The following is a 69,929-nucleotide window of genomic DNA, read 5'->3' as shown; positions in this document are numbered from 1 at the left end:
CACGATCTGTAGAATGCCTGTTCGAAAGAGAATCATAATGTCAGGGAAAGTAACTCACAAGTGTGGACAGATGAGGAAATGCAGCACCAGAGGCTAATATTTGAAGTGTCTGCTCATACCTTCCAAAGTAAAGCGTTTTTATGATAAAAGCGCTCATCAGACCGGCCTTAAACATTTTAAAAAATCAATGTTAGAACATAGAACAAGCTCTCTGATATAGTCCAAACAAAGTGATTCCTAACCATTTGAGCAATAATCTACAACTTACTGCTATACCAAGAAGAGTGCTGGTGAAGAAGAGGTAAAGAAAATTCCCCAACAAGGTCAACGCTGTAAAAGCGTCAACGTTGCTGACATCTAGCGATTGTACTGCGTTGAAAAGCACAATGGAGGTAGCATCATTCACTACTCCCTCCCCAAACACAACACTGTAAAGAAACGGTGTCTCATCTTGATTTAGAACCTTTGCACATGAGAAGAAGATTACAAGATTAGACATGAGTTGAAGAAAATGTTGTATTCGGATTGGGATTATAGATTACCTGCAATGTACAAACTGAATCAGTTGCTGAGAATATGGCACCGATCGCTGCACAGAGGAACCGGTAAGCACAAATGATCACTATATAATATAACAATGAAAACATAAAATTCACATCGAAACAATGATTGTAGATGAATTCGTAGTCACCTAGGAAGTCTTTAGTGGTCAGAGTTGTGAAACCGAATCTATTGAAAAGTAAATAGGCACCTGCAAAATGTTTCCAAAAAGAGCAACAGTTTGAAGATAAATTAGTCATAATTCCATTAGGGAAGCAACTTCCACACACTCCTGTTTTTGTGTGGCCTCTGCAGAAGGAGAAAAGTTGTGTGCAGAAATCATTTTCCTTCGATTAAATTTCGAAAGATTGCAGGTCTTACCTAGTGATATGAGGCAGAAAGAAATTACTGTACCGACGATTCCAAACAACAAAATTGTGGTGAAGTTCTTGAAAAACTGCTTTTTCTTGACCTGGAAACTGAACAAGATCAAAACTTCTGAGATGAGAACCAATGCTTAATCATAACTTTGAAGATCCCATGTGACAAAATTTAAGATTTGCATACTAAATTCAAGCACAAAGGCGATATTCGAGATCCAAATTCGAACAACATTAAAGAAACTACAAACCAAGCATTGAAATCGAAACCGGAAATTCATAGAATTGAGAGTTGATTCATACCCGGCATTGAAAATGATTGGAGGCAATAGATACAGAAAGAACAAGTCCTCACTAAAGATCAAAATCTTCGAGCTTTCGAACCCTGTCACCAGCAACACCACCACTCCAGCAACCAAACCCTGAAACCCAACAACACAAAAACAAAGTTAAACAACAAAAAGAACCAAAACTTCGCATAATTTTTGTGTTCTTGGCCCGAAAATTTCAGTACAAAAACCATGTGGCACAAATAAAAGTGTACAACTTTTAACGTACCAAGAGAAGGGCAGTGATCGATTCATTCGCCCAGCGGTTCTCTTCGAGCAAATGACCGATAATGATACAAACACAGAGGAGTGTGAAGAACACAGTGAGTGCAATGACAGTGCTGGTGCTGAGAAATGAGGAATCTTGAAGTGGCAACTGAGACTGTATGGTTTCTAGAGCTGCCATTTTCTTTGGGTTTTTGTGTATCTGACTTTGGCATTCACCTGGTCGGATTTGAAGTCGATCCGAATCGGAGCCGAGAGGACGGTGCTGAGATGGATTGGAGTTTTTGGACCATGAAAAAGAAGAGAAGTTTCTTGGAGTGATGAGGCTTCTTGTTGGTTTTGTGTATGGTTGTCTTTGAATTGGAGGTCGTTATGGACTTAAAAAATTGGAGGGAAGAATGGTAGTTGACGAGCATGGATCCCCTGCAGAGGGATCTAACTCAACTGTTGTACTCCTGCCAAGTGATATTATTAGTAGAAATTAAGAAGTGATTTTTGTACACTTTAATTTTATTTTAACAGCTTTGTTTCAAGTTAAAACAAAAAAAAAAAAAAAAAGACATTTTTTTTTTCCGAACATTTAGATTGATTAGGATATAAGAAACTCAAATGATCGGAAAAAAAACTTACACTAAATAAAGAAAGCAACGTTGCGGAAAAAGCTACTCATTGCACATGCACGTAATACTAACACAAGATGATTTTGGACCTTGTAATGGGGCTTCAAACGTATCAATAATTTTGATAGCGTTGCTTGGCCATGTACGTGACTTTAACCGATCTAATTTGTCAAATATTGAAGAATATTGATACTTCTGCCAACCAGGAAGCTGAACGCAAACCAACCTTAAAAGCCAATCATTGTAAGACAAATTTACAGACCTTAAAAGTGTCAAAGAAAAAGGGCTAAAAAGGATGATGGACACATTGGACTTATCAACTTATCAACTTATCATATGTCATGTCACCCTCAAAAATTGAAAGCATATGAGGACGACGTGCCGTATGATACGTCCGACGATCCAGTGTCCTCCAGCTCCCACAGGCGAACGTGGCTCCACAAGTCTCGGCAGTCAGCACGTTCCAAATTTCCAATCTGAACACGTGTTGCAGGTGAGGTGAGGACCTGAGGGGCCCCACTTTGATCAGATCTTGATCTTACTTCAGGATTTGGATCCTCTCGTCAGTAGGGGATCCGAATGCTTTTGATCCAATAACACCAATTGTTAAATTTTGATTCAACGATTATAATTATTAGTGAAAATATGACTTTAGCCCTTCAAACTTAATTTTCTTCATATAAAACCCTACATAACCTTTTTACTCAAAGAAAACCCAATGACTAGGATCCACATAAGCAAATTCATTAACTTCGTATTAATTCATACATTTTACATTTTTCACATGCCTAAAATACCCCTATTACATACTTGATGTTGACAATTAATTGTAAGGAAATAGTAAATGATTTTGTAACAAGAAAAAAAAAAAGACATTAATGTTAAAAATTTATTGCATATTACTTTTTTAGAAAGGTTTTGAATTTTCATAAAACTATTCGATTCAATTTTTTCACCCTACTCTTGAATACTTTTGAATTTATCCTTTTTTTATTAATATATTAGAACATTGGATTTCATTATCTACATGCACATTAATTTACCTACGAACAATTATACCATGGGTGTAATATAATCTCTCTTTTTTACAATGATGCAAAATAATGTTTATACCAACAATAAAACGTGCCTAACATATTTACTAATACATGGAAAATAATTTACCTATATTAAGAAGAAATGTAGTTCGATGCGTAGTATTAAAACTACTATGTTACACCCAGGTTTATACAACAATAAACCGTGCCTAACATTTCCAACAATACATGAAATATAACTTACCTACAAGTTAGAGAAATGTTATTTGGTTGGGTGTAGTATAAATTTTTTTAATAATTAGAAAAATTAAATATAACTAGGTGTAGGAAAAATTAAATATAACTAGGTGTAGTGTAATTTTTTATTTTTTTATATAATTAGAACAAATAATTTACCTACCTACTCTTTGAAATGTTCATTTCCAATGATGCAAAATGTTCATTACCTAACTACAAATTAATTTCCAATAATTTACCTACAACAATTATACCATGGGTGTAATGTAATATCTTTCTTTACAATGATACAAAATATTGTATGTACCAACAACAAAACTTGCCTAACATAAGTACTTATACATGAAAAATAATTTACCTGTAACAAAAGAAATGCAGTTTGATGTATAAAATCAACAATATTATGTTCCACTCATGTTTATACAACAACAAAATGTGTCTAACACATATAAAAATACATAGAAAATAATTTACCTATTAGAGGAATGTTATTTGATTCAAAATATATAATATAGATGTAGTAATTTTTTTTTTATAAATAATTGGAACAAACTAATTTACCTACCAATTAATATGGATAAAATTGCTACAAAATATATCACAAAAAAAAAAAAAACTACTTTTCTAGTTTGCAATAGATACGGTTAATGCAAACACTTTTTTCATTTTATTTCACTTTTTCTACTACTGTTAATTTGGCATAAATTTAGGAATTTAGAAAAGAGACCATAAAGTATGAGTGGCATGAGTGTAAATAAATTGTATTAATAGGTCAATAATGTTCCTATATATTTGCAAATTTTAAATTTGAGCTTAAACTGGATCTTTAAAGATAGATGACTTTTTATCTAAAAGTAATGAATTGTAAGGGTCAAAATCTAAAGCACCCTTATAATTTTTAGAATGATCTCCTGTTTATAGTTATTGAATCAAAATTCAACGGTTCGTGTTATTGTATCAGGAGAATTCGAACCCTTGGAGAATCCAAATCCCTTACCTCCCACGAGAAGTCTTCTCTGCCGAGAGAGTGATTAGCGATGGTTATGCATCTTGCTTATCCACGATGGATCTCAAACTCCAACTCCAAGTAATTAATCATGAACACCTTTAAGGGTTTATGTTATCATCCAAGATAGCGGCCAAAAGTAGGAATCGATCTTTTTTGGCTCCATTTGGGAGGATATCGTCTACAGTTTGTAGTTATATTTACAAACGTTTTTTTATTTATTTTTCATATGTCTTTGTTAATGTTTGTCTTTTGATTTTTTTTTTTTTAATTTATCCGATTCGACGATCAAAAATTGAGAATGATGTGTAAGAGATAAAAATAGATGTATGAATCACTCTTGTAACGTTATGTTTGTGCTCGTAACATATTGCTTTGTCTTTACTATCGTTTTTGTTAATCACTCTCTCCTTTTGAATTTTGGTTACGTCCTTTTGTTTGTATTATTTTCTTTGTTATTAATAGAATACGAGGAAAGATGGACGGAGAAGGAGTTTCCTAAGTATAGTTGTTCTCACTTGTGCGAAGGAGGGTAACTTGGTTAAATCAACTAATTCACTGATTAGTATGACAAAAAGTCTATTTACAATATAACTAATATGCATATAAAACTCGCAACAAGATTTCTTACACGTTATCATTCTTGAAGAGCGAATCGCCTAATCTTTCCTCACTTCACTTGCAAAAAAATATAGAATATAAAAAGGGATCAAGATCTTATTATATTAAGTATTTGGATAAATGATAAAAAACTACCTCAAATATTAGGCTCACGACACTATCATACCTTATCTTTAGAATTTGATCCAATGTTATACCTTTCGTTACTTAAGCGTGAATTTTTCAGTTAAATGCTGATGTACCTTAATTCGGGATCCACTTTCTATTAAAAAATTAATAAAATATTATTAAAAACTAAAAAAAAATTTAATATTTTTTAAATATTAAAATAATACAAAAAAGTAACCCAAAAAAAAAAAAAACCCTCAGTTCGTCATTTTCTCCCCCCTTTTCTCTTTTCTCGCCCTTCGAAAACCCATCAACCCCCCCCTCGAAACCCCATGCCTGAACCCCACCCCACCCCCCGTCCCGGCCCAGATCCCGTCACACCTCCCAAAAATATCATCACCTCAGCAACCCCCACCCCCCCCCCCCCCAAAAAAAGCCAACATGCAACCCAGAAAGAAGTAGAAAGGAAGGAAAAAGAAAAAAAAAAAAAAAAAAAAAAGAAATCAGTTCGTCTCTCCTCCAATAGTGGAGGTAGTTTTTTTATAATTTATCTTAAGTATTTTGGCAAAAACAAAAAAAAGAAGGAAACCTAGTTCTGCCGAAAAAAAAAAAAAAAAAGAAAAGAAGGAAACCTAGTTCGTCCCCCCCCCCCCCCCAAAAAAAAAAAAGCCAACCTGCAACCCAGAAAGAAGAAGAAAGGAAGGGGACAAAAAAAAAAAAAAAAGGAAACCAGTTCGTCTCTTCTTCAATAATTAAGGTAGTTTTTTTTATAATTTATCTTAAGTATTTTGTAGGCCAATTTTTATTTGTTGCAAGAATTTTCGGTTGGGTCATATTCTGGAAGATTATTTTAGTTGCTATCATCGATCGAGCTAGACGACTACAATTAGAAAATGTATAGTTAAATCACTAAAATCTCACATCAGTTGCCATTAGGGTTGGGCACGGGCCGGGCCGGGCCCAATTTTGAAGGAACCGGACCGGACCTAAGTTCAAAGGGAACGGGCCGGGCCGGGCCGGGAATTACATTTTTTAAATTAAGAACCGGACATTACCCGGCCCGGTTGAAACGGGCCGGTTCGGGCCGGGTCCACGGGTCCTTTTTTTTTTTTTTTTTTTCTTCAGAAAATCACTACAGCTTCTGATCGCCATATCCATGGAGGTGAAGCTCCATCAGAAGGAAGACGGCCCACGAGTTCTCAAGGTCCTAGAAGCTCTAAAACAAGCCTCCCACGAGCTACAGACCCACCTGATTCCCCACTCAAACTCATCCTCCGCCATTAACGCCCTCCTTGAGCTCGAGACCGAGTCCGACAACATCCTCTCCCGGGACCCACAACTCTCCGCCCTCTCCCAACACCTCGCCACCCTCAAAACCCTCGTCGAATCCCTCCGCCAGTCCAGCGGCCACCTCAGCATCCGCTCCTTGCTTACTCGCTGCTGCTCGACTCACTGCCTCTCCAAACTCGCCCGGTCTATCGAGTCCGAAATTCAAGCGTGGATCGACCGCGAGTGCTTACATAGCTTGACGCGAACTCTGGAAGAAGACCCAATTCGCGACGAGGACGAGTTGATCGAACTACTGACTCAGTTCGAGGACCGAGTTGCGCAGGGGTTCAACCATGAGTTGCAAGATTTGATCTTGAAGTCCAAAGTTGTCACCTCGCTCGAGTCAGTTCTGTGCGAGTCGACTCGGTCATCGAAGCGAGTCAAAGAACACACTGCTTTCGCCATTGCAGCTCTGATCAAGTTCAATCAATCGGTCGGCCGACGATCAGCTCTCTGATAAAAATCGCGTCTCCGAACGCGATCAGAGTACTCTGCGCGCTCGTCAGGCTGATCAAATCGCCGCTCGTCGACGAGATCGAGTTCAACAGAGAACTACCCCAGATCATAAGCTTCCTGAATTCCGAAGATTTGGAAATGCGAGTGATGGCTATGGTCTGCGTGTAGCTAGTACTCATGAGGTCGAGGCGTTCGAAGAACAAAACGATGTCAGGTGGACTTTTTCTAATAAATTTCTTCACAGAGAGCATAATCTTCTTATTTCTGCGGAAATTACCAGTACATGAAGGCAAAAAACCAGGGGTATCGATGATAGTTTGCTTGGGAGTCTGGCAGGCAGATACAGAGTGATTAGATTAAATCAACGGAAATTTGGAAGGTGGAAACGGTTCGTACCCGCCCCGCCCCGTTTCTCAGCAATTAGGACCCGTCCCGCCCCGCAAATGACATGGACCCGACCCGCCCCGCCCCGTTTCAGAATTTTAAAAACAGGATCCGCCCCGTACCCGCCCCGAATCGCTTGGACCCGCCCCTACCCGCGGGTCCAGGCCCCGTTTGCCCAGCCCTAGTTGCCATCGCATCAGTTGATTGTACGCAGCGCAAACATATTGATTTTGAACCTAATTAATTTGGTAGGTATACGTCCTGTTTTGTGATCACTTGATATACACCGACGGCCACACAAGTATCTAATTAGAGGACAATAATATTGAGAAGTCACTTACGTGCACGGATATATACAGTATCGCCGTGGAAGTATATATTGTATAATATTAGTTGCATGCATGAATCTTCTTTTTATACGCATTGAAACCAACCAAAACCAAAGCGATTAACAAATTTTCAGTTTGATTCGGTTTTAATACTAGTACTAGTCAAAAGTTATCAAACCGAAAATTGTTAAATGCTAGTTGATTCCGGTTACGTGTCATGTCAAATCAGTTAAATTAAATATGATCGAATTAAAAAGTATCATGAATGCTACATGAATAAAGAAATATGAAAACTATTGAAAAATAGGTTAAAAACTTTGAGTTTTAACGATAAAGATAAAATAAAGGGTAAAGTGGATAGTATCATGATTTATTTTTTAGTGTAAAAAATATAACTTTTTGTTAAAATAAATAATATCGAAAATTTTACGTTAAATTTTCCTAAAAAGAAATAGACGACAATAAATATAAGGGACCTATGTGGCTCCGCCATTATGTCTCTTCTTCTGTTCTTTTAGTACCACTGCCATAATAACCAGGGATGGCAAAAATTCAAAATTTTCACAAACAAATGAAGACTCGGTGTGTTTCCAACTCGTTTTCTATGCTGCGTTCTACTCATTGTCCAGTTGAAACTTGCTTTATATATCTTGCTTTCCAAAGCATCCAATAAAACTGCCGAATCCGATACGTTTTTAGTCATTTCATTGAGAAATCCTCGTAAAACTGAGGATGCTGATATTTTAAGATTTTTAGTTAAAATGGTTTCTAAAATTGATATAATTCTTCATTTTGATTCTTAAGATTTGAAATTGATAGAATTGGTCATTGAGTTTGTCTACTGTATATCATTTTAATCATTCTCTTAAAAATCTGTTAAAAAAGAACCAATTACAAAAATATTCTCAATTTAATAACAATTGATCAAAATAATTTGCCAAAAATTGGAGGTATATTTATCAATTTTGGTCGCGTCATAATCTCAAAGTTTATTTTAGTTGCTAACATCAATCGAGCTAGACGACTACAATTATAATAATGTATAGTACAATCATCAAATTCTCCATCACATCAGTTGATGTACGTAGCCCAAAAATATTAAGCTTCTTCTCCTAAGTTATCGATTTTGGTAGGTATATTCTGTTTCGTGATTACTTGATATACATTGAGTACCAACGCAGGTATCTAATTAGAGGGCAATAATATCGATAAGTAACTTACGTGCACCTAAACAGAAAGACCTTATGAAACTCTACCGTTCGCTCGGATTGGCTTTGCATCTTTCCTGCGCATAGTTTAGGTGGAAGGCGAAGAAGGCCCCCTTCCCCGTGTGAGCATGCGAAGAGGGGGGGGGGTGTGGCAAGGGACAGTCCCAATAGACAACTTCCATGGGGTGTAGGCCTCACAAAAGGTAACAAAGGCGTGCAAAGGTTTCCTCGGGCCAAACGGAGATCGACCTTCGTGCAAAGGAGAAGGGAGCTTGACCACAAGACCCATCCGTTGAGCAAGACAAAAGTCAGCCTTAGTGATCTAATGATGCCAAATGGAAGGATCGTCACTCAACGGATAAAAGATATTCTAAGAATAACAAGTTGATCTTTCTCAAGAGCTTGCATCAACGGGAAGGTACGGTTACATGCATGAATTCTCCTTCATATACACATTAAAAAAAGATTTTTCGTAAATGGAGACTAAAATCTAAAAATAAAATAGTTATCAAACATATTTAAGTTTAACTTTGGCATAAATATAATGTTTACTAGTCATCACAACGTCACAAGTTTCATTAAGACTTAATTGACCATCATGAGAGTGCCTATCTAATTGAACTCTGCCTTTTAAGGGTAATCTAGTCAGATGACTGTCTATCATTTTCATTTCCTTTTGAACTCCCACCACATGCACACATGTGTCATTTCCTTAGTATTAATTAAGTCAAAATCCAATTAAATATTTTTAAAATTTTCTTAGATCAATAATTTGTTGATTTCAGAAAAGATGATGCTTTACAAATTAAGTAGAATTAATAAACATTTCTTGATGACCTTCTCGATCGAACATGGCCACCATATTGGCTCAGGCAATATTTACTTAATGAATTATAGAATCTAAATTAGGGATTTTAATTTAGATTTGTTTTTTTTAGTACATTGATACTTTTACACTAAGGGGAGGCATAGTTCAGCAAAATCACACAATAGACAATCTAATTTAGTATCGAATTCGCTATTTTAAATTTGGATTTGAACAACTTATTTCATAAGTAAATACAGAACCATATATTTTTGAAGGATATATCATCTTTGTTAAGGTATATGATATGGCCTACGTAGGGTGGGCGTCAAACCGAGCGATCTGAATTGTTTGTTCGGTTTGGTTTGATTTTGACTAAGAAAAAAGTCAAACAATTTGAGAATCAAATCGATTTGTTTTGGTTTGGTTGATTTTTGAAATCGACCAAAGCCAAACCAAAGCAACCATAAATCTTTTAATACCTAAATTTATTTATTTATTTTACACATGTCAAGTTGTCAACATGTTATACGTTATGTGAATGTCTTTATTGTACACGTATTATAACTTATAAGTTGTAATGACTATTGACAATTAGATTTGTTTGTACTTTATGTTTACGTGAGATTTTGACTAATAAATCAGTTGTTAAAACGAGATGTTATTTCAAAAATTTAAATTCTTGAAATGTTTAAACTTTTTTTATACATTGGAATACGTTTAAACCAACCAAACGCATAACGATTAACAATTTTTTGGTTTGATTTGGTTTTAATAGTAGTACTCCTCAAAAGTTATCAAACTGAAAATTGTTAAATGCTAGTTAATTTCGAGTACATCGTGTCATACCAATCAAACTGAACCACCGAGTTGAAAAGTATCACGAGTGCCATGTGAATGAAGAAATAGACAACCATAAGTGGCTCCGCCATTATGTCTCTTCTTCTGTCCTTTCAATTGCCAATAACCAGAGGCAACTCGTTTTCTGCACTGTACTCGTTTTCCATTTGAAACTTACTCTCTTTGTCTTGCCTTCCGAAGCATCCAAAAAAACTGCCAAAGCCGATACGTTTTAGTCATTTCTTTGGAAATCCTCACAAAAACTTAGAATACTGACATTTTACAGATTTTTTTTTAATTAAAATGGTTCTGAGATTTGAAATTGATAGAACTTTTTTTTGAGTTTGTCTATCATCAATCTTTTTGGTTATGACGTTGAAAATCGTTCTTAAATAAGATTAAAATGCCAAAAAAATTAAAAAAAAAACCCAATTTAAAAAACAATTGGCCAAAATGGTTAAACAAAAATTGAAGGTATTTTTGTCATTTTCTTCCTTATTTAATAGAGATTTTTTACGAAATGACCAAAATGATTGATGATAGACAAACTCAGGATCAGTTCTATCAACTTTAAATCTCAGGAGCCAGTTCTATCGATTTTAAATCTTAGGAACCAAAATGAGGAGTTTTGCCAATCTCAAAAACCATTTTAGCTAAAATGCCTACTTTTAATTACATTAGTTTAACAAAGCTCGAATTAAAACGGAGCTAATCACCAGTAATGATCAGAGTGACAAGCTAATGAGTTGAACAAGAACTCGAAAGAACTGCACACAGCTCAAACTGTCAACATAGTTTCGACAAGGAATGCCCTTGTAAAATCTCAACAATGATGCGAGGACCCTCGACTGTAAGTTTTTGATACAAGCTATTCTGCTTCCACACCGTCTCCAGGTGACTCTGAATCGTATACGTTTCAAAAAATTTAAGCTGAAAGCCGCCCTTCAAACTCGACATTCATAAACGACTATAGAACAGTCATGGATATAGCAGCCGAGCGAAGCTTCACGCCATCATCGTTCCACTTAGACTGCGGGGCAGTTGCTCCAGCGATGTATGTCTATAACAGAAAATGGGGAGAACTGTTAACTTGACGAAGATATAGAAACCTTTGCGCGAACGATTCTACGAGATTGTAGTATTCAAGTTCAAAGGTAGGGTTTTGAATGTTTCGAAACTACGTGTTGACAAACCTTTCCACCGTTAACAGCAGCTACAAGCGCTGCATGCTGTTCTTGTACACCGAACTCGTAGAAATAATAAGTCCTGAAACGTGTTGAACAACATGCATCAAGACACAAATTGCAAATACCGTTTGCAAAAACATCCCAAAAGTAGCTATGGTTCCACACGTTGTTCCAACGGCTATATCTTACAAATGGAGCGGAGCTTAGAAGCTTTCCAAGTAGTGTACTCACAGACAAGAATTCATTATAGTCAGTTAAGCGTAGGGAATGAAGAATACGTGATAGCATGACAGGCATGACTTCTTTCTTGAGAGAGAAAAGAAAGCAAAATCGAGTTTACCTAAAACCTTCTTCTTCCTTTATCCTTATAGCTCGGGCAGAGTATACAGTTGATCCAACTGCAATTGCAGAATGATTAGGAATAAGAATCAATACAAGACATAGCTGAAGGAGGATAAGGAGAGAAGCAAACTATACGTTTATACACATTCTCGTATGCTAGAATTTAGAACAAGCAGAATGTAAATCTGGATCAACGCTTATGTATAATTAAAGTTTTAAACCGTATTTTTTGGTTTACCAAATCAGAGGCTGAGAAGACAGAAACCATGCTACAATGTACCTGGAATGAAGATTTTTGCTGCCTCCTTCAAGGAACCTAAATCTGTTATGTCTTTGGCCTGTCCAAGTTAGCATGTATCAGATGAATTTGTCTTACGTTAGCATTTATCAAGCAATTTAGAAAGAGAACATAACGGAATCGCCTAATGTGGATTCATGACGATATAGGAAGGAGATACATGAGCTGAAGAGGAAGTCAGAGAGAGAGAGGTCCAATTCTAAAACTAAAACCATCAACTGAAACCATACATGCAAGAAGAAGATTTGGATGACAAACTCCAGTCAAAAACCAACCTAAGAGGAGATAAACAGCTAAAGTATGTCTATATAACTGTAAAAGTTCCACACCACCAGCCATCTCCTCACACAAATAACACCAGAAAAATATATCAGTATGACTATGCAAAAATAACACTACCCTTATGTCCATAAAACATTCGGTTTGGCCAGATACCACCTCAATAAACAATTAAACACAGTGGCTACAAACCAAAACAAATAACGAGAGAGAGTGAGGGAGAGAATAAGAAAAAGGCACAAGATTCATCAAATTAATGCAGTACCATATTGTTAATTCATGCGTGTGCACAGACATGCTCTAGTAATATAGCCATAGAGTAAATCAGTGTTCTAAAAGGCCCCGCCTAGGTGCTAGTTGGATGGCCACCGCCACAATAAATTCCTAGGCGTTTAAAAAATAAGAAAAGGGTACCTACACCTACCAAGGAGTCCGCCTACCCCACCTAGATGCCTAGGCACTAGACCCCTGCCCGCCGCTCGACTAGCACCTATTAGAACCTTGGAGTAAATCGGTACAGGACAAGTTATATAAAGAAAAATCAGTGACTGTCACTACCAACCTCTAAAAAGGTGATCTTGAGTGAATTGGATGGGCGAATAACAACACTCACAACCTCATATCTGCATCAACCAATAACAAGAAGAAAAACATAAGAAATACTGAAACTGATACAAATTCCTGGAAAGCATGGCCCGAAAACAAAAACTATTTGTCAAAGAACTGTTCTACATTATTGGCTTTGCTTTGTGCAAAGAAAAAAGCTTTAAATGTGTAAATTTAGACGAAACTGAGACAAACAAGTTAACAAAATCTTTGAAGAGAAGGGAACTTGTACAAATGGCATACCCATCAGCAGATGCAAAACGCGCCGCGAAGGTCTTGGGCTTTACCTTATCTCCATAAAGGGACAATCCCGAGTTGTAATCCTAGAGTTAAAACACAATGCCGCATCCAGTTAGGAAATTGTGAACATTTCGAGATTACATTTACCAAATCCTAATCTACTGGTACAGCAATCAACTTGAAGAAACAAAAAAATGAACTCTGAAGTATCTATATCTGAAATTTCTGATGTCAGGATAAAAAATATCAAGTAACTTTACAAAAAAAATGCAATCAACCCGAAAGAGAACTGCCCCAGAAACTTTGCTAATCATAAACCCTTTATATATAATCCACAGAATGAAGCTCCCCCTTAAGCCTAACATTATCTCTCTAATCCAAAAAGTAAGCCTAACAAGTGGATGCCAAAACATATGCAAGTTCGAACCTTTCACAGAGTACTGAAAACATATTGAATGTAACTATAATTTTTGAGAAACCTAGGAACTTAGAAAATACAAAATCTTCAAAGTTGTTGAATGTAATGTTACCTCAGGCTCCTGAACGTCCTGAAACTGGGGTGGGACCCTAATGGCGAACCCATCGCCGAAGAACTGGAACCAGTTTTTCGTGTTGGAGATGCCGGAAAGGGCGGGTCTTGGAGGCGGCGGTGGAGCTTGTGGTGAAGAATGGGCAACTGGGTATTGCTGAGGGGTCAGAGAAATGAGGAAGAGGGAGGTTGTCTTGAGGATCAAGTTTCTTTTGGAGGAGGTGGGAGTGGTGGTGGGGAGAGAGAATGTGGGTTTTGGGGTGGTGGGATTAGGGTTTTGGGGAGGATTTGGTGGGTGGGGAGAGAGAGAGAGAAGAAGAATGGCCATGAGAGAATGAGGATGGCATTCATGGCTGTTGAAAATTTGGAGGGAGATAATGTGGGGACAGGATTTGGGGGTTTTATGTATTTCAGGATTGGGAAAGTTGGTTTTAAGGATTTGGATAATGAAAAGGGCAGTTTGGTCATTTAAAATATAGTGTGCAAAAGGATCAAGACTTCTGCCAATAAATTGGTCACTTGAACTAAGTTGATCCTGAAAGAGAGTGTTGAATTCTTGCATGACGACGGCTAATCTAACATCCAATATAACAAAATATATCGTTTGACATAAATAAAATAAAATAAAAGTTGATCCCGATCTCTGTGACTCTTAATAAAAGTATATCCACACACTCATTTTTACCTTTCACATACATTTCTTGATTTTCGATCATCGGATCGAAAAAATTGAAAAAGAATGGATAAAGATTAACAAGGAGGGTGTGTAAAAGGCAAAAAAAGATGTGTGAATAATAATGCCCTAATAGTCAGTTTGAAATTCACCATTTAGAATTTAACATTTAGATATTCAATGTCATTGTACTTTTTAGAAATTACGCGTTTTATGCATTGTATTAACATGTCTTGATATAAAATTTGATATGATAATACGGTATGACTAATTTACTCAATAAATTGACCTATAATATCTACCGTTTAAGCCAATAAATTTACAATTTTAGGTCAATCAGATTCTCACAGAAAACTCAATAGTAGAGGATTTGAATCCCACAAGGTTACAATTATGTGTAAATTCCATTATTACCCTTGCTATCAAGGCTCAACTATATCAACCAAACAAGTGACGTGTACAAGAAGCCACTTTTGAAACCAACAGAGAGCTTCCATGTTATCCACATTTAAGTTCAGCCAACCAATCCAAAAACAAAAACAAAAACAAATCCAAACCACCCAAAAATAACACAAAAACATGTAGAAAATCAAACCCTCCTCTCTCTCCTCTCATGGTTCACCATTCCTAAAATTCCTTGCTCTCTCTCTCTCTCTCTCTCTCTCTCTCTCTCTCCCCAATGGAAACCATTCTTTCTTCTCCCTCACTCTCTCCTTTCTTCAACCCAAAACCTTCTTCTTTCAAAACCCTTTTGCCCCCCTCCCTCCAACCCAATCCCAAGCCTCTCCTCATCACTTCAAGCCTCAAAAATCACTCAGTTCAGTCACCAAAAACATCTCTCCCAACACCCACAAATTGGGTTTCTTATGCTCAGCAAGGACTAGCCGCTCTTGCACTTTCTTTGGCACTAAACTTCTGCCCGGTTTTGCCTGATGGCAATGCACTAGCATCTGAGTTTGATGTGCTCAATGAAGGACCCCCCAAAGAGTCCTATGTTTTTGATGATGCCGGCGTGCTTAGCCGCGTGACCAAAGCGGATATAAAGAATTTGATGCAGGAATTGGAGTACAAGAAGAACTTCCGGATCAATTTCATCACCGTTAGAAAGCTCACTGTAAGTTTGTTTCTGTTTTCTAAGTTTTGTTAATATGTTTGTTTTGAGTTTTGTGAATATTGACCTTTTTGGGATACACTCTTGAGTTTTTAACTTCATATGCATTGTGTTTTAAGTGACTCACATTCGACTGTTAAATTCCTTAGAGTATTTCACCGCACATCCAACCGTTAAATTCAAAAGTATGTCATACATTAACGGACACTGTAATTTTTTACGATTTGGTTGCAGAGCAAAGCTGATGCATTTGAGTATGCTGACCAAGTTTTGGAAAAATGGTACCCTTCTGTTGAGGAAGGCAACAATAAGGGCATTGTTGTGCTCGTCACCAGCCAAAAAGAAGGTGCGATCACAGGTGGTCCTGCGTTTGTTCAAGCTGTTGGAGAAAGTATCCTTGATGCAACTGTGTCCGAAAACCTTCCTGGTAAGTATATGTCTTTACTTTTCTTACTTCAAGCAACTGTTCTTTTACGAAACTAATATTTCGTGTCAAGTCGTAGTTTCTGAGCGTGATTCAGATCATATATAATATGTAACTGAGAGTTGAACTAGTTTTGTTCGATTGAAATGTCGGGTGGCGGAAAGCAGAGAAATGTAATATGAGTACCGAGTAGAGAATGGTAATGCATTAAACCAAAACTCAAAGCACACAAGTATTACAACAATTTCAATTCATCTGGCATAAATTTTTAGCTTAGAGGATGGGGATACTCGGGTAGCTTAGTATACACGATCCAATGAAACAGAAGTTTTGACTCGGAGATCCTTTTTAAGTTAAAAATGTTAGATGTGCTCATAGAAGACTGTTGAAGTGAATAGTTCCTGCAAATTAAAGGGCACCACGCGCACGGCAAGCCTTTGCAAAATGTTTGGTGAAGGACTACCCGTCCGATAGTTCCATACATGATACGCCATTGCTTTAGTTTGTAAGAATTTTTCAGCTAAGTTGATGAGATTGTTGGATGTGTTGACTGCAGTCTTGGCAACAGAAGAAAAGTACAATGAAGCCATTTTCAGCAGTGCCAAACGGCTAGTTGCTGCGATTAACGGACTTCCAGATCCTGGCGGACCCAAAGTTAACGAAAACAAACGGGAATCCAACTTCAAAACCAAGGAGGAGACGGAAGAGAAACGTGGGCAGTTCACTCTTGTAGTTGGAGGATTGCTGGTGATTGCCTTTGTTGTTCCTATGGCACAATACTATGCTTATGTCTCAAGGAAATAAGACTGGAAATTGTACATCAGTTAGATTCGTCTTCCATTATTTCCCATAAATTTCGAAAACATGTATAACATGCAGTTGTACAAATCGATCATATTAAAATGGTTGATGAGAGACTTGAAATCAGAGAGGAACATGGTTCTTGTTGATATTTGTAAAAATATAATCGAACTGAGTTGATTACATGCGAATGCCTTCATTTTCGGCCACAACCTGTCTGCTTGCGTATGATGCAACGGTGTATACCTGCTTATGCAGATGAATTTTTAAATGAGAAATATGCATCCAGTGCCCGACTTTGAAATGGAATTTCTGTATAAATTTGTGACAACTTAAGGTTTACTGCTACATTAAAGACTTAGCCTTACAAATACCAGACAAATGTTAAAATATGTAAATAAAACATGTTGGGGCTTCAGAACTTGAGCTTCAAAAGGAAAGGCATTTTGTCCGAGAAGGGCGGATCAGAATACTTTCCGGTGAGTATCTTTGACGAAACAAACTGGTTCGCAGCTTCGGTGTAATGAATTCCATCCCAACTAATGTAATCAGAACTATCAGTGCATCCTTTTGCTGTGACAGTTGTTCCGTTCAAGGTCTTCGTTTGTCCGCAGGTAATCTGACTGTCATAGTTCAACGGTGGACCTCCATACCCGCAGCAAGCCATAATAGGCTGTTCAAATCCTGCAGATACAATTCATAAAAATCAGAAATAAGATGATTAAAACAGAAAGTAACTACGCATATACGGTAAAATTCACAACGAAGAATTTTAAGGTCCTCAGATGTACTAACCATTTTTCGAATAATTTGACATGAGCTCAGATTTGATCGAAAAGATATCAACATAAATGACACTTGCATCCGAGTACTGGCCTTGCAACTTTTTGGTGAGGGCATGAAGCTGCAGGTTAAAGAGTTTAGCAGCTTGGTTATGGTCGCTGACGCATCCTTGTTCGTCAAGCTTCGAAGGATCAGTTCCAAACTTGGCAACATTCTGCGTCAAGCACCCGAGAGGACCCGTGTTGTGTATCCAAAAGTTCCTTCCTCCTTGGTCATATAATCTCTGAAAAGAAAAAAAAAAAAAAAACAAGGAATGTTAGGTGGATGTCATCTTTCAATTCAAATTATTGATCATCCTTGTTGTGTTAATGTACTGACATTTATTCCTGTTTCGAATTCTGTCAAAATCATTGGAATGGAAGCGAGAATCTGATCCAATGATTTCGAATAAAATGCACCAGCGAGATCATTCTGGCCTATATCGAACATGTAGAGCCCCTTCGCGAAAAAAACTTCCGCGGGCAGATACTTGGGAAAGCTCCTACCTCTAGCTAGCAATTCAAGAACCTTAGCTTTGAATCTAAAAAACTGGGAGACCTGGACCCCGAAAGAAAACGGGCTGATGGATGTTGCAGTTGCTGGAAGTATCGTTGACCCTGCCGCGGCAAAGTTGCAACCTTTTTTGAATATTGGCAGGCCAACGGAATCCAGATAGGCATTGAGAAATGGAAGCTGCATTGCATCCACTGCAAAACGTTATACACAAAACATAAGGACACGTTCATCACAAAAATGTACAAGTGCTAAAACCATAGACTTAGAAATATATGTATGAATTAAATGCGGTAGAAAAAAGCTAGGAGGGAACAAAATTGAAAATTTACAAAGAAAATCAACGATGAGGCGGCCATCGGAGTATCTCCCAGATGGGGTTTTGAAATAAGATTGTCCATAAGGAGGAAGAATGCTCTCAATGCCGGCGGAAACAAGATTACCAGTGTCGGAATTCGAATCGCCAAAGTTGAAAACGGCAGGGTGGTTGAAGTGGATGGATTTGGAAAGAGGTAAGGAGATGGAAATCAATGTGAGAATTTGGATGACGCAGGTTTTGGTGTCCATAAGTTCTCTTACTTCTTAGGCTGTTGCTTTCACTTCAATGCAAACAAACCAACAGAAAAATATATACACTTTATGAAGCCTTTGAAGATACGTTTTTGTTTGGTGAGCAGTAGTGGTGCTCAAGTGTAAGTTGGTGGTCTGCTTTCACATGTGGAAAGCCAAAGGGGCAAGACAAAAGTGATATTATATTTATGAGAATGAGGATTCAAATTGACATGTAAGGGGTGGGTGACTGCCTTAACCAACTGACGTAACTCATGTTTGGAACAATATCCATAAACGTTTACATGTGTAATGCATACAAATGTGAAAGTGGTATAAACCGTAAAATTGTGGGGTAAAGTAAAAACATTGCAAAAGTGCATTGTGAGAAATTTACAGAAGAAATCTATGAGGAGACGGGCATCATGAAACCTCCCAGATGGAGTTTTGAAGAAAGACTGTCCATAAGGTGGTGGAAGCTGGAAATCAGCCGGCAGCAAGCACGCCTGTGTCGGAGTTTGAATCGCCGAAGTTGAAAGCGGTGGGGTAGTAGAACTTGGTTGAGTTTGAAGAAGGTAGAAAAATGGAAAATTAGGTGAAAATTTGGAGGGTCGAAGTTTTGGTAGCCATGGATGAAGAGACTTGATGTTCACGGATGTGTTAATTAAGTACCAACCACCAAAACACAGTGATGCATCATGAGTCATATGGAGCCAATTTTATGAGCATAGCGAAGAGAAATTTTTAGGTGTACCCTCACTCATAATGGTGTACCCTCACTTTTTGTACCCTCAATAAATAAATAAAATCAAACCTTTATGAGTGAGGGTACACCTAAAAATTTCTCCATAGCGAAAGCTTAAAAAGTTTGCTTTGACTTTTGGCATTCCTCGTTTAATTATCTGAATTTTAAATTGAATATTTTATTGGAGAAAGTTAATTAACACATTAAACGAAACATAATATGAAAATGATTTTTAACTTGCACACTCTTTTACTCTTCTTGCGCATCTATAATTATTTATCATCGTTGAATTGAATAAATTTAAAAGAATAAAAAATAAACATGAGTGTGCAAGCAAAGAAAAAATGTGTACAAATTATGTTTCCATGTAATATATGTACATATATATATATATATATAATTTAGACAAATACACCTATGTTCATAATCTATACTAACGAGTCTCTTTGGGGACATCTGATAAAATTGGAACTTGCATGTGGTCCGCTATCCTAGTGGATAGGATGTTGGGTTTTTACCTAGGCGGCTTGGGTTCGAAACTCTACTTTCTTAATTATTGTAATAATTTCAACCTCTTTCGTCAATAATAATAAATTAAATAATAATAATCTACGACCGAAAAAATTTTAAACTTGAAGCTAAAAATAATTTAAAGCTTATTTAGTAATTTAATTCCACTTTCCCAAACATTTTTTTTTCTCTCCCAGACAAATAAGCTGAGTTCTAATAATACTTACAAATAAGATGACAATGTAATATCATCACTATAGATGTGTGTATGTTCATAATTTGAAAATACTTCTCCTACAAATATAAAATTCGAGTAGAAAACTTATGTCGAGTTTTATGCAGAGAAAATTGAATTTAAAGGGTTAAAGTCATATTTTTAGTATAATATTATAATGCATGCACGAGATACATAGAAGTTTGTCAACACCCGCAAGTAGTGCATGTGAGTAATAAGCCCGGAAACTTACTCAGAAAATCTACGATCAGACGGCCATCGGAAGCCCTCCCCGATGATGACGGAGGTTTGAAGTAGTTCTGTCCATAAGGCAGCGGAAGGTTGAAACCAAGCCCAGCACCAAGCTCCCCGGTGTCGGAGTTTGAATCCCCGAAGTTGAAAACCGCCGGATAGCTGAACTTTATCGAGTTCGCAGCCGGTAAAACAGTTGCCAGCAAGGCAAACATTCTGAGAATAATGTAGTTCTTGGCAGCCATGGATGTTGAAATATGAAAGCTTAGGACAGAGAAGCTGCAATGTGATTGAAGTATTGTGCATGTGAGTGTGTATTTATAGGGTTGTTTTGGGTAATGTACCCAAAGTTTTCTTTCCTATTTTTTGGTGGAAAGCCACGTTTTCCTTTTTCTTTGCCCAAAAAAGGTGTTCCTTTGAGTTTCGGAAAGGCAAATATTGCCAAAAAAGCAAAGCTTAATTGTTCAATTACGATTCTACCCTTCATGCGCTCCAATTAGCCACACCTAAATGTACGAACACAGCTATATGTGGCTAATTAGTCCCCGTAATAAGACGGCTTCTAAGGGTGTATTTGGAGATTTGAAGAACCAGATGGGATTCTTTACTACTTGAAGCAAGAACTACATGAAGGACCTTAGAGCAAGCAAGGGCTCAAAACTTGTATTTTTGAAAACGTCTAACAAAACTTTTTTTTCTGTTTTTTCCTATAGAGAGTTCGAAATTATTACAATAATTTAAGAGAGGGGAGTTTCGAACCTGGGACAGTGAGTTGAAACAACACTATATCTACTAAGATATTGGACCACATACGTTTTTTCCCCTTCTTTGTGATTCATCTAAGATTTTGTTTCCAAGTCCCATTAGACCAAAAATCTAAAGACGTGCTCTTCTGAAAGCTTAATACAATGTGTCTGCTCTGTTGCATTAACAATTGGGTAGTGCTATTCACATATCATTTTTTATCTCCCGCTCAACCTTGTACTTTTTGTCTACCAATCTTTTTTAATTCATTCAATCTGACTTTGAAAATTAAAAGAGGTTTGTAAAGAAGTAAAAATATTTAATGCTCATCTTTGTAAACTAGAGTGATAATGTTGCCTTGTAAAAATAGATAGTTGATGCTCATCTTGACCTCACTCTTTTTCACAAATGTTCATGCATTTGGCTTAACATGTGTCGATATGGTAATTTTTAGTGATTAACATTACATGTCTAATTATGTAACGTTTTTACCAAAATTTCTCTCCTAAATTATAATTCAATTTTATTTTGAATATAGTATGAAAATGCTAATCTCCTCATTGTTTTCTTGAATTCGTTAATGAATTCGTGTTAATGTTAAGTTTAGATTCGTGTCAAGTGATGATAGGATAATCCAATAAAAAAGAACAAATAGGTTCACACCCAATCCGAGTCGAATTGATCAGACCGGACCAGGTTCGGGTTAATATTTCAGTTTTTAGAATAGAATGAATCGGACCAAACCACCTTCATTGGGCAGGGATAAACGATGTCGTTCTACTCTGTTTTTTCTTGTAAATAAAACCTCTGCTTCCATGGCGGGTAGTTGTTTCCGCAGCCCAACGGACATTCCTAAAACCCTAGAATATCCAACCGTAAAATGACGGCCACGGCGGAGCACGACCTCCTCCATCCTTCAACCCCTCCGTGTCTCCACTTGCTCTCGGCTTTCCTCGCCATAGAGCCCACCGACTCCCTCATCGCCTTGGCCCGGTAACTCCCCCGGCGCACTTTAGCACAACGCCTTACTATCCAGACGATAAGAGCACCGATTGCACCAATTTTTGTGCTTTATGCGGTATTCGGTGCACTTTAGCGTATGGTGGTGCAAGTTAGCACCTTCTACTTCTTGTTTCTGAATACCTTGTATTTGTGAATTTTGCAGGGAATGCGGCGGAGGAAGGGTTACTGAGAGAGTGCAGAGGTTCATTTGGGATCATTGCATGGGTAAAAATGTAATTTTCTATGTCCTCTACTTATTGCACAGTTTGTAATTACATATTTGAATTGTTATATTTTGGTTGCTGAGAAATTTGGGGGGAAAAGAATCGATTTTTGGGTTTTTAATTGATTGTTTTAGTACTAGTGAATCAATTCAGCGTGGAAGTTTTATTGTTTGTGGCGTGTTCGATTGGATGCGGTTGTGTTTGTCTTTGGCTGGAATCGAATTCCTGAGTTGGAAAGTGTTACTTTTCGATTTCTCTAAGTGTAAATTTTGGCTCAGTTGAATGGTAAATGCAGGCTGGGAAATTACACGCACTGTACCTGAAGAAATTTCTGAAGAAGCTTATTGCCGAAGTTGAGTTGAACCGCGGAGATGTGTTGGATGAGCTATACGAGCATTACGCCCATTTCATGACTTCTTTGAAGGTACAGCTGATGTGCAATGTTTGATGAAGCTGTCATTTACATTATTCGCTTGTTTTCCAGTGGAATTAACAAGCTGTTTTGTTCATTAGGACAGTGATCTTGAAAGAGACAATGCAAGGGTCTTCAAATCCATTTCGTTTCTGTTTCCCGATGGTATAATTCATGTGATGTTGGTTTATGGAGTTTGTCATTCTTGATTAGCATGTTGATTCAATGACTTTGTACCTCTAGGTTGTTTGGAACTTACAAGTTGTCCCGAGTCGCGGAAGCTGATGGTTCCCCTGCAATGTTCACTCAACATGCTTGAAGGAGATACCGGGTATGCTTAATCGTTGATATCTTTTAGACTTTTATCCTCTAGTTGATATGCAATACCTTATTTTCTGTGTTACGTTTTCTGCATGCACAGTATACAAGAATTTGACAAGTTTTAGCGTTCTACATGTTTTAATTGGTTTGTACTAGTTCATAATAATCACTTCATTTTTTTATTACGAAGGGTTAATTATTATTGGCTTGTTTTAATGCAGGTGTTCAGTTTGGCCGTCAAGTCTTTATCTATCAGAGTGTATACTTTCGTTTCCCAACTTATTTACTAATAAGTCGTGCTTTGAGGTAAGTTCAATTTTCTAGCATTCATCTCATCGAGTTGCACAAACAGATTATTCGTTACATGAAGGGAGCCATGATAATCCAAGAGCTGGTTGGCTTTGCTGTTGCCTGTTCAACTGATGTCTGAAATAATCAGCTAAATTATGTTTGTGGGAAAAGTATTCTTCCTAAGCTAGTTATTACCTTTTGTTTCTTTTTCAAAGCACATTTCTTGATCTTTCTGTGCACTTTTATTCATGGATTTTGTTGTAGTATATTCGCTATGATGGCCTACGTGCATATTACATGATTATATCGTTTACCGTGAATAGGTTGGCTCAGGTGTTGGTTTGGTTGGTATCTGTCTTGCCCATGTCAAGGCATCGAAGGTATGTTATCCCAATTTGAAAGAAGACGAAAACATTCTCCTTTTATAGTACCATTAGATTTTTCATGAATAATCAGCAAAAGGTCTAGGAGAATTTCTGTTCTTTCACCGCACACATGAATTATTGTAAAGTGAAACATTATTGTAGGTGACATTGTGGATTCAATTAGGACCGAGGGTGATTTAACATGATTTTTTCAGTCTTTTAATTTTCAACATTAAACACTTACCCACCAACAGACACATGTATCACTAATTATAATAAGGCAAATGGCGTCGGTATTCAGCTGAGGAAAGTTTGTGTTGGATATAGGTGATCCTAAGTGATGGTGACCTGTCAACTTTAGCAAACATGATGGTCAATCTGGAATTGAACCACATTAGCGTTGAAAATAATATGTCAGAAACTACCGAAGATCCGTATATGGTGAGTCACTTACCATGATTTCACTCTAGTTGGTAAATGAATGGACTTGATGGTGTTTGAAAATTGCTCGACTTGTAATACCATTACATTATAATAATCTTAACTAACTCAGGTAAAAACCGTAAAATGCCTTCATCTTCCTTGGGAGTCTGTCTCAGAGAGTGAGCTTCAGAACCTCAAGCCAGACATAATGTGAGTATTTCTTTCATAAGACTGCAGACTTCAACTACCAACGCTTACCCCTATCAAAATTTAGACTGCTTTAATTCCTTGCTACGTTAATCAAAGTTTTGAGATAGCGATATGTGATAAAGTTAGATTATTTCGGGATGCTGCAGTTTTGATTAGTTATTTTGCTAGAAAGCTATGCTGATTTGAGTAATTTCCTTACTTCTCGTTCAACAGTTTGGGTGCAGACGTAATTTATGATCCCATATGCCTCCCTCATCTTGTTCGAATACTTGCTTTACTTCTAAACCAGACGAAATTGGAAAGTAAAGGTGCTGATGGTAGCGTCAATGGATATCATCAAGGGAATGGCAACGGCGATAAATTTGATGCTTTCCTAGCCAAAAGAACAGACAACAGTGCCACAAATGCTGGATCAAAGAAAGGTTCGATGGCTTTTATCGCTACTGTCATCCGCACTATTGACACATTCGATAAATTTTGTGCTTTGTTGGACTCGGCTAACCTTATCATCAAAGACGTAACTGAAACACTTCGGCCTTCGAATTTGCTTCCGTACATGCAGTCATATGATCGAACCGCTGTTCGGCTGTTTGCCATCTCATGTAAATAGGCTATTTGAATTTCTAGTTAGGCACATTGTTGCTCAACGGCTACAAATGCATGGCATGTTCCCGCGATTTGAAGATTTTTGTTGTAGAAGTTGTAAGATTTGTTGAACTTGTAAGGTACTTTCAAAGGTTGTAAGGTTTTTCTTGTTCGAGTGGCACACAAAATTTGGGAGAAACTCTTGGCGTGCGTGTGACGCTGTCGTCTCACCTATACGCCCAAGACACGACAAATCTCACCTGGTAACAATTCTTGTATACGGCTGTTGGTATGTGGTAAGTGGGGTGGGACTACGATGTGGGCCAAGTGTTGAGAAAATACAATCAGCTCTTGTTTTGCTAATGTGGCCCCGAGAACTCGTCTTAGATAGGAGAAGAATTTACGTGGAGCGGAAATAAACTAACAAGTCCTTATAGTCTTGGCATAAAACCTCACCATAACAATGTATATGTGTCAAAATCTTCTCCGAGCATTCAGTGTGGATCATAGTCTTGGCATGAAACGCCACCATAACATTCTATGTGTGACATATAAATCATTTTCCAAGCATTCTAAGAGTGGATTTTAGTTTTGGCATGAAACATGACCATGACAATATGTCGGCATCATACAAAACTTTCTCCAAGAATTCTAACTGTGGATGATTCGACAGCCAAACCCAAGAATTTCTCCACCAAACTTATCCATCCACCAAGTTAGGTTATTATTCTTACTTTATTAACTTTCTTATCTTTATTTGACTGTTTGATTTAGCAGTCTTCATGTTCATCTGAAATTACTTACGTAAAAATTATTAGACTCTCTTAATGATTGTAAGTAGTCTTCATGTTTTTAGCAGTCTTCATTTTCATTGTAAGTAGTGTATTGTCTTGATGATTAGACTCTCTTAACTCGCTAATTCACTGTGCTCGAATTCAGACACTCTCCTCTTCTTATAAGGTAAATTAAATCTATATTATTGCTTGTATTCAAAATAGAAAAAAAATATTATTTTTATAAATAAACACAAGTGTTTCCATTAGAAACATATTGAATTCTTTCAATAAAAGTTCAACTGCTTCTTGAACGAGCAATTTGAAGTGCACTTCAAAAAGTACTTTCAAGGCCCAAAAACATTTTTGTCATTTACAATCAAACAAAATTAAAAATATTTTTAAGGAAACTTTGACGAAAACCTATCGGTATCATAATTTTATACTAAAAAATCAATCTCGGTGCTATTTATTTTATTCTTTATTTTGTTCTTATCATTAAAACTCAAAACTTCTAAACCATTTTCATTAACTTTCTTTATTTTTAATTGTTATAAACGGTAACCCAAAGACAATTCCAAGTAAATTCAAATGGTAAATAGTAAATAGTAAAAGAGATGAACTTTAATTATTTATTGCATAACCCTCAGTTTACTAACAGTAACTCCACCAGAGAACATTGAGATAGATGCAAGAGCTGACTTTCCAGTCCTGTCGGTTTTCCCTTGACAAAATCTGGGTAAATCCAGACCATCCAGTTCCAATCAATCAGTTTTCAAGTTGCAGAGCTGTCAGCTCTATATGCAGCAATTTGCTCAGATTCTCAGAACTTCAAAATCCCAATTAATCCCTTCATAAAGTTTGTGAAATTTGATTTTAGTCCAAACCAATTCACCATGGAAGAGCTCAAGAACCAAGCAGAAGCTGAAGTCGAAGTGATTCACATGTGGGCAGCTCCAAGATCACTGTCGACCACCCTCATGTATTCTTTTGCTCAGGTGCCTCCAATGTCTCCAATATTCTCTCTTCTGGGTTCTGTAAGGCCTTGATTGGGACTGCTTCATTAGGAAGCAGTTCTGCTCATAAGTGATTTTTTTTCCAGAAGTATTTTTTCTATAAGCGCTTGTGCTACAAGTGCTTTTTGGAGAAGCCTCTAGCAGTGTCAGGTTGTAAGTGCATTTATGACCCAAACGCACTTTTAACGTTTTCTGCCAAACGTAGTCAGAAGCATTTTTGGTTGCCACGAAACGCTTTTAGCTCTTGAAGAATCAATCCCAATAGGCCTAAGAAACTGCAATGTTAAAGATTGTGTTTTTTTTTTTTTTTTTTTTTTTTTTTTTTTGCAGAAGAAAACATAAATTTTGGGCTTTTAGTAATCGAGACTTGTTTTTTTGTATTGTTTTGTTTTGTGTTTAGAGGGATGACATGGAAGTGCTTGATGAACCACTGTATGCAACTTTCCTGCAAGTGACAGGTTTTGACAGGCCTTACAGGGAGGAAGTTCTATCCAAAATGGTTAGTCGGTAAAAAATTTCATCCCTAATTACAAGTTTATTTGCTGTTGTAAGACTAAATTTACTTAAGTTATTTACTTTTTACTCTTTATTTGGTAATATCTCAATTGGTTTTTATGCTTTGGTTGATTATAAAAGTTGGTGAATTTGTCGAATTTTGCTGTCTTGCGTTGGTTATATAATTTGTCTAAGTTTGGAGTACTTGGACCTAACGGAAGACATGGTGCAAATCCGAGCACAGTGGTGTTTTAGGATTCTTACAGCCGACCTCACTTAGTGGGATGAGGCTTGGTTGTTGTTGTTGTTGCATTGGTTATATAATTAATCTTGGTACTGTTGTTATTGTTAGCGTTAGTGGCAGTGGCTGGTGTAGGAAAAGTAGGATCTATACGAGCAGGATTGCCATTCGCCAATGTTATATTAAAAGCGTTGTTTCTCGTTTTTAGATTCTTTAGTTTGAGTTGAAAATGAAGGTTGAAGGACCTGGATAGAGGTTACTTTTTGGTTTATTGGCAAAACATAAGATTAATCTGATTTTCTGTTATTCACCAGTGTGATCTCTGATGTCTTTTCGTGTTTATTTTGCCGTTTGCATCCTAATGTTTTGTTTCCCTTGAAAAACTGGCATGATTCATCGTAAAATTTAAATTTATGTTTTGGCTCCAATTTGTTCTCTTTTCCCTGATTCTCTTAACATTGAATTTTTATGTCATTTCTATTAGGAATCTGATGGAAATAAAGTTGTAAAAGATATCATCTACGGCCCTGGAAGAAAGAAGTATCGCCTCTGTAAGGTGATAAACGATATTTTCCCTGATTGAGCAAGCTAATGGCTGTGTTTTTGTTATCTTAGCTGGACCACCCCAGAAAATGCTTTTGTTCGGTGTTTTTGCTAGTTGATTCAATACTGATGTCAGTATTTTGGTGATCTGCAGCATATCGCAAAGCAACGTGTGCCTGGATTACCTAATGATTTAATGAAGAAAGGAAAGCACTTCATTCTGATCCGGAATCCACTTGATATTTTGGTAAGAGTCTATGTGAGTAAACAGAGTGAAATCTATTTTGTGGTCTTGGTAATTTTGAATTTAGCCATGCTTCACATCTTAGGCTGCTGACTTTACTGTTCGATGTTTGTCAGCCATCCTTTGAGAAGGTTGTTCCTCCATCCCTTGTTGAATTAAGTTTGGCAGAAATGGTCGCAATATATAGTGAGCTCTCGCAACTGGGGCGACCCCCTCCCGTTGTTGATGCAGCAGAACTTCAACGAGATCCTGAGGTATTAGAGAGTTTTTTGATACATATTCATGACTTATCACAAGTGATTTCTCTGCATTGACCAAGCATTGCATAGTGTTTATGTATTGATTAAGTAAAACTTTCTCAATCTTCTGTTTTCTTTTCCCCTTTATCTCATTGATGATTAGGCTACATTAAGCGGTCTTTGTGAAGACTTGGAAATTCCTTTTCAGCCCACAATGCTCAAGTATGCAAAAGCTATTCCATTTAAGTTGATAGTGTTCTTGTCTATTTTTAGTTCTTTTAACATAAATGTTGCTTTTGTAGTTTAGTTTATTTATTTATTTATTTTTTTGTGCATGACAAGTTCCCAATGATTTTTTTTTTATCTGTTTTAGATGGGAGGCCGGTCCAAAAGCAATAGATGGTGTTTGGGCTCCATGGTGGTACGCAACTGTGCATAAATCGACAGGCTTTCAACCACCAAGAAAATATCCTGCGGTATGATATTTGCGCATTGCATTACATTAAATTTGTGATATTTTGAAACCATAAGTGTTATATTTTCAGTCAAGGAACTAGTCATTTTTGTTGCATGGAAAAACTGGACGCAAAGATCATCCAAAAATAAAAGATATTGGCAACTCAAGTTATGACATTACTGAATGTTTTGTTTGAGCTTATGCTCTTTTTGTGTTTTTCAGCCATTCCCTATGTCTCTGTATGACGTGCTTGAGCAAAGCCTACCATTCTACAACCTTCTTAGGCGCCATATGAGGCAGACATCGAGCCTTCTGAAGTCTCCTTTGCCTGATCCCGATCTTCCAGTTCCAGAAAATAAGAAGCTACTTGCATGGGTTGGTGATGAGATTGTACCGCGTGATAGTGCAAAGGTAATTGTGCGCAAGATCCTTGATGATCTCCAGCCGACAGAATCACTCCAGTGTTTTGTTTTAATGCTAAGGTTGGATATTTATTTTTATCCTGTATCCTGTCTAAGGTTTCTGTGTTCGACTCGGTTGTCCAAGGCGGTGATTCAGTTTGGGAAGGTCTTCGAGTTTATGATGGGAAGATATTCAAGCTTGAAGAGCATTTAGATAGGTAAGAGGAGAGAAAATCTGATTTTCGATGAGATTGATTCCTGGTGACTTGATAAGTTGGAAAAACTTATAATTTAGAATGTTCTATTATGATATGTTGGCGATGCTTAATATCCTTTGAAAGAGTTAATCTTTAATGTTGAATCTTATCCTTTCATTAACTTAATGTATGCATTATTTTGATACCAATAGGTTATTTGACTCTGCAAAGGCTTTGGCATTCAACAATGTTCCTACTCGCGAAGAGGTGAGAGTTCAATTCATCGTCTTGGGTCTTATGTGAAGAGATTTTTTCTTCAGTAGATTTGGCCTATAGCTTGGAAATGAGTTGTCAGCTCATCCTAGTACTGCATCTCATTTCTTCAGGTTAAGGAAGCCATCTTTAGAACTCTTATTCGAAATGGAATGTTCGACAAGTCACACATCCGATTAAGTCTGACACGTGGCAAAAAGGTAATGCATTTTATGTGGCATCGATATCAGTTTTAGCTAGAGATTTGTTATCTGCTGTTTTTGTAGTTGCATTGTTTATTATGGTTTGCAAAATGGTTTGGGCTGGAATGGGACATAGTAAATGGAATCAATGAAATAGACCCTAAGTCTGTGGTTAATAATGTTTACATCAATGGTACCTGGTAAGGCTCCATCAAAAGTATTACGAGGTATTTTTTCATTAAGTATCATAAGCTTGGTGGTGATAAAGGTAGTGAGTAGCGGACTGTTGTGAGTGTCCGCTTTAATTTCATGTTAAAAGTTGGGCCAAGTTTTGGATTGAATATTTTTGGTGTAGTTGTTTGGTGCATTCTTTATTCCTAGAGTGATTTTATCGTTTCTTGTCATCTTCAGGTTACTTCTGGCATGAGCCCAGCATTCAATCTCTATGGATGCACCTTGATTGGTACAATAAAAATCTCAATCCTCTGCCCTCCCATGCAACATTTGATTTTGTTTGACATGCATGTTCTGTTCTTTGCTATGAGGAAAAAGAAACCTAACCTGATTGTGTAATGCGCTAGTAAAATTTTTGGTCTTTCTAATGCTGTACTTTCTATTTCTCCAAACATGCAGTGCTTCCTGAATGGAAGCCCCCGGTCTATGACAATACAAAGGGAATAACTCTTGTTACAGCTACCACCCGTCGTAATTCACCAAATGTTGTCTTCTCATTTTTCTCTTTCTTGTCTCGTGCTTCATTTGTCTGATCGATTTTTCTGCTATTTCAGTCCATTGACTTTTAATTTTTTTTTTCCCTTTTTCTTTTACCAGAATTTGGATTCAAAGATTCACCACAATAACTTACTCAATAATATACTTGCAAAGGTTTGTTCTGTTCTTATCATCCGCTAGTAACATGCCACACGCCGTGTATTGATCTTGCAGAACTTTGACCTACGTTTGTTTAAGTCATCTTGAATATATTGCAGATAGAAGGAAACAATGCAAACGTTGATGATGCAATCATGCTTGACAAGGATGGTTATGTGTCTGAAACAAATGCTACGAACATTGTAAGCCTGTGCTCTTTCTATTCAGGTTTTGGTGCTGTATGAAAAGTTGGTGGCTTGGTTCCACTTTCCAGATGTAGTTTTTCATTGTTATTTATGAATTTCATTTGTGCAAGGATCGGAAATGTGTCCATGTAAACTAGTCTCAAGTGAATGTTAGAGGGCTGGATCAACTTACTTTCTAGTTCGTACATTTTTAATGAGCACAAAATTTAGGCCTGTCCTTAAGTAATGCAATGCTGTAGGGACTTCTGCTATTCTATTATCACGTCCTATCAGTTCCTTTCACTCCATGTAAGCAATACTGTAGGGACTTCTGCTATCGTATTATCACGTCCTATCAGTTCCTTTCACTCCATGTAAATTACGTGACATCCACACTGTAAACAAACTCCTGTGTTTGATTATGCAGTTTTTGGTGAAGAAAGGCCGTGTTTTGTCTCCTCATGCTGATTACTGCCTTCCTGGCATTACTCGAGCAACTGTAAGTTCTGTAGATTTCCCTCTTATTATTGGAATTGCCATCGTTCTCCATGAATTTTAAATATTTTTATCCTTCACTTTGGTGATAATGAGATATTAACCTGAGTACATCGACCCTTGACAAAGCAACGATTTGTCTGGTAAATAATATTTTACACCTGATTTTCCTGCGACTCAATGATCTTATCGAATTTGCAGGTGATAGATCTTGTAGTGAAGGAGAAGTTGGTCTTAGAGGAGAGAAGGATCAGCCTATCAGAGTTCCATACTGCTGATGAGGTTTTCTAAAATAAATATGCATAGTTGGTTACATAATATATACTTATTAACAGAAGTGTTATTCCCACATATTTGTTTTGAACGTATTCTTCATTCTGTTCTGTATTACGTAATTATCATTTACAGCTATCATGCATGACCTGCAGGTATGGACTACAGGAACAATGGGAGAACTCAGTCCGGTGAGTGCCTTGCATACTACATATTCAACTGTTCATGCTTCCGTTCATTGATGCTGAAATGGTCCTCTTCACAAGAAGTAATACTTAGTTGATGGGATTTTGTTTACCAGGTCATAAAGATTGATGGTCGCGAAGTTGGTGAAGGAAAAGTGGGACCTGTGACTCGAAGATTGCAGAATGCTTTCAAGGAGCTGACAGAAGCATCGGGAGTGCCCATACCAAACTATCGTGAAACTTAAACATAATTTCTTCAAAAGGTGAGAGTGCCTCACTTTCTTCATTCAGCTATTGACATTTTTCCACGTCAGTCTTGGTACATGCTGCTAACCAAACCTTACATGTAGCTTAACCAAGTTCTTCTATGCTTAGTAGTGTTCATCTTCTGTTTAGAAAACCTTTAGCGGATATCTGATCTAAAACGAATGCTTACTACTTCCGTTTCTTTGTATATTCGTAACTTTCGTGAATCGCAGGTTGTATTAACGGACTAGTGAATTTGTTGGATCCATGGTGTGCAGTTGGAATTGATGAGAGCTTCTCTCACAGATAAATAAAAGTACCAATTCTTTGAACACCACAAATGTTGCTGGTACAGATGTGCAAATCGCCATTGCTTTTTTATTTGTCCTTTATTTCACTTTTAACAGATCACTGGGAACATGTCTAAATTTAGTTATTATAACTCAGAAGTTGTACCATCATGTTCAGCAATGTCCTTTATTTCTCTTTTTGCACCTCTCTTTTTCTAGCTGTTTGAGTGAATAAATCAAAGAAAATTAAGGGACATTAGACAAAGGGATAAGTGCAGAATGAGAAAACAATAAGGCGGAAATCATTTCTCTTGACAATATGGCTTGTTGCATGTTGAGAGTATCAATCCCTAGTCGGAAAAAGAAAGGATCTTGTACGTGCTTGTAAGAAATTGTGCTACTTTTTATATTTCCAATCAATTTTTTGATGGAGCCTCAGCTTTCTTCATAGTATATATCATGGTAGGTTGTTTCATGTGAAGCCTAACGGTCACACGTCCTCTACATCACCCCATTTGTATTGTTAATGTGCTAGGCTTGAAAAATTCGCCACACGTGAGGAGATATGTTAGAAAGTATCAATCTCACATTAGAAAATAAGAGACCTTGCATGTGTTTGTAAGTAGAAATTGAACTACTTTCTATACAAAAAATGCTATACTTAACATGTTTTTCATATCATGTTTGTACATAGAATCTCAACTTTCTTCACTGCATTCATATGATGATACGAGTATAGCATATGAAGATGATCATAGCTTATGCAGCAGCAGCCAAGTCATATCCTTAATTAGAGGGTTAATTAAAAACTAAACAGCATTATAAGTACATTACTAATTGCCCTTTAGTGGGAAGTTTTAAAGGATTAAGGCTAGTTGTCCACAAGAATGTACCCTTCTTTTTTGCACTATAAAAACCAACATCCACAAGCTTTCGTGTGGAATGCACACTCCACTCACTTGATTAATGATATTTTCTACCAAAATCTACAAAAGATGGATTTTTCTTTCGGTCAATATGTATTCTTTAATTGGTAATTTGAGGGTGGCATTTGTGTGGAATGCGCACTTCAAATAATTTACACTTTCAGGTATTTGAACAATTATGGCACTTCCTCACTACATACACAATTTGTGGATTTGAATAAGATGCACACACAAGGGCCACCAATGTGAACAAGGTCTCAAATTTCCAAAATAGTATATGCATGTATGCACTCAAGATAGAAGAAATGAGCCCAAAACCGATAAAAATGACATTTTAAGCAAGAAAATATTTAGCTCGTTACTTGTAAGAGAGTATTCATCATTTTAGACAAATCAGAATTTGATATATGTGTTGATGCATGTTTCACATGGAAAATCATATGAAGTTAAATTGCAGTGAGGTCTTTGATGATAAAACTTTACATTTATTGAATTGTAACGATGATTAAGTTGAAGACATTATCAATATTGATTAGTAGTGGACCACTAGAATGTTTCTGAAAATTTACATAAAATTTACATTTTATCATCTTTGAAACTCAGTTTGAGTGAGAAATGACTCCTTAATTGTACAAAACATAATTTGATCAACCATTAATCTTGATTAAGTAAAGTAACTCTTACGGGTAATGCCTTCCACATATAGTGTTTCCCTCCTCATCACCACTTAGCTCCAAAAATGGTCCATCAACATGTGCACTAACCACAACAGAAAAATCATAAAACCGTACGTACCTCCCTATAAATACCTTAACACGGGCGTGTGTCCTCCACAAGCAATCAATATCCTAAAATCTCTTCTTTTCTGTCCATACCAAATCCTACACAAAACTTCATCTATGGTTTCCCAACGTGACCAATTTTCAACTAACCACATAGAAATTCCAGTTTATGGAAATGTGACTGATCAACCAAGACAATCTCCAATCCCCGAAGACGACGAAGGTGACACCTTCGACTACTCCCAGAGGACACAGTGGCTTCGCGCCGCCGTGCTGGGAGCCAATGACGGGCTGGTTTCCGTTGCATCGCTCATGATGGGTGTGGGAGCTGTGAAACAAGATGTGAAGGCCATGCTTCTTGCCGGGTTTGCGGGGCTTGTGGCCGGGGCATGTAGCATGGCAATAGGAGAGTTTGTGTCTGTGTACACTCAGTACGACGTAGAGATATCTCAAATGAAGAGAGAGATGAAGGCAAATGGTAGGACAGAGAACGGAGAGGAGGCAAAGAAGAAGTCGCTGCCAAATCCAGCGCAAGCCGCCTTGGCGTCGGCCATTGCTTTTTCGATAGGTGCGGTGGTGCCTTTGTTGGGAGCAGCATTTATAACTGAGCACAAGGTGAGGCTGGCCGTGGTGGCAGTTTTGGTGAGCATCGCGCTGATTGTGTTTGGAGGGGTAGGGGCTAGGCTGGGGGGGTCACCAGTGGGGAAGTCTTGTGCAAGAGTACTTGTTGGAGGATGGATGGCTATGGCAATAACTTTTGGACTCACAAAGTTAATTGGGTCTAGTGGTTTGGGAATCTGATTAAAATGCGTACTATTGTTGTCATTGTGTTTAATTTCTTCTGTTCTTGTTTTGTTGTTGTTGCTGTTGCTAGTGGTGGTTTTGCAGCTGTTGCCAACACCATTTGCATAGAGGCAGACGTGTAAAATCATCGTGTAACTAAGTTGTGTTCCATCAAATAACGTTGGAAGCCTTATCATGATATGCAACCATTTATTGGTTGTGATTAATTAAAGATTATTGTGATTGTTTTGGAATGGTAAGCAGTTTTTGGCAACTAAAAGTGTTTCTGATTACTTTCGACATGAAATGTTAAAAGTAATTCGAGCTAATCGAAATTTCTTTTTTTTTTTTTTTTTTTTTGAAAATCATATACCAAATGCTTCTTCAAAAAACACTTCAAAGTGATCTTTCAGAAAGGTCTTAAAGTGTGTTAATAAAACTTTCAACATGCTTTTAACAAAAAAAAAAAAAATTCTAGAAAAAACAATTATGAGCAGAGAAACTAGCACTCACCCTCCAATTATAGTAACCATCAAGCCCTAGATGAGGTACCTAGCTTGCTAGAAAACAGTTGGTTGTCGACTCATGAATGTTCAGTTGCAGAAAGAGCTAACCATCTCAGGTCTTGACGTACGGAATTAACACAAGATAGTTCAACACCCTAATGCACATGCGCTTTCAGAAGTAATAAAACCTAACACTTCAAAATATTGAATAATTAGAGGTAGATGATTATCCTATATACGCAACACAACTTCTTAATTTAGTTTTTTTAGTTAATTTCTATATCCTGCGCAGGTGACAAATTGTCTACTAGGGCGGGGTTTTTACCATACGATAGATAGTTAAGTTTCGTTGCTTCGATAGATGAGTGTGACGCAGGGCTCGTGGTCGATCGGGGCATAGTAGGGGAGTTTGTCACTTCACACCCAATCATGACGTGTCCATGATTAACTTTTGCTTCACGAAATAATATCATATGGAAGATGCTTGGGATATCACATTTTGTAAATCACATGTGAGTCATTTTTGTGATAGCAGTGGAACTGGCTTATTTGGTGAGCTATATCTCTAATAGAGATGGTTTAAATATAATTTGCAAAATATGATCTCTCTAGCATCACTCTTATCATAATACTAACCATCTTCTGAATGAGCTTGATCCAGTGACTAAAATTTAAAAGATTAACAATAAGTAGAAACGAGAAGAAAGATATCTTTGTTAGATGTGTACAATTAAACTCGAAACGGTGGCTTCAAGCTAAATATTGTTTTTGTTACATTCATACACGTACATCACACCTGGAAGAAGGAAGTACAGTACAGATATTCTACACAAATTCCATTCCATTAACCTTTTGGTGCTAAACATATCGATTTCCTTTTAAAAGAAAGGCACTCATCAGTTTCCTTCTTACATTTATGGAAAATTATTGCCATTCTCTTTTATCTCTTCGCCAACAAAAAAAGTAAAATGAAGGATATGATTCATTTATTAATATAAAAGAGTAATTTATGCACGCTTTTTTAATTCCAACCTTTAATATTTTGTGTTCAATCCGATAGATAAATGAGAGAGGGTTGTGCATAAATTAAAAAATGGATTTCCCTTAACATATGATGACATAAAAGTCGAGTCACACACTCAATCGCAAACATGCCATTCATCTAGGAACATAGAAAATAAACATACAATTGCCAACTTGGTTGCAAATGTGTAGGCTTTTTGTTGTTTTGGTTACATTGTCCAGAACCTCGAAGAACATATATAGAAGGCCTAACATGGTAACATGCACATGCAGTTGCCTTCAAGTTCAGTTGCTTAGAAGGCCTAACATACTATGTATGTACAGTTTCTTCAAGTCAGTTAGGCAGATTGTATGCGCTCGATTATTGCGTTATCAGTTCTAACTACTCTTGGTATTTCCATAGCTTACCTTATCTAATGTTGTATTGGGGTGGAGTTTTGCTTGAATGTCTTTCCGGCCGTCAAGCATGTACTCGTCGGCAATGTTTCTTTTTCTTCAACCAGTAGTACTGGTCGGTCGATGGACAACCCCATCTGAATATCCTTATATGGACAACAAAACATCGACTGAAAACAAAGATAAATGATGCTGCATTTACTAGTTCTTCATAAAAAAACGCTTAGTGCAGACGATACTGAATCTGCTAATGTAGAACAAAGGCAACTTCCAGCTTCTTTTTCTTCCCTTGTTTTAACTTGGTGTACTCTACAAAGCATTAGGTTTCGTTTGTTCTCTTGAAATTGTTGTTCCAGTGTGTATCAGTTATCATTTGTACAATTGGAATACTGCTCTTCTTACTTGCTTTAAGAACACAATCCGGTGTCGGAATCGTTTTGAGTTGATGGATAATATCAGAAGACAGCCAAAAGAACACAATCCCTTCGCACCCAATCATGATGTCCTTAAGTAGCTTTTTCTTCACAAAAATATTATAATACAGAAAATACTAGAGAGACCATATATATTTTGTAAACCACATGTGAACCATCTCTCTAATAGCAGTAGAATCGGCTGGTTTGGTGAGCCATGTCTCTACTAGATAAATGGTTCAAATGTGATTTACAAAATGTGGTCTTTGTAACATCACCTTTATCATAATACTGGTTATTTTCTGAAAGAGTTCGATCCAAACTCCAGTGACCAAAGTTCAAAAAGACTAACAATAAATAGAAACGAGAACAAAAATATTTCAGTTAGATGTGTAACAATAGTACTCATTTATATTGATCGGTTGACGGATAAGCATATCATGACGCAAACAACATTTTATTTATATCTCCAGTCCACTAAATCCTATTTAAACAGACTCATGACAGTACTCATAGGCCGCGTTTGTTTGGCGGTAATCTATACCTCTAATGGGAATTCATTTCTCATTCAATCGAGTTGTAACGTTTGGGTAGGCTAGGAAAGGAAACAAGAGATGAGTTTCACGGGAAACAATTCCCATTTAATCTACACCAATTGCCCCTCTGTCGTTGCAAGACTGAAACACACACGAACCAGCATCTGTGGCTAACCTGCCAATCCGATGGTCATCAAAATTATAAAAAAAAATTAAAAAAATTAGGATCATGGTGGAGCAGATTGTCTTCTTCAGAAATCTGTTGGCTGACAGTTTCGTGTGGTTTGGTAGTGACAGACTATGCCGCTAGGTGTGGGTGAGGTCAGCGGAGGAGGAGGGGGAAGGGGTGGAAGCGATAATGAAGGGTGATGGAGTGGGTGAGAGAGTACACAGCAGATCTGCCATGGCCCGAAAAAGGTTGGAGGATTTCCTTATCATAATTCCTTAGTTTAACCAAACATTTGAAATGGAAATAACATAACCAATTCATTCAAGAATAAGTAAGGAATTGAATTCGATCACTATTCCGATATTAACATTCCAGTCAAACAAGCGAGGCCATGTTGATCAGTTGATCGCTAAGCATTGACATGCTGTAAGCGCTCAGTCCGCTGGATTCTGTTTTGACAAACTCATGATAGTACTCTTAGGCATGCTGCTAAGTGCTCGGTCCACTGGATTCTGTTTTGACGAACGTATGATGGTACTTCTATTAGTCGGTTAACCGATAAGAATTACACACGCTGCTAAGCGTAAAAATAACTTTTTATTTATGTCTCCACTCCACTGGATCGTGTTTTAACAAACTCATGATAATATTCCTATTGTTCAGTTGACTGATAAGCATTACGCATGCTGTTAGGCGCAAACAACTTTCTATTTATGTCTCCCGCCCACTAAATCTTGTTTTGACAAATTCATGATAATACTCTTATTGCTCGGTAGACGGGTAAGTATTATGAATGATGCTGGGTGCAAACAACCTTTCTATTTATATCTCCAGTGTACTAAATCCTGTTTTGACAATCTCGTAGTAGCACTCCTATTGATCAGTCGGTGGATATGCATTATGCATGTGCAGGCAACAGCTGATAGGCAAGATTCCGCAAATGTGTACCGGCCACTTATCAGGTAGCTAAAGAACTCCTCATGCTTTCATGGAATGAAATTTGGAACCTATCCACATATGAGGATTCAACCTCAAACCAATTTCATGCCTTTATAGGGTTGCGTGGCTAAAGGCTCTCCTTACTTTCCGACTTGTGATATATTTCTTTGAAATTTCAAGCTAGCAAGCAAAGAGGAAACCGATGGCTAACGAAACATTCGTTCCAAGAACCTGATCAATGATCATGACGTCCTTACCTATCTTTTTCTTCACTTCTCTGCATCTCCTCCCAACCTTGTGTACTGGTCACCATTTCTTGTTAGAGGTGGTGCAACATCACCAAATGGTCCAAATTATGATCAACTGTATTCGGACCAAGTGAATGAGAGATGGACGGCAGAAATAGAATCAGGGAAGTTAAATTAAGGAGAAGAACGTCTATGCATTGGTCATGTTACTGTGACGGTCTACTCAACTGCACTTTCACAATGGAAAGTTAACTTTGACATTGTGCGATTGGTCTGGGAGCTAGAGGCAGAATCTAGGCCCTCAAAACGATGATATAGTCGGCCAATATTTTTTTAATTTTAGTGTTGAAAAACTAGGAGTTAGAATTCTAAATGTTTAAGTGAGTTCACGCTGCCCAAGTCTTGGGCTGAGGCTAATTTGGCCTCGCACAATGCCTATGCTTCAATTTGACTAGGCAAATTTTATTGGAACAAAAGTTTTTTCAATTTTTAGGCAAGATCATAAATTTGCCTGAAGACTTCCATTACATATGCTCTTATCATTCACCTACATGACTAGCTATGGGTTGTGAATAGAGGCATTCTATTAGAGGAGAGAAACTTGCGTACACCGGGTCGTGATACACACGCTCTTATAGCGCACACCAGCACCATGGTGTGTGCTAAAAGAACAATGGGGCATTCGACTCGCCTAGGAGACCTCGAAACAAGCAAGTCTTTCTCCGGCTAGAGAACCAGTGGTCGAAATAATGTTGACGTTCAGTTTTCATAATGGACATGCCACTATTTTGAAACAGGGCTACAAAATCCTAAAGCACCATCTCAATCAATAACGGACTGCATACATACAAGATTCAAACAAGAAACTCAAGAAAATAACTACAGAGTACGTTGAAGAAGCGGCGTGCTACCCGTACTTTGAAGACGTATAAAAGCCATAAACCACATGATATCTTCATTAAAAGTAGTAATCATAACTAGGCAGCAGCATTCCATAGCAGAAATGGAACAATAACGGGTTCAAAATTAACCAGAAAAGAAACAGAGCAGCTTTGAACAGGAAACCATATAACCCAAAAACTAGATTCTACAAAAATAATACCTACTTCATCACAACTGAACCAGAGAAAGAAGCAGAGCAACCTCGCCTCGGCAAACAAAATACGGGCAGGAACAGAAAAACAAGGCAATTCCCCAGGTGCAATGTGATACAGGGGCCCGGAGAACAAAACAATCGAGCAGTTATTCAACTCAGCAAGAATGGAACTTCCCAATCATGTAACGAAAAAGAGCAGAACCTGCCAAAGGGAACTCTCCCACCGGTGTGCTCTGTGTAACGTGAGGAACTTTATGTTGAGTTAAATTGCAGATGGCTTTGCTCAGGCCGAAAAGACTTTCAAAAAAGTAAGGTTTAAAACTATCACGTCCAATTAGTAACACAGAAACCCAAATCATGTATCAAAAAAGACCAGATCCTGCCAAAAGGTTAAAAACATTATTATAGCAGGAATGGCAAACGAGAATATATCATGCGTCAAAGTAACTTATAAGAGAAATTATTACCCGGTTCACTCCCATTTACTAGCAAAGATACCGAAAACAGGGCAGCCAAAAGGACGTTCTACTTATAGGACCACTTCTACTTCCAAGTAACAAGAGGCAAACTCCCAATAGCGGACCCCTCACAATCTATCCTCCGACATACCCAACATCAAATGACCTTCCCAGATTGCAATTGCCAATGCAAAACAGCCAAGAGGAACCAAACGACCTTCCAATATTTCAAGTGCCCAAGCAAAACAGTCAACAGGGACAGACAGCAATCATAGCATTTGCAGTCACCAATGAATGAAAGTCACAGACAACCACCAGTCGCAATGGATTCATAGAGTATAAGGCCAAATTGAAATATCATTTGCAAGCATGCATAAAATTCCATCGGATCAAACATTCGGTCGAGCATTTAGCAACAAAAAACAGGTGAATATCTATGCAAGATTCGCACTTCAAAATACTGGTCCAACCCAGAAAATCATCAGAGGACACATCCAGCAAGGGGAAACTTCAAAGCAGTGCAGAGAGAGACAGTCACCTGAGCAGCTCCTCAGGTTCCCAAGCTGCAAATAGCACATCAACAAAATTACCTTCATTACAATACCAACTGTGAAAAGCATAAAAATCATTGAACAAGTGTGTTTTATGTACCACTATAGGATGCAATTGTTCTATCCAGAACGGAAGCCACCTGTACTCCGACGGTCATATGGGCCAGAGCGGTCACGACTGTATCGATCACTTCCAGAACCTCCATGACTACCAGAATCCCTGCTGCGCCCACTAGATGATCGGTCTCCATTTCGATCAGGTCCATAACGACCACTACCACCACCGCCGCCGCCATACTTATCATCCCTATCACCATACCTGCCACCCCCTCCTCTTGAACCTTCACTTGGACACTCCCTGGCAAAATGCCCTGGCTTGCCACACTTGAAGCAGTCTCCTCCACCTCCACGCCCACCTCCACCTCCAAAGTCGCGACCACGGTCACGATCACGACCGCGGTCACGACCACGGTCGCCGTCAAAATCTCTACCTCCACCACCTTGGTGAGGCTGAGCTTTATCAACAGTGATAGTTCGTCCATCTAAATCCAATCCATTCATTTCCTCAATGGCCTCTTCCATTGCTTTTTTATCATCAAAAGTGACAAACCCAAATCCACGAGAGCGTCCAGAAAACTTATCAACAACTACCTACATGAGGAAATAACTGTCACCACAGAAGTTCCATTGAAGAGTATAATGAATGTCAAACAATATGATATTGGATAAAGAATGAACAATTACCATCTAACTTTTCAATCAAACCAAATCGAAATCATATTTTCCATATTTATAGGATATCAAAACTGGAACCAATAATCAACGGAAACAAGATAGTTACAAACAAATGCTTGATTGAAATCAAATATATCCTATCTAAAACTGTATCCAAAGTTCCAAACATTAAAGGAAAAATATAATAAAAAATTACCTTAGCTTCAATGAGCTTTCCAAACTTTTCAAATGCTTCTCTTAGACTTCTATCAGATGTTGACCATGCAAGGCCACCGATGAAGCATCGATACTCCAGCTCTTCTGACATCTTCTAAACTGAAATTCGCAAAAAAGGGCATCAATCATGGAAGCAAAGTAAATGGAATCAATATAAACCATTCAACAATCTATCAATAATCCAAAGAATACTAATAAAATCCCTAACCCCAACACACAATACAACAAAGTGCCAGCTTTCGAGCCTGAATTCGCCACACCCCATACTCAATCTGCTAACTGAGAGAAGGCCTTTCATATCCCATAAACTAATCAGATTCAATAACTCGTACAGATAGACACATACTGAAATAAATCAAAAACCCAATTAAGATATTGGGACATGTATCCTACAACTCCATGCCAGCACACAAACGCAAGTATATAACTTGAAATACCCAATACTTCTTGGGCTTTCTTTTGAAAATTACAGGCTTTATACAGTAAACCCTAATCAATTATCCAAATAACATATTTAATCAAATAATTCAGATCTAATAAACAAATTAGCCACACAAAACAGCACAAAAATTGGCAAAACTAAACTCAGAGAAATTAAATCAAACGAATCTGCCCCCAAATTTGTAATTGAAAGCAAGAATGACAAAATTGGAACTAACAATAAGTATGGAAAGCGGTGGAATTTACATACCAGGAAAAGAGAGGCTAGGGCTTTAGATCTCAAACGCAGAGAGAGAGAGAGAGAGAGAGAGAGAGAGAGAGAGAGAGAGGCTGAAGGTTTCGGCTCTCGGCTTTGAACACAGAAGGGAAGAGAGCGCTTGTGCGGGTGTAGGGATGGGAACCGGGTCAAGTCATCGGGTTGTAGGAATTTCTTTTGGTTCCCGGACTCTGTGTCTGATTGGGCCACATGTCCACCGGTATGAGATATTTATCCCTTTATAAATCAGCTTATTATAAACTTGTTATAAAAAAAAGGTCAAAGTTTGAGATATAACCTTTTAATGGTAGGTGCAAGATAGATGTAAAATGCCACACTAAAATTATAGTATAGGCAGATAACAAATAAAAGGCAGAGGAATAGATGATGTTACTGATATTTTTCTCTAGTTTTCTTTCTTCTTATCTTTTCTGTTACATGAAAACATATGGAGTGCTCTATTTATAGAGCAACTCCAAACTGATGCATTAACTGCATGTTGAAACTTGTAACGCGTCCTCTGACAATACAATTCATTTTCCACTTTCACTTTGCATGGGCATTGAAAACTTCTGCCTATGCTGAAGAATTCTACTAATGAAACTGTGGGCATTCATTGCCCATGAGACGTTTCAACACTCCCCCTTGGATGCCCACATATCAACATGAGTTGCCTCGTTAAAACCTTGTTTGGAAAAACCCAGTGGGAAAAAATCATAGCGAAGGAAAAAGAGTACAACTTTTCCTGGATCGTTGATATAGTGTCAAGTATGCTTATGTTGCCTCGTTAAAACCTTGATAGGAAAAACCCAGTGGGAAAAATCCTAATCGAAGGAAAAAGAGTACAACAAGCATGTATCATGGATGCTCCCCCTGATATGTATCTCCCCCTGATTCCGCATTCTCCAAATTTAGCTGTTTGGTAAGTCGACGTAATCCGATGCCTTGCACTAACTTCTGAAATGTGTACTTTGGTAGAGATTTGGTGAACAAGTCTGCCAGATTTTCATTTGAACGGATTTGTCTGACTTCAATAACTTTAGCCTTCTGAAACTCATGAGCACTGAAAAACTTTGGAGATATGTGTTTAGTCTTATCGCCCTTGATGAATCATTATTTCATTTGGGCAACACATGCTGCATTATCTTCATGGATGACAGTTGGATTGTCTGTCTTCGAAGTTAGACCACATGAATTACGAATATGATGGATCATTGATCTTAACTAAGAACATTCACGACTTGCTTCATGTAAAAAAAGTATTTCTGAATGATTTGAAGATGTAGCAACTAATGTTTGCTTGGTTGAGCGCCAAGAGATTGCTGTATCTCCATTCTTAAACACATATCCAGTTTGTGAGCGGGCTTTATGCGGATCAGAGAGGAAGCCAGCATCTGCATATCCAACAAGGACCTGGTCATCTGTGGAGTTCTTTGAGTAGAAGAGACCCATGTCTGTTGTCCCACGAAGGTATTGCAATACATCTTTGATACCCTTCCAATGGCGAATTGTTGGAGCAAAGCTATACCTTGCTAACAAGTTAACTGAAAAAGCTATACCTTGCTAACAAGTTAACTGAAAAAACTATATCTGGTCTAGTACATTGTGCTAAATACAACAAAGCACCTACTGCACTCAGATATGGTACTTCTGGACTAAGGACTAGTTCATCATCTTCTTTTGGACGAAATGGATCTTTCTTAATGTCCAAAGAACGAACGACCATTGGCGTGCTTAGTGGATAAGCCTTGTCCATACCAAATCGCTTCAGAATTTTTTCAATGTAAGCTGATTGGTGGACCAAAATTCCACTAACACAATGCTCGATCTGCAGGCCGAGACAATATTTTATTTTCCCAAGGTCTTTCATTTCAAATTCGCTTTTCAGATATTCAGCAGTTTTATTGAGCTCTTCAGGAGTCCCAACTAGATTCATATCATCAACATATACTGCCACTGTAGCGAATCCAGAATTGGATTTCTTAATGAACACATAAGGGCAAATAACATTGTTGATATACCCTTCTTTGATCAAATATTCACTGAGACGATTATACCACATTCGTCCAGATTGCTTCAGACCATACAATGATCGTCTTAATTTGATCGAGAGTATACCTTGTGGTTTATTACTTGTTTCAGGCAACTTAAGTCTTTCTGGGACTTTCATATAGATGTCAGTATCTAATTCTCCATATAGATACGCAGTGATGACATCCATAAGTAGCATGTCAAGTCTTTCTGAAACCACTAAACTTATTAAGTAACGGAACGTAATTGCGTCAATTATAGGAGAGTATGTCTCCTCATAATCAATTCCAGGTCTTTAAGAAAAACCTTGTGCAACGAGTCGTGCTTTGTATCTTGCGATCTCGTTTTTCTCATTGCGTTTCCTTGTGAATACCCATTTGTAACCCACGGGGTTTACATTAGGCGGGGTTTGGACTATTGGTCAAAAAACATTCCGCTTTTCCAAGGAATTTAATTCTGCCTGGATTGCATCTTTCCACTTAGACTAATCCTGTCTCTGTTTGCATTCATCAACAGAGCGAGGCTCAATATCATCACTTAAGATGATTTCAGTGGCTACTGCAAATGCAAACATATCATCGATGATTATTTCATTCCAATCCCACAATTCATTTGTACATGCATAATTTATGGAGATTTCTTTGCTTTCATGTACTTCTGTCTCTTCAGGGACAGATGTCTCATCAAGGACATTTTCTTTTTCTGGAAGTCCAGAATTATGAATTGTGGATGTATCATTCATTTTCTCTTCTTGAATGACTTCATTTGGATTCAGTTGTGCCCTCGACTTTCTCTTTCGATGAGCTGAATCTTTTGAACCTTGGGGTCTACCACGCTTCAGGCATGCACTAGATGAATCATTCGCTGCCACTTTATTTTGTCCAACAGGGACATCAATTCTTGCAGGTGCATTTGCAGCTGGTATATGTGATTTTGTCACTTTCATAGCATCATTAAATACATCTGGCATTTGATTGGCAATGCTTTGAAGATGAACAATCCTTCTCACTTCATTTTCACATTGAATGCTGCGAGGATCAAAATGAAACAAGGTGGGAACAACCCATGTCAGCTCTTTCCGTTCTTCTGGAACGTTTTTTTCTCCCCCTAACGACGGGAAAATTGTCTCATCAAAGTGACAATCAGCCAAACGAGCTGTAAACATATCACCTGTCAAGGGTTCCAAATATCTAATGATAGATAGTGAATCAAAACCCACGTAAATTTCCAGTCTACGTTGAGGTCCCATTTTAGTGTGTTGCGGCGGTGCAATAGGCACATAAACAGCACAACCAAAAACTCGTAAATGAGAAATGTTTGGCTGATGTCCAAATACGAGTTGTACTGAAGAGTATTGATGGTTGGCTATAGGTCTCAATCGAACCAATGATGCAGCATGTAAGATGGCATGTCCCCATGCAGAGACTGGCAATTTGGTTTTCATAAGCAGAGTGCGAGCTATTAACTGAAGCCGCTTGATCAATGCTTCAGCTAAACTATTTTGAGTATGGACATGAGGAACAGGGTGTTCAACATCAATGTCCAATGTCATGCAATAATCATCAAAGGTTTGAGATGTAAATTCACCAGCATTATTAAGTCGGATTGACTTAATGGGATAATCTGGGAACTGTGCTTGTAACTTAATTATTTGAGCAAGGAGTCTCGCAAAGGTTACATTCCGAGTAGACAAGAGACAAACATGTGACCATCGGGTAGATGTATCAACCAAAACCATAAAATATCGAAATGGTCCACATGATGGTTGAATAGGCCCACAAATATCCCCTTGAATTCTTTGCAGAAATGATGGGGATTCAGCATCAACCTTTAGTTATGATGGTCTAATTACCAACTTCCCTTGAGAACAAGCTTTGCAAAGGTTATCATTTGAGGCAGCAATGTGTCTGCTCACTAATGGATGTCCATTAGAGTTGTTAATGATCCTACGCATCATGGTAGATCTTGGATGACCCAGACGGTTATGCCAAAGTATGTAAACCTTTGAATCAATGAACTTCTGGTTCATAACAGTATGTGATTTAATTGTCCTTATGTATGTATAATACAATCCATTCGACATACTACGCAACTTCTCCAATATACGCCTTTGGGTATCATTGGAGGTAATGTATAGATACTCCACATTTTCTGCACTTTTTGTTTCAATGTGGTATCCATTTAAACGTATGTCTTTGAAACTCAACAAATTTCGAGTAGATCGAGTAGCATACAATGCATTCTGTATGGACAATATTGTTCCATTTGGTAACATAATCTGGGCTTGCCCTGAACCTTGAATTACATCTGAAGGTCATGATATTGTTGTTACCCCTACTCTTGTAAGTCTTAAGCTTGAGAAATACTTTCGATCACGAAGTATTGTATGTGTGGTTGCACTGTCTGTAAGACAAATATCACCGCCATTTCTCATGTTCTGAGAATAACCACAATTTTTATCCATGCTCTCTGAGTAAGAGAATCAGAGTTAAAAGCAAGTTATAACAAGAAATTTACATGCCACTTTTATTGAATCTGAAATACTACAAGTTCAGCATAATAAAAGTACATTAATGATTCAATCGGACCGGTATACTTCATTTCCCCTTTCCACAATAAAGTCTGGAACATCTAGATGAGTTGTGTTCAACTGCCCTGATAAGTCAAACACTGGATCAGGTATATCCATTGGTCTAGCCTGGTCGAGAAAGTTGGTCTCGACACCCTTCTCCTTGAGAGAGGCTTGATACAGATCCACTAGATGTTTTGGGGTACGACAAGTACGCGCCTAATGCCCATTACCACCACACCTATGACAGGCTCCTTCAGAGTTTCTAGGAGCATTGTTCATATGAGCTTTGCCTTTGTGGCGATTCGCATTTTTGAAGCTCGGGCCTGAATTATGCCTCGAAACCTGGATGTGAAACTGAACTCCATGGTTCTTGCCTTTCCTATTCCATCGACCTCGCTTGTGGCCACGCCCTCGTTTATGATTATCACCACCAGAGGATGTGGCCTTCACTTCGAGGGAAGCAACATTCACTTCTGGGAATGGTGCATATCCAGTAGGTCGGGAATGATGGTTTTTCATCAGGAGCTCATCATTCTGTTCAGCTACTAAGAGCACAGATATCAGCTGGTTGTACTCAGTGTAGCGTCGCGCTCTATACTGCTGCTGCAGGAGCACGTTGGAGGCATGAAATGTGCTGAGAGTCTTTTCCAGCATATGCTCCTAAGTAATAATATCCCCACAGAGCTTGATCTGAGAGGTAATTCTGAACAATGTAGAATTGTATTTTGCCACTGACTTGAAGTCTTGGATCCTCAGATGAGTCCACTCATAGCGGGCCCTTGGAAGAATCACCGTTGTCTGGTGATTGTATCTGTTTCTCAAGGCATTTCAGAGAGCTAACGGATCTTCAACCGTTAAGTACTCGCTCTTTAGCGCCTCATCAAGATGGCGGCGAATGAAAATCATGGCCTTTGCCCGATCTTGAGAGGATGAGTTGCTCTCTTCCCTGATGGTATCTCCAAGATTCCCTGCTTCCAGATGGATCTTGGTATCCAGTACCCAGGTCAGGTAATTTTTCCCGGTAATATCCAGGGCAGTAAATTCAAGCTTCACCAAGTTCGCCATTTTTTTTTCTGAAAGAAAATGAGATGTGTAAGAACTTGCAATAATATGTATTCCTGGAGGAATATGATGTCAGAACTTCTGGTTCTTACAAATTTTTCATTTTGATCTTCAGGCCAAAATGATAAGCACTCGAAACTTCTGGCTCGAGATTTTCAGGGTGAATGAGGAGGGCGATCATACCGCACCATTCTCATTGAAATAATGTAATATAGAATGGGCGATTATTCCGCACCACTCAAGTAACAAGAAAATTAAATATGCAGAGCAGCGTGGGCGATTATACCGCACCACATAAAATTGCAATGAAATTAAACAGCAGGTAAATTCAAATATGCAGGGTAGGGTGGGCGATTATACCGCTTCACCTAAAATTTGCAGTAAAATTAAATCTGCAGTCCAAGATAGGCGATGATACCGCACCGTCTTGGATCGCAGTAAGAATAAATTTGCAGTTCAAGATGGGCGATTGTACCCCACCATCTTGGATTGCAGTGAAATTAACATAAATAAATACTGGGTTAGTAATCAATCTCTACACCAAACAAGTAATCAAAGATGTATGTAACCGTTAGTTGGAGAACTAAGAGCAGACATGGAGCAAATAGTTCGTCGCGAGGGTATACTGCACAGTTGAGGCAGAGGAAAAAGATGAACAGTAAAAACCTTAAAGGAAACATTTTTCTTTCTTTCGTTCGTTCGGCGAAGAGAGATGAGAGAATAAATATATTTAGAGACTCGTGCTGATAACGTGTTATAAAAAAAGGTCAAAGTTTGAGAGATAACCTTTTAATGGTAGGTGCAAGGTAGATGTAAAATGTCACACTAAAATTATAGTACAGGCAGATAACAAATAAAAGGCAGAGGAATAGATGATGTTACTGATATTTTTCTCTAGTTTTCTTTCTTCTTATCTTTTCTGTTACATGAAAACATATGGAGTGCTCTATTTATAAAGCAACTCCAAACTGATGCATTAACTTCATGTTGAAACTTGTAACGCGTCCTCTGACAATACAATTCATTTTCCACTTTCACTTTGCATGGGCATTGAAAAGTTCTGCCCATGCTGAAGAATTCTACTAATGAAACTGTGGGCATTCATTGCCCATGAGACTTTTCAACAAAACTCTTTTTTTTCTTATTTTTTTGACCAAACGATAGATTTTATTATATTAGATATTAGATTAGTCATCGACGGAGTTTAAAGGATGATAAAACTGTTGTGGCCAATTTATCTGACAGAGAAAGAGGGGTGCGGAAAGAGAGAGTGGAGAAATATGTAATATTTTGTGGTGTGTTATTCTGTTTACTTATGATGAATATCACGTCTTAAGAGTTGTATGGTTTTTCAAAAAAATTCACAAAACTTAATGAGTTATGAATGTATAAATTTAATCTTAATACCACATACGGATTGCATGTTTGATATATGTTGTATTTTGAGGGTTCAAGTAGGCATATATTATGAAAATCTAACCTTCGAAATATGCATGTATAGGTCATAAGTAATTGGAAGAACTATATAGGATTGTTAAGGTGACGGCAAATCTCTAGTGCTTTCCTAATTTGGTTTCTACAAAACTATTTCCTTTTCCTCATTTTTAATATTGTAGATTTGTCTACTCTCTTTAATTAAATTCTTTTTTTATTAAATTAGGTCATAAAATTAATCATCCAAAATGTCGCATCTCGGCCCGGGGCGGATAACTTCCCGGGTTCGCTCCACCACCGTAGCACGATATTGTCCGCTTTGGGCTTACCATTCCCTCACGGTTTTGTTTTTGGGAACTCACAAGCAACTTCCCAGTGGGTTACCCATCATGAGATTTCTCAAGCCTCCTTCTCGCTTAACTTCGGAGTTCCTACGGAACCCGAAGCCAGTGAGCTTCCAAAAAACCTCATGCTAGGTAGGGATGGGAATATACATTTAAGGATCACTTCCCTGGGCGATGTGGGATGTCACAATCCACCCCCTTTAGGGGCCCGACGTCCTCGTCGGCACACACGCGACCAGGGTTAGGCTCTGATACCAAATTGTCACATCCCGGCCCGGGGCGCACCACTTCCCGGGCCCGCTCCACCACCGTAGCACGATATTGTCCGCTTTGGGCCCCGACCATGCCATCACAGTTTTGTTTCTGGGAATTCACACAAGAACTTCCCGATGGGTCACCCATCCTGGGAATGCTCTCGCGCGCTACTCGCTTAACTTCGGAGTTCCTACGGAACCCGAAGCCAGTGAGCTCCCAAAAGGCCTCATGTTAGGTAGGGATGGGAATATACATTTAAGGATCACTCCCTGGACGATGTGGGATGTCACACAAAACCTTTGCTTTACAATAATTAATTGGAATTTGGTTTGTTATGAATTATTTAATCATTCTTGTAGAGAAATGACATTGCTAGAATCATTATACCACAATAACCTTATCATTTATGCAAGTATTATAGGTGTTTTTAACCTTTTTACTCGTGTGGTAAAATCCTTATCATTACCTATGCAGTGGGTTGTGTTTTTCCTTTCGCTCGTTGGCTTGAGGCTGGGTTTTAGGGTTACGATTTGTGTTAATGGGGTCCTGTTTTAATTGTTCAGGTTGGGTTCTGTTTGTTTTGGGTTCCGTTTGAGTTTTGATGTTTGCTTGTTGCTCCTCTTTGTGTCTTTTGGAGTAAGTTGAGGCCTTGCTTTTTGGTGGCCATGCCTACTACTATAGGTGCTTGTTATGGTTTTTAGGGTGTTTTGTTTATGCCTTCTTCCCTTTTTTTTTCTTTCTTATATACTTGTTTATTCAGCCCTAAAATGTCCACACCAACTCTAAACAATGTTTACCAAATGAGCTTATGGGCCATGCACGCGGTTTGCCAGTTGACTATTTTGTATTCTTTTTATTTTCTGGCACTACTAGGATCAGAGTATATAACATTCATAATTATAACTCGTTACTTCATCCATTTTCGTCATATAAGCTAACCCAAGACTTAAATATGAACAAATAGCTCGATTGGAGTCATCTTTTGAATACTGCTCCTTTCTTCATTTTTGATTAACAAAATAATTCTTTGAAAGAGGGATTATCTCTTGCAATTAAGACATAATTTTAGTGGTGTCACTAGCTAGCTAGTTTAATAGATACTTGTCAGTGTTAAAAAAGAGAGCATGTATCCTTTTTTTCTGAAATGAATTAATGTATTGCAGAAAACTTTACATTCATTGCATTACTTAAACTTTGACATGCTATGGAGAAAATATACTGAGCTCTTCTAAAGTTGCTCATGCATGGCACTGATGGCAGCGCTTCCGGCAAAATTTGAGCTTTATCGACGAACAATTTTGTCAAGAAAGCCATCCTATTTTCTTTTTGTAGTGAGGGTGCGCCTTCTCTTGATGCTTGCACTACTTAGTCAATAGGTGGTACAAACTTATAGGTACTCCCTATGAAATATAAAAGAATGAGCTGCATGTTCTTTCTAATACTTTTAAAGAACTCTTTTCGTATTCTTCTAAAATCTATCACAAGTTCGATACTTGATGATACAATATATGAGAAGCTAATTAATAGAAATACCAGAGTATACAATCATTCTCAACCATCCGATCAACCGAAAGCGTCTCTCAATGGTTGTAAGTAATGAGGTTGCCAATTAAATTACTAGTTAGAATATTTTGACCAGATAGGAAACACCCAGACATGAGTCTATGACATCATATTTAGGGTATAATTAAGTCTAGAAAAAAAGGCAATTGATTATTTAAAAGCGAGGTTTTGATGATCAGTCCAAAACAGCATTGCTTCTTCTTGAATCCTGGCTAGCATCTCATGGACAGCTAGTACAATTTCATCACTAGCCAGCGTGCACTCATCTTCAACCTGCTTATTTTTTAAAAATTCATTTATATCATGCAACCCTAAAACAATTTCAAGAGTTGCTTTGGGAGCCTTTTGGATCTTACTTTGAGGCTTGCATGGCTCTCCACAACTGTCAGATGTTGATCCAACGGCAAGAAAACCCGGACCATTAAATGGTCCGGTTCATGGAAGACAGACCTTTTTTTGTAAAATCATGTATAGAAGAAACGCAGTCATTAGGGTTCGAGAAATACCAAACCCCTATCTTTATACTGCCGACACATCAAACCAACTGAAAAATGTACAGTCACATCTCCAAATGCTTTGAGTGGTTTTTAACTGCAGCGCGCTTTAGCACTGCAGCGTCCTTAGTCTTTTTGCCCTTCTGGGTTTTCATCAGGCTCTCAGGCGTACCTGACTATGATTCATCAAACACCATAAAGAAATAATGTATGAACTCACTCAGATTCGAAGATTCTTGATACGTTAGTATATTCTTTTATTTATTTTTGAGTAATTTGTAGTTGTTAATTTGAAAAGCACGGCAGATTGGATGAAAAAGAAAGGAACAAGTGTGAGCTAAAACTTTAATGCGGATGTTTCCACTCATGATAATTTGAAATTTAATGTGGATGTTATTTGATGTCTGCACTAGCATGTTTTGGTTATTTGTCATGTGTACGACTGGAAAAGGATCAACATCCTTCTCTGCTAGTGTTTTGATTATCTCCTGAAATATTTGAACTTGTCATTAATTGTGTTAGAAATCCGCAGAGGCTGGTTATTAATTATTCTAGACTTCAGGATTTGGTTATTAATCATGTTAAGCCGTGGGTTGTGATTTTGCTTTTGCTCGTTTGCTTGAGGCTGGGGTTTTCGGTCTCTATGGTTATGATTTGTGTAAGTGGTGCCCTAGTTTGCTCGAGTTCGTTTAGGCTGGGCTCTGTTTGTTTTAGGTTCCGTTTGAGTTTTATTTATTTATTTATTTATTTATTTTTATTTATTTTTTATGTTTGCTTTTTGCTCCTCTTTTGGATTAAGTTGAGGCCTAGCTCTTTGGTGGCCAAGTCTACCACTAGGTGATTGTTATGGTTTTTCTTGCACTTAGGGTGTTTTGTGTCACATCCCGGCCCGAGACGGATCACTTCCCGGGCCCGCTCCACCACCGTAGCACGATATTGTCCGCTTTAGGCCCCGATCATGTCCTCACGGTTTTGTTTCTGGGAACTCACACGAGAACTTCCCGATGGATCACCCATCTTGGGAGTGCTCTCGTGCGCTACTCGCTTAACTTCGGAGTTCCCATGGAACCCAAAGCCAGTGAGCTTCCAAAATGCCTCGTGCTAGGTAAAGATGTGAATATACATTTAAGGATCACTCCCCTGGACGATGTGGGATGTCACATTTTGTTTATGCCTTCTTAGCTTATTTTTGTTTCTTTTAGACTTGTTTATGTCCACACCAACTCTAAACAGTGCTTTCCAAGTGAGCCATGTACGCAGTTTAACAATCGAATATTTCGTATAGTTTTCTTTTTTGGCACTACTAGAATTGGACTATGTAACTTTCCTAGCTAATCTTAACTCCTTACCTCAACCAGCAAACATCAAACTCTTACTTTTTCTTTCTCTCTAGCTCTCTTTTTCTTTCACATGAAAACTACTAACACAAAACAGCGCTAAACCTCCACCTCATGCTTAATTGTAAACATGTCCACACCACAATAAACAACGCTCTCCAAGTGAACCTATGAACCACGCGGTATGCAAATTGACTGTACTTTTTCTTTTTCTTTTTCGATCACACTAGAAGTAAACCACATGTACCTTTCCAAATCCTAAGTCATAAATTCATTCTTCTGTTAGAGTATGAGTATGAAACATGATTGAGGGTTGGCTAAAATACTGAATGAATTCTTGGTTGGAATTGTCTCGGCAGTGTGCTAGAATAAATCATTTTCCTTGTAGGATTGTAAGTATTTTGGTACTGCATTGTGTGAGGGTTTTGGATTCTGCACGGATTGGTCTTATACAATTGTAGTATGATAAGGTTTGTTCCACACGAGTTCTAATAGGAGAATGAGTTGGATTAATACTATATAGAACCTCATTCACTGCTTTTGCAAATACGCTGCTCATATTGTACTGAATACCTATTGTTCAGAGAGCACTTTTGTTTTGTAGAGAGGAGAAGATTGATTGGTTGTAAAGCTGCTATGGCTTCTTCGAGTTTGAATTCTACAGGTATGTTCACAACAATCTTTGTTCTTGGTCATAGACTTATTGCTTGGTTTGTTTTAGTGTGTGGGTAATTCAATTGGTGTGTCAATGATCTATGATTAAGTTCTTATATGTGGTATCAGAGCATAAGTTGAACACTGTCATTGAGTTCAAGGTTTTACACGAGAATCTGAAACAAAAGCCAAGAAAACGTAAAGTTTATCAAACCCAGAAACGCATAACCTTGTTCTTGAATATAGGAAGAACAACACCGTTTAAACTTTGTTTTGAATATAGGTAGAAACGACATTGTCTGAAAAAAAAACAAAAAAAAAAAAAAAAGGGTTTCTGACATTTCGACCATTATGTTTTCTGGGTTTGCACCCTTCCTTCTTGTTTCTACAAATTATATTGATTCAAACACTCTATACTTCTAGTTTTTCTCGATCTATCTTATTCATGTTTTGGATTAAGGTTATACATCTTTCGATTGCTCCAAAAGGTATGTTTATGACTTTAAACTCATATTTAGATTAAAATTATTTTGAATGAAAGAATGCCATGTATCTGCATATAATTGACATTTAGACTAGGATCGTGCTGATCCGAATCAGGGGTATCAAAAACAATAAACTAAATTGACCATTATTCCAAGTTTCCGCTACTGTTTTATATTGAGTTTATTGAATTTTTTATTCTTGATATATGTATGGTGTGATATAACATGAATCTGTACGTTCGAATGTGATTCCTGGATGCAATCTTCTGTGAGTTATTTGCTCTATGTATGGCCATCCTTGTTAAGATATAAGACCATGTGTATGACAAAATTGACTCATGATGAGGATTACATGGTGAAATAGATAGAAATCATGAATCCCAAAAGATTCAAAGTGTTGATTTCATTGCTGTCTTCTGCAGTTTCACTAAAAACAATGAATTTGGTTGTTGTGCCTTTACTTACTAGTGGAAGCAATTACAAAAAGTGGAGAAGGAAAATTGAATTGCTTTTGACACTGAATGAGTATGACATAGTACTGGATACACCACAACTTGCACCTTTTATTGATAAGAGTACTAAGGTTGAGAAGTTAGGGTTGAAAGATGGACAAGAGCTAACAAAGTGGCATTGTCAATTTTGGAAAATGGGATGATAGACACCATGTGTGGAGGCATCAAAAGTTGTGATCTTGCAAATAATTATTTCAAGGCCATTGAGAACAAGTTCAAGGAATCACAAAAAGCTGAAATTGCTCAGTATATGACTCTTCTCACAACTTACAAGTTTGAAGGGGGTGATTCAATAAGAGATCACATTATGAAGATGACAGATGCGATTGAAAATTTTAATTCATTAGACATGAATATTTGTGAAAAACAGCTGGTATTTATGATCCTACAAGCACTTCCTTTAAAGTATAGTCAACTGAAAGTCTACTACAATACTCAAGATAAGTCATGGATGTGGATGAGCTTATATCTCAATGTGTTCAAGAGGAAAATTGACAGAAGATGGACAAAGGAAAAGAAGTTGAGGCAGTCAACTTTGTGCAAACATTAAGGAAGGACTTTATTAGAAATTCTGGTAAAACTTCTAAACCCAAATATGTTGATAAATCTTATGCGCCTGCTAAGAATTTCGACTCCTCTAAGTCTAACAATTTTAAGGTCAAAACTAAAAACATAGAAAAGGTTAGGTGTCGCCATTGCAAAACTAAAGGTCATTATAGAAAAATTGTGAATTATTCAAGGAATGGCTGAGGGCTAAGGGTAAGACTAATGTATATGTCTGTGAGGAATCAAATCTCATTAAAATTCCTGCAAATTCTTAGAGGTTTGATACTGGTGTATCTGTGCATATAACAAATTCACTACATGGTTTTAAGAAACAAAAACAAGCAAATACATATAATGTTTATGTTGGTGAGGGAACCAGAGTCACAGTTGAGTCTATAGGAAGGGTAAAACTCAAATTGTCTTTTGGTTTTGTGTTAGAATTGTCCAATGTGTTGTATGTGCCTGCAATGAGAAGAAACATACTTTCTGCATCTAAGTTAGTAAATGAAGGTATCACTTTCATAGGTAATAAAGAATGCATGAAATTTTTCAGTAAAGGGTCTTTAATAGGAAAGGCTATTTTACATGATCATTTGTGGAAAATGTAGTGCACAATATTGAACAATGAGTTAAGTATTTTGAACAAAACTACCAAAAGAATGCATAATTTTGATAATTCTTATATGTTATGGCATAAAAAACTAGGACACATTTCGAAGGATGGAATCATGCAATTGTCAAAGTTGAGTTTTATACCTGTTTTGAATTTTGACAGTGCATCTGAGTGCATTGATTGTATGAAAAGAAAAACCACCAATGCTAGGAAAATGGATACTAATAGAAGCAAATACTTACTTGAGATTATACACATAGATGTTTGTGGACTTTTTCCTGTTAAAATCATTTGTGGAAATTCATATTTTGTGAGGTTTATAGATGATTACTCCAAACATGGTCACATATTTTTTATAAAAGAAAAATTAGTAGTCCTTGAATGTTTCAAGATTTTTAAAATTGAAGTAGAAAAACAATTAAACCTTGTAATTAAGATTGTTAGATCAGATAGGTGAGGGGACTATTTTGGCAGGCACACTGAGGCAGGGCAACACAATGGTCCTTTTGCATAATTTCTTGAGCAGCAAGGTATTGTGGCCCAGTACACTACTCCAGGTACACCCCAACAGAATGGAGTAGCAGAGAGAAGAAATCAAACCTTGATAGGAATGGTTAGGAGTCTCATTTCTAGGTCAAAGCTACCTGGTTTCTTGTGGGGAGAAGCATTGAAGACATCTAACTATGTGTTCAACCGGGTACCTACAAAGTCAGTACCAAAGACACATTTTGAGCTATGGATTCGCAGAACACCAAGTTTTGATCATTTTCTTGTGTGGTTGCAAAAGAAAAGCTAGGTTTTACAATCCAAATGAGAAGAAGCTCGATTCTAGAACCAGTTCATGCTATTTTATGGGGTATTCTGACAAATCTACGGGTTTCAAGTTTTATTGTCCTCAAGCACAGACAAGAATCCAAGAGACTCATAATGCAATTTTCTTAGAAGACCAAGATGTATCAGATCTAGTACAAGATACTTTTGAGTTTGAAGAATTTGAACAACTTGATGGTTCAATTCCAATGGACTATATCACATCTCAGTGTTGTCAAGAAATTATGCAAAGAGAGATGATTTTGATGAAGAGATGACACTCGATATAGGTGCTGATATGCAAGCTGAACATGATGGTACTTCTTATGCACAAGATATATCTCTTAGTGCTCAAAGTTCTCATATTGATAGAGAGACTAGTCCAGTATGTGATTAATTGAATTTGAGGAAGTCCAGTAGAGTTAAAAAGCAGAATTCGACATAGGGGACATTGATGATCCTGTTACCTACCAGCAAGCAATTCAATGTCCTCAAGTTGCATTATGGAAGAAAGCAATGGAGGAAGAGCTAGATTCCATGTTCAAAAATAAGGTTTGGACACTTGTGAACTCCACTTCTGCAACAAAACCAATTGCTTGCAAATGGGTTTACAAAACTAAAAGGGATGCTGCAAAGAGAATAAAGAGATATAAGGCACAGTTGGTAGCCAAGGGCTTCACTTAGAGAGAACAGATTGATTACAATGACACATTTTCACTAGTGTCTTCCAAAGACTCTATGAGGATCATCATGGCTTTGACATCTTATTTTGATCTGGAACTACACTAGATGGATGTCAAAATTGCATTTTTGAACGGTGATCTAGAGGAGGACATATACATGGTGCAACCTCTTAGATTTATTGAAAGGGGGAAAGAAAACATGGTTTGCAAATTGAATAAGTCAATCTTTTGAGTTAAACAGGCATCAAGGTAGTGGTTCCTCAAGTTTGATCTGGTGGTAACTGCTCATGGTTTTGTTGAAAACAATATGGATGATTGCATCTATTTAAAGCACAAGGGATTGAAGTTCATTTTTCTGGTCTTGTATGTGGATGACATTCTGCTTGCAAGTTTAGATATTCAATTGCTTAAAGAAACCAAGACTGTTTTAAGTACTCACTTTGAAATGAAGGATTTAGGGGAAACACATTATGTTTTAGGGATTGAGATAACAAGAGACAGAAAAAGAAAGCTTTTAGGACTGTCTCAGAAAGTCTGTATTGAAAGAGTATTGAATAGATTCAACATGGAGAAATGCAACAAGGCAAACGTTCAAGTTAATAAAGGTGACAAGTTTACAAGAGATCAGTGCCCAAAGAATAAGAATGAGATCGAGTTAATGAAGTTGAAGCCTTATGCCTCATTGGTTGGAAGCATTATGTATGCTAACATTTGTACAAGGCCGGACTTAGCATTTATTGTTGGAATGTTAGGAAGGTTTCAATCAAATCCAGGAGAATCTCACTGGGTGGCTGCAAAGAAGGTATTGAGGTATATGCAAAGAACAAAGGGTTATCATTTAGTTTATGGCAGAGATGATAATTTGGAGATGATTGAGTTTACAGATTCAAACCTTGTTGGGGATGTAGATGAGAGGAAATCAACTAAGGGTTACATCTTTATGCTAAATGGTGGTGCTATCTCCTAAAAAAGTGCTAAGCAAACAATAGAGTCCTTTTCTACCATGGAGGCTGAATTTGTTGCATGTTTTGAAGGAATGAAATAGGCAGTGTGATTGAGAAATTTTGTTGCTCAGATAAGAATTGTTGACTCAGTTAAAAGGCCTTTAAAAATGTTTTGTGACAATAATGCAGCTGTGTTTTTCTCCAAGAACAATAAAAGAACTTCAACTTCAAGATTAATGGATGTGAAGTTTCTTAAAGCTGCTATGGCTTCTTCGAGTTCGAATTCTGCAGGTATGTTCACATCAATCTTTGTTCTTGGTCATAGACTTATTGCTTGGTTTGTTTTAGTGTGTAGGTAATTCAATTGGCGTGTCAATGGTCTATGATTAAGTTCTTACATCTTCCTCATTACTTGATTTAACCGAAAGCTTAATTGTCTTGTGTACTTCTTTGGGACTCACATAGTTCTATTGGAGTGATCAACATATATCCAAGAGTAGCAGTTTGCTTGAACTCCACAAATGGTTTTATTTGTAAAAGTATGAACAAATGGCTCTATTGGAGTCATCATTCGAGTATGGCTTTTTGGTTTTGCTTCCTAGGCTTGGTTGACAAAACCTTTTGTACCATTTTCTCTCTCTAAAATTCTCTCTGTGAAAGACATTTCCAACAATTTTTGCCGCCGGCCCTAGTCTTTGGCTTGGGTGGTGGAGGCATCCACCTTTCCTCTTTTTCTTCATTCCTTTTTTCTTTTCCTCTTTCTTCTTTATTTCCTTCTGAATTTTCTTATTTTCTCTCTCCTTTGCCATCTCCTTCTTTTCCTCCCCTCTCATCTCCTTTGCTCTTTCCCCCTCCCTGCTTCCCTCCTCATCTTCCTTCGCATTTTCTAGTTTTCTCTATTCCTTTTTAATTTTTGGTTCTCCCCTGAGTTTAATCTTAGTTTTCCTTGAGCTGAGTCTCAACTATCTTGGGCTTCATGCCCTTTGTCCAACGTTTTTCGCCTGTTTTTACTGCTTTCTGTCTTTTAATTTCCCTTCATCCCTCATCCCTAGATGTGATACTTCATCCTCATCCCACCATGTGATCGAATCGGCAGGCTCAGATCAGAAATTGGATATCAAATCCATTTCTCTCCATCACTTGCCTTCCCCAACCGGCATGCTGGATCCCCATTGAGGCCAAGTGTTGGGTATTTTACATACCCCTTAACCTCACTCTCTACCCATATGTTACTTTGTTTTTATATATTTGTAGGGGTTTGTGAAAGGATTTGGATCTGGTGTTTAGTTTCTCGGTTCAGAGTTTGACTTTCTCTGAGGATGTGACGGCATCTGTGGTATGGTCTTTGCTGCTAGAGATTATGGTTTTTCATTGTTTGTTTTTTGTGGCCTTCAAGCATAAACTTATGTGGACCTCCCATTGTATCTTGGGTTGCTACTTTTATTTTGCTTGGGCCTTTTACTTTCTCTATAGTTGTTTACCCGGTTCTTTTTTGGCCTTGTACTAGTTTTTGTTGTAATGAAAGTTGTCTTCATGATCAAAAATAAAAAACAAAGCATTTTGTAGGATTATTCTAAGATGGGCATCAACTTGTGGAAGGATAGATTCTTTCTTGCAATTAAGACATAATTTTAGTGGTGTCATCAGTTCAATAGATACTTGTCAGTGTTCAAAAATTGAACCATTTGTTTAATAGATGTCATGTGATGAATTAACAATATGTAAGAAAACTGACCAAAAAAAAGACAATGGGATGCACAAATGTTTAGGAAAAACTATGAAATCTAATTAAAATATGAAGGGATTTATAGTACATGGAAATACAACAATAACCCACTAATATGAGGTGTGGATGCAAATTTCGTCTAAGGTTGAATTGTTAAGATTCCACCTACAAACAAAAAAAACCATGAGTCTAATTAACAAACACCAGAAAAATGACAGGTTATCTGACAAAGAGTCTTTAATGCTTAAGTTAGAAAGATAGTTTGAGAGAAATTATAACAGAGAGATTTTTTTAGCAGTGAGAGCTAGATCTATTTAGAGATTCCCCAACCATCATTTAAAGACTAAAAAAGAATATACTTATCTCTAAAAGAATATTAATTCAATGGAGGTGTCCTTATAATAGTCCTTAAATTTAAGGACTAAAAGACCTAAAATCATTGTTACTTTCACAGATGGTAAAAACAAAAGAAAACCGAAAAGCTATCAGGACCATTGATTTTTCTTGATTTTCTTCAATAAACAAAAGAAAATTTTGTGGGACCATGCATGCAGCTGCACAGCAGCACAACAGCAAGGAATCTGCACATGGGTGGGCCAAGTTTTCCATTCAAAAAGCCCTATTGGCACCACCACTTTGGTCTCTATATTGTCCTTATATGTGGGGACTTGTCTTATGTATCCAATGTGTCCTTATACTTTAGGGACTCAATTTGCATTATTTTTCATTTGTAGGGTCTATACGGTGGTAAGGACAGCTTTGAGGACTAGCATTGGAGATGCTTTAAGTGGCGATTACCTATTTTTATGTTGGACTTCGTAGGCATCTAGGAAGAGAGGTCACAAACATGCTATATTTTGCTAGTGTGATGCACACCAGTCTTTACAGGTAGCTCATAAGTAGTCTCAAAAGTCCATGGTTGACGGACACCCAAAAAGAAACTCCAAGAGTCGGTTTCCTACCATCTTCGTGTTATTTTTCTATTAGATGTGATTAATTCATTTCTCCACTAGATCACACAATTTTACTGATTTGCAGAACAATGGGTTAAGTACACAAGTTCGACACGAATCACCATTTTTCCAAGTTCTGTACACACTATTTTTAATTGTTAACATTCATTAACAATTTATGACCTAAAAATTTGCTAGGATTGATGTTCTAAAAATTTAAAAAGAAAAACAGACAAAAGAGAAAGATGAAATGAGAGAAAAGTCTCACTCTCAGTCTCTTATATCTAAAGAAAAGAGTTTTTTAAATTGAAATTAAGGAAAACATTAACCGAATGACTTGGGTAGCGGTCTACAACCAGAGAAGAAACACCTAAATATGAGTCTATCACATCATAGGGTATAATTAAATTTAGAAAGAAAAAAAAGGCAATTGATTAATTAAAAGCGAGGTTTTGAATCAGTTCAAATCCAGCATTGCTTCTTGAATCCTAGCTAGCATCTCATGGACAGCTGTTGCAATTTCATCCACTGAAGTCAGCATGCATTCATCTTCAACCAGCTTAATTTTTAAAGATTCATCACAAAAACATATACAAACTCCTTCATCTTAATCTTCTAAATTTTTTTTCGCTAAATTAAATTTTGAATTGATTTTCCAATTACCTTGAGGCTGAGAGAATAGAGCGCAATATCATCAGCGGTGAAAACACTGAGATGGAGAACGGTAAGGTGCATATCATGCAACCCAGAAACAATTTTCAAGAGCTGCTTTGGGAGCCTTTTGGATCTTACTTTGAGTCTTGCATGGCTCTCCACCATTGTCACTTCTATCTCAGCTGCGATACTGCTCGACCTGCACTCGAGCAGTGGTACCTCAGCCATGGCGGCCACCGTAGACTCATGATCACTAGTAGACCTCGGTGACAGTACTGTGGGAAGGTAAAGAATTCGGAAAAAGGCGGACGATCATTTGGCTTTGGAACGCCAAGGAATTGCACTTCTTGCTCTATCTCCTCCACAATGGCACCCCCAATGATTGATGCTTGATCACCCTAATATAACACAACCAAAATGTCACATATTTTGGTCGGTCTAGTATATTTTTAGCTGGCAAGTGGCCCTTTCTCACAATGGTGGAAATGTGTTAAGTCCTTGTATAACGGTGTGAGTTCAAACCTCGTCAATTGCTAATCTAATAAAATCTATCTTTTGAAAAATATATATATATATATATAGCTGAAAATAATTATCAAAAAAATTATTTTTCAGAATATAAAATAAAAAACTGAAAAATAAAATGAAATTGTTATCAAACGACTTCTAACTTTACCAAAAAAGTAACAATGAAATTAACAAAGAAGTAGTAGGAAGGTATATGCAACTAGTACCCTTTGGACGTACGATTAGGGCATTATATATTGAAGAACGGAGAGATACTCATTCATCTGTTTTCTTCTGTTGCGCTCAACCATAATGTGAGTCATTCCCTGGTTCTCAATCTCCTCCTCGTTCTTTTTACACTTGGCACGATGTCATTTCGCACGAGTACTGCTAGACATGTTGATTGTGTCCTCCAATGGTAGTTGAAATTTGGGTTGATCACCAGTAGGGTTCATAGTGCTGGCAACTGGATTTGGATTGGAGAGGTGCAATTCATTGAAGTGTGATACCATTGAAGGCGGTGAGGAATAAATAGTACCATAGGTAGGGTAATTCTGGTCTGTTTGGTAGCCGAGAAAATCAAGAGAGGCTTGCTGCTGATCATCATCGACATAGCTCAAATTTCCTCCTAACAAGCTGTAGAGGTCTTTGTTAGTAGTGGAACTAAATGGATCTTGAGGAAAAAAGATGGAAAATTCTATGAAAATGTATGTCAAGCATCATTCCTTTGAACCATTGGATGTAACGTGTTGATTAATGTGTACAATGAATTAAATCTGTTGCAGAAAACTTTATATCCATCGCATTACTTATACTTAGATATGCAGATCTGTATAGGAAAAAATATGCTGAGCTCTTCTAAAGTTGTTCATGCATGCACTGATGGCAGCGCTTCCGGCGAAGTTTGGGCTTTATACAAACAATTTTGTCGAGAAATCCATCCTCCTTTTCTTTTGTAATGAGTCTGCGCCTTCTTTTGATGCTTGCACTACTTATCCAATAGGTGGTACTAACTTATAGGTACTCTCTATGAAATATATAAAAGGGAGCTGCATGTTCTTTTAATACTTTTAAAAGAAGTCTTTTTGTATTCTTCTCAAATCGATCACATGTTAGATACTAGATGGACAATATATGAGAAACTAATTAACAGAAATACCAGAATATACAATCATTCTTAACCATCCGATCAATTGAAAGCATTTCTCAATGTCTGTGAGTACTGAGATTGCCAATTAAGTTACCTGAAGGTGTGTGCAAATATTACCCAAACTCATGATGTGGTGTGTATGTACCATCTTCATTACTTTCCGATAAAATTTAAGCAAAAATATATCTACCACGGATGTGAGCCATTTTTCAAGGTTTGTTTTTACTTAAAGTCTCTTATATGACTTGGGGTAGAAAATAGTTGACTAGAACTCGTGGACATGTCCTCCGCTTCCTCGAATACGAATTATATATACTCAACGAAAACTTTACCCAACACCTAGAGTTATTCAAGTAGGTGCGCAAATAGGTACACAAATAGATATGTATAGACAAAGCTATAGGTACACAGATAGATATGTAGAGACAAAGCTATAAGTACACAAATATATACAAATATGTATACGTATAGAATTCTACAAGTATATAAATCCAGCTCTCTGGACATATCAACATGCAGAGTAGTTGTTATCTATATACATGACAAAATTAGGCTTGAAATTAGCTGATTTCGGTAATAGATGGAAAATTGCTAAGTCGCATATAAAGTCAAAGGAACTTTTTTTTTTTTCTTTCAAAAGGAAGATACATGTTTAATCTAACACTAGGTTTTAATGAAAAATGGACCTTATCTAAGGATTAAGCTCTAGTTACCTGTTTGTTTTTAAATTAGTAGGAAAAAAAAAAAAAAAAACAAACAAACAAACTCTAGTTATCTGTTTTTATTTATTTATTATTATTATTATTATTATTATTATTATTATTATTATTATTATTTTATCATATATTTAGAAGAACGGAGTCACTAGGGTTCGAGAATACCAAACCCCTACCTTTATACTGCCGACAACGCCGGAAAAAATGTCCAGGAACATCTTTAAATTCGTTGAGGGGTTTTTAGGTACTCGAACAACGCACTTGTGCGTGACGGTGTCCTTTGTCTCTTTCTCGTCCGTCTGGGTTGTAGCCAGCCAAGTCCGATTCAAACCGGACTATGATTCCATCAAACACCACCACCATGCGAAGAAAGTTAAGCATGTACCATAAAATCAATTGATAATATGGAGAGTAACTTAATTTCTTATAAGGTTATATAAAGATCTTTCCTCCTATCAATGTAGGACTTATTCTCAACACGCACTTCATGTGGCGAATTTTCAAGCGAAACACGTGAACAACACAACGGAATAACGTAGAGCGCGTGTGGCTGTTTAGCTTCCCACGTGGAACAACCTAATCTAAAACAATGAAACCAACTGACAATATGGAGAGTAACTCAACCTCTTATAAACTCATACAAGATCCTTCCGCCCATCAACGTATGACTCATCTTCAACACCATAATTCCATTAAACACCATGAAGAAATAAAGCACCGGAGTTTGATGGCGGCTGCTTTTGGATTCACCCGGATTCGAAAGATTATGGACAAGTAAGTTTTTTTTTTTTTTTTTTTTTTTTTTTAAAGTAATTTGTGGTTGTCAATTTTAAATGATGGAAAAGAAGGTCATGGTTCAGAGGGGAATCGTGAAGAACGAAAAAAACGTGGCCCCAACAACTAAAACTTTAATGTCGATCTTTCCATCTCAATGCGATATTTTGAATTTTAATGTGGATGTTTCTTAATTATGTCAGTATTTGATCTTTTATTTACAGATCTCTTTGTTTAATTCAAAAATACATATTTATTTGCGAACATTGTACCATATTTATATTAGTAAATACAGTATTAAATATGACACAACGTTTAGTAGCAAACCTTGTACGTGTTTGGCACAAATTTAGAATTTAACACGGTATGTTTAATTAGTTTATTTAGAATATTTTTTGAACAAACAATATTATTTATACTAAAAGGGAAGAGGTGGGCTTAGTCTCATAATGAGCTAGCAATAATGTTGTTCAAACTCGTTTTTTAGCGAAAATCGAACTTAAAACTTATCACTTACAAGTGAAAAAAATATTACTAGATCATAATATAAAATAACAGTTTATTTAAACTTAGTATTACTATTATTTCGTTGAGGGAGCTCTCCAATAGGTTTATTTGAAGGACACCTTTTGTACTCATTTCGTAAGTATTTTAACCATCTTATTGTCTATTATTTAGTTATATTATTCATTTTTATAATGCTATATTGTTTACTCCTTCGTAATTATTATTTTTTTTTATAGTAATTAATGGTTAGTAATGGTTGTATCCATGAGATGGATAATGTTAAGAAGACTAAATGTATAGATAAAATTTTGAAAACTAAATAAAATGGACATTAATGATTGGATTATTACTTAAATGTTGATTATTGTGATTATTTCTTATTGACGACACATAATTTAATTTACAAATCTAGTCTACATGGCAATATGAAACGTTTGTGCCACCCTTATTATTAAAGTTAAGGGTAGGCAAACGGGTATAAGAACCGCGGGTCGGGGAGGGTAATCAAGGTTTGGGGCGGGTATAGGTCAGTTCCTAATTTTTAAAAAGAGAAACGAGCCGGAGCGGGGCGGGGCTTTGAAATGTTAGGGACGGGCCGGGTCCAAAAGTATAAAAAAAAGGGTACCCCGACCGACCCGTTTGTAACATCCCAGTTAAAAAACATTACTATCTCCCAGGCCACTTCCTTTTTTTCCTCCCTGTGGGCCGTGATAGTTCTCAATCTCGAGAACATTGTCTCCTTGTCTCTCTCTCTCTCTTATCTCAATGTTATTTCCACACACACCCCACTTCCCTGTGTTTCCCCTTCCTCTAATCTCTCAAACCTTCTCCGGTTTTCCCTCATTCCTCGTTTCTGCAACTCTCATTCTCGGAGCACAGACACACCACACCCACACCCACACCCCACCACGACCTCTACCACAGTGGCGCACTCCGGCAAGCACCATCACCACTTGTGGATTGTTCCTCCTCCCTTTCTCAGTTCCCAGCGAGCACCATCAAGCAAGGGGAGGCCTTGTTTGGGTTGTACGAGGCGGAGGACCCATCAAACCCGAGCGGGTTTTGGGATCCGAAGAAAAAAGATTGCTCATTTTGATGGGTTTAAGGGTGGATTACAGAGAGAGGCGCAGATATTGGCTGCTGCAACGACGGAGCCTCGACTGCAGCTGTGACAACGGAGCCTCCTCCATTGTTGTCCTTCGATTAGCAAACTCAATTGCATCCACTCCCGCGAAGCAGTGGATGCCTGTCGTGGTCGGATTGTAGGTCTCCATGCCTGGAACCGACGCGGTGGTTGAAGTCGGATTGTGGGTCGGATTATGCCTATTCTCAGTTTATAAATTATATAAAAAAAAATTAAAAAAAAAAAAAAGCTTTGGACCAATGGGGCAGGGCGGGAGGGGTCCAGTAAATAACCAAGTAAAACTCGATTTCAAAACTCAAAATCCTTCTACCCGGACCAACCCGCCCCATCACTTTTTAAAACGGGTAGGTCCAGTTCCTTCAAAAATGGGCCCGACCCGGCCCGTGCCCAGCCCTAATTAAAGTGATGAGAGAAATTGGCCTTGCTCTTTTGTGAGTCTCAAGGTCAGGTCTATCTTGTTTGTGGTTGTTTTATGTAGACAAGGTGAGCTAGCCTCTTATATAATCTTTTTTAAAACCCTATAGTCCTTTTCTTCCCTATAAAAAAGAAGAATAATACTTGGCTACTCAAAAGATGAATAGTAATTCATGCTCAAAACTATTTGCTGCTAATTCATAGAATTCGTGTTTATGATCGGAACATTCATATTATAAATCACTCTACAAAGAGCGCTTTTGGGAAATATTAATGAAAACGAAGGTCGTTTAGTCATTTTTATTGTATAAAAACAAATAAATGGAATTTGTAAAAGCATTACTAATCGTCTATGTATTTGCTACATAAACAACCTTAGTTTTAATTCATTTTTTCAGAGAGATGATCTTACAAGGTGGATTATAATATGAATTTTTTTTTATTATAAGCAAAAAGCTCTATGATTCAAATGCGAAGAGTTTTGAGTAGGAGTTTCGTACTCATCGTTGAGTAGTCAAATATTGGTCTAAAAAGAAGGGTCTCGTTGCATACAAGGCATTTATCCAATGTTTTATTCTCTTTATATAATAAAGTACAATTGTTTTTGCAAGCGCGAATTTTTTCATAACCCAATTTGAGACCATTCAACACTTTTTGCGTGTTTCTATGGTCTTTCGGCAAACAATTATCCTTTGGAAGCATTCTCTTGAAAACCCCCAAAAAGTAATCGAAACACTTGTTCAACATATAATACTTTATTTTTCCGTGCATTAGTTCCACAATGGCCGTGAGAACCAAAAAACCCTCACACCCCGGGTATAACTCTTGGTTGGTATTTTTTAATAGTTTTTCATATCGTTCGAATTATGCACTGTCCATTGGTGTAGGCACGTCATCTTCCCCTTCCTGATTGGTGTTTGTTGATGTAAATGGAAAAACATCATTTATAATATCTATGACTTGTTCATTAGGATCCACATTAGGTTCAACATTGCCCACTCTTGTGGCGTTTGAAGACGAAGCATTGTCTGATTGTTCCCCATGATGGTTCCAAATATTATAGGTCTCTACCATTTCATTCCTTACTAAATGAAATTGAACATTTTCAATTGTGTCCCTTAACGTGTTGTTACACCTCCTACAAAGACATCGGATTCTAGTTGCACCCGGGTTGTGTGTACGTGCAAAATCAATAAAATCCTCGATTCCATCCAAGTATTCGTCTGCGCATCTATTTGGGTTATGTATCTACATTCTGTCCATAATTCCTGCAACCACAATAACAGTACTACAATCACAACAATTTCAAATAAATGATATTGTTACCTCATGTCTTTGGTAAGGGTCATATCCCATTTGGGAATGCAAAGTTATGTCACGTAATTTATGGCTACATCAGATTAGATTTCGATGTGGAGGAATTTCAACATCATCTCGGTACGGTTCTTCAAATGGATCCCCACAATTGAAACCTAATCCTTCAACCATAAACTACGTGTCATAACTCTGCATTCCCAAACTGTCAAAATAATGGGACAATTCAAGAATCAATTGGACCGCAGTCATACTTTGGCATCTATGCACAAAATCCAACTAATCCTCGAACGGGAAACTAATCCAACACATATTTGTACGTCACGTACAAATTTAACAACATAATATAAATATAATTTCATAACATAATATAAACATAACAACATAATTTAATTAATTTGATATTTTTTAAAAATAAAAAGAAGAAAATACCTTACAAATCGTTCTCCACCAATCACTAATCACACACAATACCCATATAGACAACGAATTTCATGGCATTAGTATGAATTTACATTAATACTTT

At 37.4% G+C, this 69,929-nt stretch overlaps 8 protein-coding genes and 1 pseudogene across 9 annotated transcripts in view; 3 read left to right on the top strand and 6 right to left on the bottom strand.

Annotated features, from left to right (window-relative positions):
• LOC137722692 (sodium/hydrogen exchanger 1-like) overlaps positions 1 to 1,914 on the bottom strand; it is a 4,198-nt gene extending 2,284 nt beyond the window's left edge. The window contains exons 1-8 of the mRNA XM_068461752.1: positions 1,479 to 1,914; positions 1,224 to 1,342; positions 922 to 1,019; positions 692 to 751; positions 543 to 589; positions 269 to 463; positions 120 to 166; positions 1 to 17 (exon numbers count right to left, since the gene is read on the bottom strand). The exon at positions 1 to 17 is cut by the window's left edge and continues 50 nt beyond it. Coding sequence (XP_068317853.1) covers positions 1 to 17; positions 120 to 166; positions 269 to 463; positions 543 to 589; positions 692 to 751; positions 922 to 1,019; positions 1,224 to 1,342; positions 1,479 to 1,655 — 760 coding nt within the window. The 5' untranslated portion in view covers positions 1,656 to 1,914. The remainder of the gene's footprint in view (positions 18 to 119; positions 167 to 268; positions 464 to 542; positions 590 to 691; positions 752 to 921; positions 1,020 to 1,223; positions 1,343 to 1,478) is intronic.
• Positions 1,915 to 11,199: 9,285 nt separating this feature from the next.
• On the bottom strand, positions 11,200 to 14,308 carry LOC137723354 (uncharacterized). 2 transcript variants are annotated; one of them, XM_068462525.1, is made up of 7 exons: positions 13,937 to 14,308; positions 13,410 to 13,489; positions 13,123 to 13,183; positions 12,264 to 12,321; positions 11,982 to 12,039; positions 11,636 to 11,720; positions 11,200 to 11,514 (listed from the first exon to the last, which is right to left on the bottom strand). In XM_068462525.1, the coding sequence occupies exons 1-7, from the start codon at positions 14,261 to 14,263 to the stop codon at positions 11,422 to 11,424; spliced, it is 762 nt and encodes a 253-aa protein (XP_068318626.1). In that variant the 5' UTR covers positions 14,264 to 14,308; the 3' UTR covers positions 11,200 to 11,421. The 2 variants fall into 2 exon arrangements, with proteins under 2 accessions (XP_068318626.1, XP_068318628.1); XM_068462527.1 differs by having other exon boundaries at positions 11,648 to 11,720.
• Positions 14,309 to 15,181: 873 nt separating this feature from the next.
• LOC137722726 (UPF0603 protein At1g54780, chloroplastic-like) lies at positions 15,182 to 17,234 on the top strand. Its single transcript, XM_068461800.1, has 3 exons — positions 15,182 to 15,722; positions 15,954 to 16,146; positions 16,700 to 17,234. Exons 1-3 carry the CDS (start codon positions 15,288 to 15,290, stop codon positions 16,945 to 16,947), a joined length of 876 nt encoding a protein of 291 aa, XP_068317901.1. The 5' UTR covers positions 15,182 to 15,287; the 3' UTR covers positions 16,948 to 17,234.
• An 80-nt stretch (positions 17,235 to 17,314) lies between these two features.
• On the bottom strand, positions 17,315 to 18,850 carry LOC137722727 (GDSL esterase/lipase At1g54790-like). The gene is made up of 4 exons (XM_068461801.1): positions 18,612 to 18,850; positions 18,106 to 18,473; positions 17,740 to 18,010; positions 17,315 to 17,628 (listed from the first exon to the last, which is right to left on the bottom strand). Exons 1-4 carry the CDS (start codon positions 18,844 to 18,846, stop codon positions 17,360 to 17,362), a joined length of 1,143 nt encoding a protein of 380 aa, XP_068317902.1. The 5' UTR covers positions 18,847 to 18,850; the 3' UTR covers positions 17,315 to 17,359.
• A 3,238-nt stretch (positions 18,851 to 22,088) lies between these two features.
• LOC137722168 (branched-chain-amino-acid aminotransferase-like protein 2) lies at positions 22,089 to 32,929 on the top strand. Its single transcript, XM_068461133.1, has 30 exons — positions 22,089 to 22,286; positions 22,459 to 22,528; positions 22,815 to 22,943; positions 23,033 to 23,096; positions 23,175 to 23,262; positions 23,474 to 23,558; positions 23,867 to 23,923; positions 24,236 to 24,349; positions 24,462 to 24,541; positions 24,755 to 25,148; positions 26,649 to 26,897; positions 27,316 to 27,414; positions 28,136 to 28,207; positions 28,349 to 28,441; positions 28,555 to 28,692; positions 28,841 to 28,899; positions 29,051 to 29,153; positions 29,357 to 29,545; positions 29,653 to 29,753; positions 29,945 to 29,999; positions 30,119 to 30,205; positions 30,599 to 30,650; positions 30,821 to 30,906; positions 31,019 to 31,072; positions 31,177 to 31,260; positions 31,670 to 31,741; positions 31,939 to 32,019; positions 32,166 to 32,201; positions 32,312 to 32,458; positions 32,675 to 32,929. The coding sequence occupies exons 1-29, from the start codon at positions 22,174 to 22,176 to the stop codon at positions 32,438 to 32,440; spliced, it is 3,033 nt and encodes a 1,010-aa protein (XP_068317234.1). The 5' UTR covers positions 22,089 to 22,173; the 3' UTR covers positions 32,441 to 32,458; positions 32,675 to 32,929.
• A 1,594-nt stretch (positions 32,930 to 34,523) lies between these two features.
• On the top strand, positions 34,524 to 35,413 carry LOC137721743 (vacuolar iron transporter homolog 4-like). The gene has a single exon (XM_068460764.1). The coding sequence runs from the start codon at positions 34,557 to 34,559 to the stop codon at positions 35,238 to 35,240; it is 684 nt and encodes a 227-aa protein (XP_068316865.1). The 5' UTR covers positions 34,524 to 34,556; the 3' UTR covers positions 35,241 to 35,413.
• A 5,921-nt stretch (positions 35,414 to 41,334) lies between these two features.
• On the bottom strand, positions 41,335 to 43,347 carry LOC137722527 (glycine-rich RNA-binding protein RZ1A-like). The gene is made up of 4 exons (XM_068461552.1): positions 43,200 to 43,347; positions 42,489 to 42,607; positions 41,658 to 42,208; positions 41,335 to 41,569 (listed from the first exon to the last, which is right to left on the bottom strand). The coding sequence occupies exons 2-3, from the start codon at positions 42,597 to 42,599 to the stop codon at positions 41,678 to 41,680; spliced, it is 642 nt and encodes a 213-aa protein (XP_068317653.1). The 5' UTR covers positions 42,600 to 42,607; positions 43,200 to 43,347; the 3' UTR covers positions 41,335 to 41,569; positions 41,658 to 41,677.
• A 4,677-nt stretch (positions 43,348 to 48,024) lies between these two features.
• Positions 48,025 to 48,873, bottom strand: LOC137722167 (uncharacterized). Its single transcript, XM_068461132.1, has 2 exons — positions 48,808 to 48,873; positions 48,025 to 48,468 (listed from the first exon to the last, which is right to left on the bottom strand). The coding sequence occupies exons 1-2, from the start codon at positions 48,871 to 48,873 to the stop codon at positions 48,025 to 48,027; spliced, it is 510 nt and encodes a 169-aa protein (XP_068317233.1).
• A 13,807-nt stretch (positions 48,874 to 62,680) lies between these two features.
• LOC137722165 (transcription factor bHLH96-like) lies at positions 62,681 to 69,163 on the bottom strand (annotated as a pseudogene).
• Between the last annotated feature and the right edge of the window lie 766 nt (positions 69,164 to 69,929).

Source organism: Pyrus communis, chromosome 17, assembly GCF_963583255.1.
Source record: "Pyrus communis chromosome 17, drPyrComm1.1, whole genome shotgun sequence".
NCBI lineage: Eukaryota > Viridiplantae > Streptophyta > Magnoliopsida > Rosales > Rosaceae > Pyrus > Pyrus communis.
Note: the sequence above shows the minus strand (reverse complement) of the source record. Positions and strands in the feature narration are given on the sequence as shown.

Bases quoted from the DNA above. Each gene is read 5' to 3' on its own strand.
- LOC137723354 (XM_068462525.1), bottom strand. From the start codon at position 14,263: ATGGCCATTCTTCTTCTCTCTCTCTCTCCCCACCCACCAAATCCTCCC. The intron at 13,490-13,936 runs GTAACATTACAT...TTTTAACTCTAG, and splicing joins AGGACGTTCAGGAGCCTGAG to GATTACAACTCGGGATTGTC. The intron at 13,184-13,409 runs GTATGCCATTTG...TGGTTGATGCAG, and splicing joins CGTTTTGCATCTGCTGATGG to ATATGAGGTTGTGAGTGTTG.
- LOC137722726 (XM_068461800.1), top strand. From the start codon at position 15,288: ATGGAAACCATTCTTTCTTCTCCCTCACTCTCTCCTTTCTTCAACCCA. The intron at 15,723-15,953 runs GTAAGTTTGTTT...ATTTGGTTGCAG, and splicing joins TCACCGTTAGAAAGCTCACT to AGCAAAGCTGATGCATTTGA. The intron at 16,147-16,699 runs GTAAGTATATGT...TGTTGACTGCAG, and splicing joins TGTGTCCGAAAACCTTCCTG to TCTTGGCAACAGAAGAAAAG.
- LOC137722727 (XM_068461801.1), bottom strand. From the start codon at position 18,846: ATGGACACCAAAACCTGCGTCATCCAAATTCTCACATTGATTTCCATC. The intron at 18,011-18,105 runs GTCAGTACATTA...TTTTCTTTTCAG, and splicing joins AATTCGAAACAGGAATAAAT to AGATTATATGACCAAGGAGG. The intron at 17,629-17,739 runs GTTAGTACATCT...TTGTATCTGCAG, and splicing joins GTCAAATTATTCGAAAAATG to GATTTGAACAGCCTATTATG.
- LOC137722168 (XM_068461133.1), top strand. From the start codon at position 22,174: ATGACGGCCACGGCGGAGCACGACCTCCTCCATCCTTCAACCCCTCCG. The intron at 24,350-24,461 runs GTGAGTCACTTA...TAACTAACTCAG, and splicing joins CTACCGAAGATCCGTATATG to GTAAAAACCGTAAAATGCCT. The intron at 28,900-29,050 runs GTATGCAAAAGC...TATCTGTTTTAG, and splicing joins TTTCAGCCCACAATGCTCAA to ATGGGAGGCCGGTCCAAAAG.
- LOC137721743 (XM_068460764.1), top strand. From the start codon at position 34,557: ATGGTTTCCCAACGTGACCAATTTTCAACTAACCACATAGAAATTCCA.
- LOC137722527 (XM_068461552.1), bottom strand. From the start codon at position 42,599: ATGTCAGAAGAGCTGGAGTATCGATGCTTCATCGGTGGCCTTGCATGG. The intron at 42,209-42,488 runs GTAATTTTTTAT...TTCCTCATGTAG, and splicing joins GAAAGCTCATTGAAGCTAAG to GTAGTTGTTGATAAGTTTTC.
- LOC137722167 (XM_068461132.1), bottom strand. From the start codon at position 48,873: ATGGCGAACTTGGTGAAGCTTGAATTTACTGCCCTGGATATTACCGGG. The intron at 48,469-48,807 runs GTACTGGATACC...ATTATTACTTAG, and splicing joins GGAAAAATTACCTGACCTGG to GAGCATATGCTGGAAAAGAC.